The sequence below is a fragment of the Larus michahellis genome, chromosome 4 (genome assembly GCF_964199755.1).
Source record: "Larus michahellis chromosome 4, bLarMic1.1, whole genome shotgun sequence".
NCBI classification, from domain to species: Eukaryota; Metazoa; Chordata; class Aves; order Charadriiformes; family Laridae; genus Larus; species Larus michahellis.
Genome location: NC_133899.1, coordinates 42,121,865 through 42,193,785, shown reverse-complemented (window position 1 = coordinate 42,193,785; position 71,921 = coordinate 42,121,865). Strand labels below are relative to the sequence as shown.

The 71,921-nt window shown below is 40.1% G+C and overlaps 3 protein-coding genes across 6 annotated transcripts; 2 read left to right on the top strand and 1 right to left on the bottom strand.

Annotated features, from left to right (window-relative positions):
• Positions 1–9,475: 9,475 nt before the first annotated feature.
• On the top strand, positions 9,476–22,109 carry ELF5 (E74 like ETS transcription factor 5). Its single transcript, XM_074586805.1, is given in 7 exon segments — positions 9,476–9,599; positions 15,536–15,705; positions 15,707–15,770; positions 18,082–18,132; positions 19,922–20,068; positions 21,140–21,335; positions 21,968–22,109. Coding segments are annotated over 7 exon segments (894 nt in total).
• Positions 22,110–30,382: 8,273 nt separating this feature from the next.
• Positions 30,383–59,633, bottom strand: WDHD1 (WD repeat and HMG-box DNA binding protein 1). 3 transcript variants are annotated; one of them, XM_074584251.1, is made up of 27 exons: positions 59,474–59,518; positions 59,188–59,280; positions 58,989–59,077; positions 56,851–56,962; positions 53,945–54,096; positions 51,658–51,769; positions 51,077–51,127; positions 50,050–50,145; positions 48,413–48,505; positions 47,955–48,061; positions 46,341–46,476; positions 45,970–46,165; positions 45,600–45,790; positions 44,803–44,987; positions 43,408–43,649; positions 42,793–42,930; positions 41,958–42,114; positions 39,911–40,025; positions 38,512–38,643; positions 37,933–38,150; positions 36,062–36,192; positions 35,043–35,099; positions 34,113–34,156; positions 33,799–33,954; positions 33,264–33,397; positions 31,949–32,084; positions 30,383–31,339 (listed from the first exon to the last, which is right to left on the bottom strand). In XM_074584251.1, exons 3-27 carry the CDS (start codon positions 59,063–59,065, stop codon positions 31,139–31,141), a joined length of 3,369 nt encoding a protein of 1,122 aa, XP_074440352.1. In that variant the 5' UTR covers positions 59,066–59,077; positions 59,188–59,280; positions 59,474–59,518; the 3' UTR covers positions 30,383–31,138. The 3 variants fall into 3 exon arrangements, with proteins under 3 accessions (XP_074440352.1, XP_074440351.1, XP_074440353.1); XM_074584250.1 differs by lacking the exons at positions 59,188–59,280; positions 59,474–59,518 and adding an exon at positions 59,552–59,633; XM_074584252.1 differs by lacking the exons at positions 59,188–59,280; positions 59,474–59,518 and adding an exon at positions 59,552–59,633 and having other exon boundaries at positions 43,408–43,625.
• Positions 59,634–59,668: 35 nt separating this feature from the next.
• On the top strand, positions 59,669–71,327 carry SOCS4 (suppressor of cytokine signaling 4). Of its 2 annotated transcripts, XM_074584254.1 has the most exons (3): positions 59,673–59,906; positions 66,106–67,300; positions 70,666–71,327. In XM_074584254.1, exons 2-3 carry the CDS (start codon positions 66,205–66,207, stop codon positions 70,671–70,673), a joined length of 1,104 nt encoding a protein of 367 aa, XP_074440355.1. In that variant the 5' UTR covers positions 59,673–59,906; positions 66,106–66,204; the 3' UTR covers positions 70,674–71,327. The 2 variants fall into 2 exon arrangements, with proteins under 2 accessions (XP_074440354.1, XP_074440355.1); XM_074584253.1 differs by lacking the exon at positions 70,666–71,327 and having other exon boundaries at positions 59,669–59,906; positions 66,106–68,582.
• Positions 71,328–71,921: the final 594 nt, after the last annotated feature.

Genomic DNA, 71,921 nt, shown 5'->3' with positions numbered 1-71,921 from the left:
GGGCTGATTTAAAAGATGTATGTAGATGTGGTGCTTAGGGAAATGGTTTAGTGGTGGTTTTGGCAGTGTTAGGTTATTGGTTGGACTCAATGATCTTGAAGGTCCCTTCCAACTTAGATGACTCTATGATTCTATGATTGATTATGTGTCTATTTCTGGCTGCACACTTTTCCCTAACTAAAGGAAGAAAATGGAAGAAAAGTTAACTAGGGCACCAGTACTTTTCCCTTGCACCATCAGGGCTTTGCAGTTGTCTTTGATTCTGCCCAGATTCCGGCTTGTGTTGTCATTCATGTCCATATGAAAGAGTAGCAATGGATAGTAGTCTGTGCTCTTGACAACTCATGGCACCCTCTCAGCAACGTCTCAGACCTTAGCTCCCAGAAGGCAGCATACCTCTCAAGACTCCCTGTCAGGCCGGCCGATAGGTGTCTTAACAGAGGGTTACCCACATGCAGAATGTGAGAAATACCTGAAATTCTGGATTCTCCGTTGGTCAGATCCATGGGTTTAGCTCCTTAGGGAGCTGTGCGAGTTACTCTCTTTTGTAGATCAGTGGCCTCAAGGTTCATGCCATCCTGGCCCAAGATCCCACTAGCTCAAAAAGAGCCTGGGAGAGGCCCTGGTTCTTGCTCTGAATTGTCCTCCCCACTGGATGCCAAGGAAAAAGTTAAGTGAGTAGAGGTATTTCCAAGTTTATTCCGTTACCGTGCAGAAATGGGGTGCTCATCCCAAGGGAGCACACCTTAGTTTCAAAAATTTCCCTTTTTATACACTGATTATTACATATTCTAACAATTGATACATATTCATTGTTATTCTCTTTAATGATTGGTCAAGATTTCTTTGCTTCCTGTGTGAATTAGTGTGCAGACTCTGTTTTATTCTTCCGTTATTCTCTTTTGAGTAGGTGGTATCATTTGGGTAGGTGGTCAATGAGTCAGCGGTCAGGATCTCCCCCTACCAAAATTACCTTTTACCTTCTTCTCCTCTAATCTTGTCAGTTCCAGGTGTTTTTCTCAGTTTGCTGACCAGGCCTACACTTCATCATTCTCTTGACAGAAATATCCTGCTTGTTAACAAAGCTACATTGTCTAGTAGTTATTTCCTTAATTCAATCTTAAAGTAGTCGTGCCTAGTTACTATTTCTCTGTAATTAATGAAATATGGTTGGGGCTGTATTGATGACTTTTAGCATCAGCGGCAGGTTCCTTGGTTGCTTCAATTACATGTTACATTTCATTTTTCTAGTTAATATCAATTTTACTACCATGTCACTAAACCTTCATATTTTTTTTTCTCATACAGTTCTTCAGAAGCATGTCAGTATTTTTAGGGGACATTTCTGTGAAAGAGAAAAAGGGTTAATTAATTCAGTCAGTCCATTATTTGCTTAAGTAGGATGTCTTTTTCCAATAAATATTTTTCGAGATAGATCTCCCAGAAACTTCTGCTATCCTGTGGGAAAGTGGCATGATTCTTGTTTAGAGGATCTGCATCTACAGGGATAAAGATTTGACATAGTGTGTTCATCACACCCTCTGCTGATAGGGGAGTTGACCTTGAGTTGTTTGGTGCTGGTCAGTTCTGAATGGAGGAAACAGAGTTAATCAGTTTTTCTCCTGCTCTGGCTAAAAGTAAAAACTAAATTTGCGTGTACGGTAAGTATTGTCCCTTGAAAAGGGTCCTGCAACTTGTTCCAAGAAATCTCATCCATTATGTGTGTTAACTATAGATATGGACTTAATCTTTCATTTTAGGGATGTGTTGTGGTGGTTTTTTTATTCTAGTGCACTGTCAGTTATATTGTCACATAACCTTAATGCTGTTTGTCTTTGAAAAGGCTATTAGAACTTTCTCCATTTTGATAGACACTCAGATTAGTTTTGTTTAACGATGAAAGAAAACATCAGGTCATTATGATCTCAGGTATGTTGAGGAGAGCTCACTGAAAAGAGCTTTTTCGCTGATATTCAGTAGTTCACTGGTGCTTGACATTTTTATTGACATTTTGACTGGTGCTTTGAAAGGAAAACACCAGCTTTTTGCTACAGGCAATTCAGAGCTCACTTGGATGGGCTGCAGTGCCTGGGAGATGTATTGCCCAAGATGCACACAGTTTGATCACGCTACACGGAAGTATATTCATCACATACTCCATTATGACAGGACAGTTGACCCTGTGTTTTTTGGTGTTGGTCAGTTCAGAGTGGAAGGAACAGAGTTAATCAAATTTCTGCTGCTGTAGTTGAAAGAAAAAACTAGATTAGTATATACAGTATTATCACCACCAGAGTTTCCAGGCATACAAATTAAAATCTCTTTGGAGTTGCTTGGATGATTGTGAGAGACAAAAAATAATAACGGGCCATAAACCTAGGAAATATCAGATGAACCCAGTTTAATAGACTGCGAACAAAGTTCATTTTAGCCAGTAGGAATCTGAGCTGCATTTGAATCAGAAGCATCTCCCTGTGGAAATCTCTAGTGTCCATTTGCACTCATCAGCAATATTTCTCCAATCAGTCTGCAAAACTCTGTGATTGGCACTTTTATTAAAAACTGTGAAAGAAGGTGTCATGGTGTAATCCAATAACAATGTCTTCCTGCTACTCTCGAGAGCACAGTCAATCTTACTTAAAACCGCAAGTCTGTTCATGAGCTGAGCACCAAAGCTCAAACACTTCTGTGCAAGACAAAGTACACAGCAGGGACCGGTGCTGCCTTGTGAACTCACAAGTGCAGAAGCATGTCTACAAGACTGCATCCAAAGAGAAGTCTTTTTCCACATCCTTGAGAACTGAGAATTTTCTTTAAACGTCTTCACTGTGTGGGAGAGAAAGGAGAGGAAATCGTTGTTTGTGACTCATTTCTTAGAGCTGTACCTATCACACTGGGTTTACACAGCCTTTGAGATCCCGTCTGTACAGTACAGTACCTGTTACTCCTTATTTAAACAGTTATTGATATTTACAAGGTTACTAAGGATTTCCTGTCTGGATGATCTCACGGTCTGTGTGCTGCTTTAACAATGCAAAAGCCACATTGCAAGAAATCAGCCTGTTGCTTTTGACAAACTGATAAACTATTGCACAAACTCATTAGTTTGGCCTTACGCACCATGGACTGTGTTTCTGAAAAGGTCTGCTTGCAACAAATCTGCCACAGCATATATACCTTTTCCCCATTGGTAGAAGCAAACTCCATCATTCTACCATTCTGAAAGAAATGTGTAGAGACAAAGATAGAACGAAGGTAAGGTAACCAGAGAAGGAAATAAAAGACAAACAAGGAGGAGAGAGAGAGAACTTACTTAGTTAAAGGAGAGCGAGGAGAGCATAGTAGGGAGAAGGAATAGCTTTGAAATAGCCAGCTGGGACACTGCACATGGGTGGCCCTTTACCAGCAGCATGTCTTGGCATGGCCCATAGTGCACTGGGGAGATAAAATGTGGCACTCCCTCTGAGTCACTTCTCCTTGAATTCACACCATGCAACACCATTACCTTCAATCAGAGTTGGCTTCTCCCTACAGTCACACTGTGCAACGCCACTCACGTGAGACGCACACGAGTGCAGCACGGTGAAATGAGAAGCATAAAAGAACTTCACTTGAAATGAGAGCATAAAAGAAAAGCAGCAGACTAAACCAAAGGGATCCCGCAAGCTTCTGCCTCTGTTATTTGTCTCATTTAATCACTCCTCCCTCCCCCCACCCCCCTGATCCTGAATGACAATTCTGGTTGAGAAATTTTTGAAGACAGGAAAATCTTAGTACGAAGCCCATTAAAAACGAGCTATTTTCAGTATTCGAAATAGTGTCTCTCAGGAGAATTGAGGTGTCATATATGCCTAAATTTTTAAGTCTTGCTGTTTATGCAGGAATCCTCAAGGGACTACTAATAAACATGGACCTCTGGGGCATAAAAATATTTTGATCTAGACTGATCAAAGCTCTTCCTAATTTGTATTAAAAAGAAGTATAATTTTTTATTAGATGACTCATTTCATTCTCCAATTCATTCTCTCTACTGCCAGTATCTCTAATCTATTGCTTCTAATAATGCAAAGCATCCTACCCATGAACATTCAAATCACTTTACATTCATTTCAGACCTAAAGGCAGTTGCATCTGGGCTAGAACCCAGCAGGCTTTTGTGGATCTCAGAGGCACTGTGCTCGGCCAGCCAAAGATATCGCCTGACATCAGGTGAGCGCTGCCCTTTCTCTAACACTTGCAGTGATTTGCTGAGTGACTTTAAGCCAGTCACTTTTCTGCATCCTAGTCTGCCAGATGAAAATGGTGAGAATGCCAGTTCCTGGGCTTTGAGAGCTCTGAACAACATGTGATAACCCTTCTTGCATGCTAAGCTCATGAAAGAAAGAGTGAGAATCTCTTAGTTCAAGTGCTTAAACATACCAGGTTTGCTTAATGTGGTCCAAGAGTCGTACTTTTTAGAGAAAGAGAAAAAAGCAACATGGGATAAAGGTAAACTTTCTGCACTAGAGAAATGTTTCTCCCCCAATCTGTGGGCCGTGTTATTCTATATATTATCACTGTCATCAAAAGGGGTGTGTATAAGAACTTGAAAAAACAAACGAGCCTGTAAGGCATTCTGCATATCACAGTCCTGCAGGTGATTTTTTATTTCCAAAGTGCCAGGCTGTGCTGCTGTTAAAGCCTCCTGCTCCCCCTTGCTTGCCAGGACCTGCTTCTGGACTTGACTGCTGCATCCGGAGTAATCAACTACCTACAAGTAAGTTCAATTTCTTTATTGAAGTAACTGTTTTTAAAAGGGCTGTAGGCTGCCAAAGTGGTTTGGCTGTGACAATTTTATCAGGCACCTAGCTGAGGTGCTGCCTACCATTCTCATTTGTGCATCTCAATGATAAACAACTGACTTTTGTTTACTGATTTAATAACGGAGACAAGTATGAGCCTCCACAAATATTTTTTAATAAATTAACAATCTCGGCTTGTCTCACTCTATCAAAAGAGATTGTGTGTAATGTGACAGCAAAGTAACAGCTTCTTCAAATGCAGCACCAGCTGGAGTAAAACCAAGAGCTCTAAAGCTCCCCATTCTTTAAAAAAACTCCCTGTCTATATCCCCAAAGTGTATTTAAGCAGATATGAATCTATGCACATAAGCAGCACCAGATAATAGTGAAATACTGTTTGATGTGACCCAAAACAATATCCTGTTTGCAGGATATTATCTTTGCTAATAATATTAATAATTAACATTGTTTTCTGGAACATCCGTAGCTCTATATGGGAGGCGTAGTATAAACTGCATATGGGTAAAACAGTATTTTTCCTTCCCAAATAGCTTTTGATGCCTGTCACAGCATATGGTCAAGCCTGTTGGTAGGATTTGAATCCAGCAGCTTTGTTCCACACCTGCGAGTCCACGTCTAGTCCTCAGCAGGGGCTGATGCTGCCATTCCACTTCATAAAATTAGTTTTCCAGCTTGGATTCCTCACAGTAAACCACAAAATCTAGCATCTGTCTAGTTCTTAATTTTTCCAAGTCCAATGGCTTTCCTTTATTTCACACCCCTCTTTTTGCTTGTAACAGTTCACCTGTCTTCCCATGTATCATTCGACCTTGAGCAAATCTACTTTCCACCTTAGAAAAATCATCATGAAAATTCACAAGCGAGACACTAAATTTACTAATCTGTCATTACCAGTGATGCAAATCCAATAGCATTTGCAATAGCAATGATGCAAATACTAGTAACTTTTTACTTCTAGCTAAATCTTACACCAATGAAGCAAGGATTATAATTTTGCAGGGTAATATCTTCTTTTATATAAGCCGTATTTCCAAATGACTATTTTTTCACTAAAAGCACTAGCCTAAAAAAGTCAACAGAGAAATTTTTTTTGTACTGTAAAGAGAATGTGAACTCACCTTCCTCCTACCTTTTTTCATTTGCATTTCTAGTAAGAAGTAACTCTTAAACTTGTGAAACTGTCAGATAGAAATTATTTTCTGCTGACAGCCAGTAGAAATAAGGTATCAAATTATCTCCTTGATGAACCTGATGGGAAAATTGTCTCTGTCTTGACTAGGAGTGGGATTTCATTACAGACATTTATCTGTGTGAAATCTGACATATGGGGAGGCAGTTATAGAGAGTGGAGGCAATCCTTTGGCCAGGTTACCTTCACAATCGTTCTTAAAACATGTGTCTCCAGTGATCTGCAGAGATATTCTACTCTGTCCAAAATGGTAATTGGCTTTCCGCAGTTTATTTCTGCCCACTGAGTTCGTATCAGGGTATACTTACAGTTGGCTGCTCATTGTGCTGGAGGGATGACTGCTACTGGAACAGGAGTGTACTGGCTGCAGAGGGTATGGCTGGGAAGATCATTGTCACCGTACACATCCTGGAGGTCTCAGCCTTTTTCAGAAGTGCTAACTGGGATCATCTACTGCACAGATGTAGGTACATCTCTGGCAATGTCCTGTCGTTATACAAGTGAGTTGTCAGTGACTCATAGTTGTCCCTGTTCTTCCTTGACTTTCCATTCAACTCCTCTGCACGTCTCTGTTCTGCCACCCCTTGGTGATTAATGAGTGGTGAAGTTCTTCTGTTGAAAGATCGATTTCAAGAGGGCCAAAATTGTTTTGCCTTTGTGGTAAACAATTGTTTTCTTTGGCATAGATGGTAAGCACGAGTAGGTCTCTAATTCATTGTTTCTCAGAGATACACTCGCACTGTAGTAAAGAATCATTGACCTCTTTCTACCTGGCCCTGTGAACTTCAGAATTCTGTGCACAGTAAGCCAGCATCATCTCATTAAGTACTGGAATTAAGCATTAAAGCAACAGCAGAAGATAACTATTTAAGTATTTTGTACTAATTTAGATTTGGAATACATTCTGTAGCTACTTGGAAATTATAAAAATGACACTATTTTGACTTTCTAAATTGTTTGTAAATAGATATGCCATTTCTCTGTGTGGTCCACTCAGTCAGATAAGATTGGAACCATCACAAACTTAGACTCTGGTAATCCTGTTGTGTCTGAGACCAGACATGGCAGATTCATAAGGATCACGTTGTATGAATTCTGTACAATTCTGTATTGCTCACTGAATATATGGTGTTCATCCAAAAGCACAATTACACAGATATACATGTATGAAGTGTTCTACACTAAATCCTTTGGCAGAAATGCATAGAGAAAAGACTTTTTGACCATATTGACTAAAATGATCAATAGTTTATATTCTCATATGTTCCTATCATAATGGTATGATTAGGGGGAAATGTGATGTTCTTGGAATCCAGTATATGAAAGGATTTCAGGAGCCTCCCAAACATTTCCATGTTCTGTAACTCATCATTGCTTTATTTAGACTAAGATCAGAGTCTTCTTTCAATTCTGCCATCTATCCATGAAAAATTCTGAATCCTTCACATTTCCTCAGTATACACAGCTATTTGGACAATTTTTGACTTTGTAATAATCTTGGACTACACATTGATCTTTACGATCGTATTACCCTGCTAACCATCTCAGGTGTCTTTCTGCTAGCAATTACCCAAGCTGAATTAGTTATGAAAGGCAGAAGCAGCTTAGGTCTGAAGAAAAGAGCCAAAACAGGCTTGAGCAGTTTTGTGTGAAGAATGAAAGATAAGAGCCACAATCAGGTCCATTTATGCATTCACAGCAGTTAGTCCGTGGAACATTTCCAGTCTCTCCCAAATAGAAAAGCAGATGTGAATTAGAACATAAAGAACCATGGGTTTAATTTCCACTTAATTCTTTCTTTCAGGTCTCCTAAACAATCACCATTTCTACAAAATTTCATATGGGAGGTCTAGGGTCTTGGGCATTGTGAGTCTTAGTCACAAAGAGCAAAATCCATACATATGTGATACATGCCATCCAGAGGGACCTTGACAGGCTTGAGAGGTGAGCTCATATGAACCTCATGAAGTTCAACAAGGCCAAGTACAAGGTACTGCATGTGAGTTTGGGCAATCCCAAGCACAAACACAGGCTGGGTGAAGAATGGCTTGAGAGTAGCCCTGAGGAGATGGACTTGGGGGTGTTGGTGGATGAAAACCCCAACATGACCCAGCAATGTGCACTTGCAGCCCAGAAAGTCAACTGTATCCTGGCTGCATCAAAAGAACTGTGGCCAGCAGGTCAAGAGAGGTGATTCTGCCCCTCTACTCTGCCCTGGTGAGACCCCACTTGGAGTACTGCATCCAGCTCTGGGGCCCCCAGCATACGAAGGACATGGACCTGTTGGAACATGTCCAGAGGAGGGCCACAAAGATGATCAGAGAAACTGATCTGAGGGCTGGAGCACCTCTCCTATGAAGGCAGGCTGAGAGAGTTGGTGTTCTTCATCCTGGAGAAGGCCCTGGTGAGACCTTATAGCGGCCTTTCAGCGCCTAAAGGGGGCCTACAGGAAAGATGGGGATGGACTCTATCAGGCAGTGTAGTGATAGGATGAGAGGTAACAATTTTAAACTGGAAGAGGGTAGATTTTTATTAGATACTAGGAAGAAATTCTTTACTGTGAGGGTGGTGAGACACTGGAACAGGTTGCCCAGGGAGTTTGTGGATGCCCCAACCCTGGAAGCGTTCAAGACCAGGTTGGATGGGACTTTGAGCAACCTGGTCTAGTGGAAGGTGTCCCTGCCCATGGTAGGGTGGTTGGAACTAGAGGACCTGCAATGTCCCATCCAACCCAAGCCAGTTTGTGATTCTATGATTCTACATATAAGAGAAAGGGATGGGCAAAAATTCTCTTCTTCTGTACCTACTTTAGTTCATATCATAGATTATGTTTGCCTCAGCCACTCATTTATTTCATGGAAATATCACTAGTTCTCAACTACTTTATTCTTCAGTCATCTCACTTTTCGTGCAAGACACCTTCCTGTACTTCCCCGAAGTTTACAACCAGTCTTCTGCATAAATTCTCAGTTTCTAATCTCTTTTGAAAACACTATTTTTTTTTCTCAGACTTTGTTAATCTCCTCACACTCTGGACTGGCTGACTTCTGTGGCAGTGTTTTATGGACAAAGTGAGTATCCTTATGGACAGAACAATGTTTTCTCATATGTTTGTATGGAAACTTGCTCAAAAATTTTACCAAGGATGTTAAACTATAATATTAATCTTATCTACATGTTTCTAATTATGTTATGGTTTATTCCTCACTCTTACATAAATAAATTGCATTATTAAGTTCCTAGGAACATGTCATTACAATAATTCTTCATCATCAGCTGCATTGTTCCAGAATTTCTCAGTTCCTTCCTTCACTGCAGTTTTCAGAAGATCATCATTACCTTCAGCTGATGTTTAGGTGATGGTGGGAAATGATACCTCACAGATCTATACATACACAGTAAGAGAATAATACCTGTAGCCTTTTAACTTCAGTCCTTGATATTGTCTTTTTGTCTTCAACTAATGTGTTAATATCTTAAGGTGATGCTGGAGACAGTAACTCAGAGCATGTTTCTGTCAAACGCAATGGTTTGTGATCCCCTGATGTCTTGGACAGAGTTATCTGGGACAACCGAAGATGACTATACCAGCTGTGATCATCAGAAGGGTATGTAAATAGACTCCAAAAGAAAAAAATGAACAATGTCAAAAAGTCAAGGGCGATTTGAATTTAATTCATTCAAGACTAATCATGCAGCATGAACCTGCTGCTAAGCCTTCTATTATATGCAATCTATTTTCTAGTCTTACTGACCTTTTCAAGCGTATCACCAGCCGTGCAAGGTAAAGGTACACAGGAAGAGTAGTAACAAGGAGCAGCTTTTGTTTTGTTATGCATTGTGTTGAACTAATGCTTTGCCCTCATTTGAAAAGGTGATTCACCTAGTGCAAGCAGAAACTTGCAAAGGACAACATGGTTTATTAAGACGGGCCGGACAACTATGGCCTCAGATTCTTGACTCCTTTTGTTTACCCCATCTGCTTGAAATCCAGCATGTATCACCAAAAACATTCCCATAATACAGAACTTCAGCTATATAATGGAAGAGTAATTTAATTCGGGAGATTTACAGTTCCTCAAAAGCTCTGCAACTTCGTAATTTATATCTGTGACCAGATAAATACTGGTCACTAAACTGGCAAAAATTAGGATTCTGAAAGCCTGAAAGTTCTGGTGAGAACTGTATGGCTGTGGAAATACATCCACAATAACACAAGTGTTCCCCGCTGCAGAATTTGCCGAAGTTAAGCCTGCAATCCTTTAACTGTGCACGTGGAAACCCTATGCTTTACCAGGCCATCCATCTCATGCGGGGATCCCAACTCTGAAGGAATTCCAAATGTCCCAGTGCCAGGACAGGTCCCAGTTCAGAAGCTTAAGTAAGTGTTACTTATTAGAAACCTTCTCCCTTCTAAACAGTTTAAATTCCTAAATAGTCCTAATAGTTGTCCTGGTTCCGGTGGGGATAGGGTTAACTTTTCCTGGTATTCCATGCCATGTGAGCCACGCCCACCCTGAGCTGCCGGGGGAGGGGGCAGGAACTTGCTGCTTAAAAGCGGGCTGGGGCGTCCCGGGTCCGGCCGGTCGGCGAGCGGCGGGGAGCGGCGGAGCGGCGGTCCCGTAATCGCGTTTGTATATTCCCCTGTCCGTGTTGTTGTTGTTTGCCTGTTCCCTTTGCTGTTCTGTTAAACTGCTTTTGTCCCAACCCAAGAGTCTTGCCTTTTCTTACGATCCTTCCTGTGTTAGGAAGGCACGTGCGAGCGGCACGTGGTTCTTTGTTGCCATCTGAGGCTAAACCACGACATAGTCTTCTCTGCACTCAGGCTGAATCTTCCAACAGGCTCTGAAAAGAAAGGTAGCACAAACCACTGATGTTTCTAGGCCAAAATTTTGGTAAAAACTGGGAAAAAATTATGCTTTTATGCAACATTTTTCTCTTCCAAAGCCATTTTTCTCCTTTTGCATGAGAACACTGCTCGTCTTATAGCAAAGACTTTGTTTTGCCAAGGCAGAGTTTGAGTAATAAAGAGGAGAACTTTCCACTGGGTTTCTGATGGTGCTAATCCATGACCACTGAAGACATAGTGTTTTGTTTCTACATTGCTAAATTTGACATACAAGGTAGAATATAAATCTCCTTGCTTTAACTACATGGCTGTATTTAAAGCCCTGCAGAAAGTTAATTTTTATTTTTTAAAAAATCATATTGTTTTAATATAAGTTTTCATTCCAACATAGAACACAATCCTAAATTTAATCTGAAATCACAGAAAGTATTCTGTTTTAAAATTTAAACAAGCATTTTTAAATATCTGACGTGATTCGATTTTAAGTTAATTTTGGATCAGTCAGAATAATTCTTCTTCCTTTGCCTGGATTTTTAGTATAGATTTGCCTGTTATTCAATCTTCTTCCACTTTTTTAAACAACAAAAAAAACCCAAACCCAAACCCAAAAACCACAACACTGAAATTTGAATAATCCCAAGGGAACTTCTGATATCAGCAGAACAGCATTTGCCAAAGGAAAGCAGCCCATCTGCTGGGTTGATTGCAACCACACTGAAAGCAGCCACACTGCTGAGTGATTTTGACAATTTCTAGCTTTGCTGCTGTCCGTTACTTCCTTAACAGTATAAGGCGTGTGACTCTACAGCTGCGCAGTTCTGAATTCATCCAGGTGAAGGTGCCTCATCCGTACCGCAGCAGTTCTGTTGAACTGAATTCCACTTGTAGCTAAGTGCCAAGCTCCCTCAGGTCTTAAGACACACAGCTTTGTGCAACAGTCATCTCAGACTGCCTCTTGCTAAGCAAAGCTGAGCTGAGGAAATAATCAGCCTTTTCTGACCAGGGTAGGAGCTATGTTTCTTTTTCCACATGTTTTCTATTGCTCAATTTTTGATGCATTTAGGCTTTCCAGGAGTCCTTCGTGGTTACAATAATTTCTTTCCTGAAACAAATTTAAACCAACCTGTGAGTTCTTTTATCATTTCTTACACAGCAGCCAAGGATTACATTTAACACGTCTAGCTCACACAAATAAAACCACTATCACAGTGCCACCGCTCTTGCACAAGCAGACCTTGATCAGAAAAGGAAATACTTTGCTCTGAAGCCAGAGAAGAATGGAGGTCAGTGTAATAACTTTCAACTTATACTTTCTTCTGTTGACAGCAATAGGCTTAAGAATCATGATCTCTTGAAAACCTGTTTTGTGCGTGCTAGAAACAAAGTGGAAGCTCAAGGTTAAACAGATGAAAAAGGGATGGCAAGACCGTAGAAAGAAACAGATGAAGATTTACAGGCTGTCACTGGGCTCAGCTCCTGTGCTGTTTTTATTTTGTGTCAATCAGAATATATCACAATTTATATTGGGGTGGGGGGCATCTGTTTTTTTTTAATAGAAAGTGGAGGAAGTTAAAATCTGTGACGCTAAAAATACTGTGTCATTTTCATTTCTTCTCTCTGTTTTGCAGCACTGGGTGAAAAAGGGAAAATAATACAGAAAACATACAGAAAGTCTAGCTCCAAAACCTTTCATAGAGCCTTTGACTTTGGACGATATTTTCTTCTACAGTGGCACAATACCTTGGACACGTCCATCATTTAGAAGATGGAAAAGATCCCTGAATTCTGGTATGAGAAACAAAAGGCGAGAGCATAAGCAAAAGCGGGGCCTTTTAAATGCTCATCATATACGACAGTGCTTCAGGGGGCCCTGGGATATTAAAAAAAAAAATAAAATCTGAGCCTTTGCAAAGCCAAAACAAACAAGGAAACTAGACCAGAAGAGTGCTGCTCCATGAAAGAAACATGCTGTACCGTTTATACGGCAATATAAATATTCCCAGCAAAGGCTGATATTAATCACAATCAAGTCAAAGTTTCAAGACCAACATCCAAGTATCTCAAGGTTATTCACTGTACCTGTGGAACGGCAAAATAAATAATGGTGCTTTTCTTTCATGTTGCCTTAATATAGAAAAAAAAAAGCAATCCAACACTCTGGTAGATAGAAGAACAAAGCCGTGTCACTTGGCTGCATATTGCACACAGATACAGTGAAGGGGTGTGGGCTGGCTTAGTCCAGCAGCTCATGGAGCGGCCTGTGAAACACAGGGCCGGATTCACGCCCAGCCCCACAGGGAGGCCCCTCTGCTGCGAAGTATGTCTAGCTGAGGCCACGGTGACGGTCCAGTTTTCCTAAGGGGGGGCGGGAGGCTGTTGGCAGAGGATTAAAAAAAAAAAGTTTGCCTTGTCCCGCAAAGGGATCGATTCATCCTTCTGCTTTTCTTGAGCAACCTCTGAAATTGGGATTCCCGCAGAGCTCAAGCCTAATTTTAAAGCTTTTTTGTTTTTTTTGCCTGGCAGAAGCCTTGTAAGCCTGGTGCTCGCAGCACTCCCATTCTCCCCCAAGGAAGCCTTCAGACTGTGACGTAGCCGGGTGTGCGCAGTCGACAGGGCTCATAAAGCCAATCCAATGTCAAGCTTATCTGATTTTCCTTTTAAATGAGGAACTGAATAAAATCTGAGACTCAAATATCCTCAAGGTATGGGTCCAAAAAGTCAGACCCAGAGGTTCTGCCCACCTCGTGGCTTTCCTAGTATGTCACAACAGTATCTCAGGGTTTAAAAAACAGTGTTAAGTATTACATTAATTCTGTATGTGCATACATATGAAGATATTTATAGAATGGGAATGATCCATTAAACCAACACAAATTCTTATGTAAATTTTTACAACTTACAATTAGAAGTATTACTTCACAGAAGCCATTTAAGTTGCATGATCCCTATTTTAGTTTTTCTGTCACAATTTTGTACCCTTTGAATTAATTTTACTTTGGAAACATATACAGACTATTATTTGCATCATTTTGCGCTCTGGACTGGCTATCTAGACAAAAGACAGATACAATTCACTTGGCTTGCAGTGTTATGATAACCTATTTTGAATTACAATTTCATATAAGCAATGCCTAAAATGAAATATTCAGGATTCATTTGGAAATGAAATAATAATTAGTGAATGACCAGACTGAGAAACTATAAATTTAAGTCAAGTGTAAGATGCTGTGAGATGTGAAAATAAACTAAACATTTTCTGATTTCTTTACACTACTCTTATTCACATGTTTGATTGCCTTTCTATTGGTATTTACTGTTCTGTAACTGTGCCACTCCAGTGATATAATAAATATTACAGATAATATATTAAAAATCAATTTAGAATCCTTAATGCTCCTAAAGCAATAACCTCTCAAGGCTGGGATTCCTGTAACTGCTTAAGAATCTCACCTGAGACAAATTACTAGTCATCCTTAAAAAGTTTAAAATAATAGAGACAAATTGAGTAATGAATGAATGAAAATAATGATTCCAAGATGCAGACTTGAATTCTGTTTTCCTTAAGCGTTATCTGAGCGCGTACAGGAAGGACATATTTTTGCCATTGCCTATAATTGTTCCAATCACCTAAAAAAGGTAGCTGCAACTGCACAGACATCCAACAGAAGAAGCCTGCAAGATTAGACCTTTGCATACATGTAGCACTCTAGACCAGTGAAACAAAAAGCAGAGCTTTTTAAAGCGTGTGCCCATCACTATAAGCCCAACCACCTCCAATAATAGGAGCCTGGGTTTTGATTCTAGAGAAAAAGTGTTTGAGTCACAGGTCATGCTTGTTTGCTGCAGCACGTAGGTTTATCATACCAGACCTAGATTTTACATCAGTAATAGTTAAAATACATTTTTTGAGGTGAAAATGAAAAGACTTATTGCAAATATATACATATTTTTATACATTTTCCTGGTAACTGCATTGCTGGGGAGAGAAGCTTGTTATAAATTGGGCCTTTAATTGGTAAAATAGTTTTAGGTTTCAATTTCCTGGCAGGTTTACTTAAAAGCTCTTTCACTCTTTCATTTATCTATCAGAAATGTTTATCCAGTGATAAGTGTGTTGAGTAATACATTTTTCAGTTTCTAATCTAACAACAAAATATTCCCTATTATGATAACAACAATGTTATTTTAGATGAAAGAAGTAAAAGAACTTGCTGGAATTATAAGAAAAATTATAGTAAATTAATGGTATTTACCCATCTGCCACAGAAAGTAGCTAGGTGTCTTTGACTAGCAGTACTTTCACGTGTGAGGTCCAAGGTTATTTTAGTTCTAGGAACGCACCACTCCTTTGCACTGCAGAGTGTTAAGTTCTCTCAAATTCTGCACTCTGACCTTTTTCAATGTTTTTGAATTGCCATTTTAAGAGGCACATTTTTTTTCCACATGTAAGCACTTTCTGTTGAAATGTCTGACACAATTAACGTGAATATTTGAAATACAAAAGGCTGTGACAATAGGAGACAGGAAAATGCAAACGGCAGGGCCTGGTGTGTTCTAGAGGAATAAGGAAAGCAGACTACAGTCATAACAGAAGAAAGGAGAGGGATAACTTTTGCTTGAAATATGTTTATTAAAATGAAGCGTAGCAGGAGTTTTGCGTTGCAAAGTTCGTCTTTCTTGTCAAGCATGTTGCAGATTCTTATTCTTTCTGGATATCCATCCACCCATAATACTGGAATAAGCACAATATCTGTGAATGGTTGCAGTTTTGCTGTGACCAGTACAAACTAGATGCCAACTGCATTTCCTTTTCCCACTTTAATATCAACAGCTTACAGTTGTGCAACATGACCGAAGAAGAGTTCCCTAGATGCTGCAGGCATTTATGGCCAATACTTGTGCTTCATCTTACAGATTATCAGGATGCACGGTCAGTATTCCAGACACCAACCACAAAACAAAAAGCATGGCATTTTTGTGTGAATTTCACACTAACAGAAAATGTGGCATCCACAGCCTTGAGCACTGAAGAAAGGCAAAATGCAGAGGCCACTTAGACACTGCGTTGAGGAACACAGAGAGACATGGCAAGCAGAAGACAAGCTCAATGCCTCACAATCACACGCAGACCAGGCTCACCTCTGTGAGCCATTCAGGGCTCAAAACAAACCCCAGTACTGCTCTCTTGTTGGCCTTTCTACTGAAACTAGTCAACCTGCATAATCCAAGGGAGGTTTACATCCTGACTGAATATAGAAAGACATAACATTGTTATTCCTGTAACTCAAAGTAGTGAAGGTTGCTCTGCTTCTTAAAAAGCAAGAAGTTTTGTTTGATGGCGTTATTATCAGTGCAGTATGCACTGATAATCCACCTCATTAGTAGTAGGCTTAATGATATTCTTGAATGGAAACAATTTTAATTTACTATTTTTAACCTTGTCTTGGAAGATTTATTACTGCTTCAATGAACTTAGGTTAAGAAACTAAGTTATTGACAGTTTTGTCTAAGCGAAAGAGAAGTGAAATCTCTGCTGCAGATATCCTTTCTCTATATTTATTCTTTCCCAAAGATTAATTAGCGTGTATGTCCAGTTAGGATAATTCTACCAGGGTCCATTGTGATGATATGAGCAAAAGACTTTCTGCTAAGCAGGGTAATTCAGAATGTCATTTCCCTATGCCATAGCAATGAGAAACTGAGGAGTGTTTTAGCTGCTTGGAGCCCTTTATGGCCCAAGACTTCTCTGGTTTAGGGAAGTATTTGACCAAACTGGAGCCATAGGGCTGCTGGGAAAGAAATAAAGGTTTAGGCATGAGGATCCTGGACATCCCCATGGGAGCTCACACTGCCAGCGGCTCCCAATGGTGAGCAGCTGCTGGGTCACAACGTGCTGGAGCTTAGCCATCCTTCACTGATCCCCTACCCACCTCTCAGCTGCGCAGTGGGGAGAGCGGCCAGCGAGTCATAGGGACCAGAAAGGGAGAAGGCAGCGGCGGAGGGTGATGTGGGGGGGAGGGCAGGCTGAAGCTGAAAGGAACAGGAGCCTTGAGAGACTGGGAAGACAGGAGACAAGGCAGTGCATAAGAAAACGTGTGGATAAGCATTATCAAAACGAAGTAGGGATGTGCAGTGACTGAGACTGTTGTCACTAGGATAGGTAAGACTGGGAGAGGTGAGAAAGACTAGAGGCTGCCAGAAGAACAAAACAATCCTGTGTTTTAGGTTGGCACTGCTCTCCTCTGGGACTGGCAGCCATTCCTGTCTTCCACCCAATATTCATGTATGATGTTAGGCAGGCCATTTAGGAGATTATTAAATGCAGGAGATAAGGACGTTATTGAGGGAATTAAAGAATAGAGAGCTGGGAAGAAAAGCTCATTAAGAAAATTAACTTTTTATAGTCGGTGCAGACATTGAACACTTGGCAGTAAATTAAATACAACAGATCATGCATATCCACCTTTATGAGTTGCATAAAGGCCTATGAGGAAAGGCAGTGTATGGTCCAGTAATGCAAGACCTTGTCACAACGTACTTAAACAATGGAGCAAACTGTGTCTGCATCTGCACAAGCAGGCTTAATTCTAGCTTTTCCCAATTTTGCATGCCAGACTCAAAACATGAATTAAGTTCCTTGAATGCACATTTGTATGTGCAATGCATTTATTTGTGTCTTGTGAATGTAACGACTCCTTTACAAAGGTGATACTGAACTACCGATGCAGACAAGTTCCAGCCATGTGAAGATCTGATTTCCATCAGTAGAGGTGATTTTGACTTAGGGGAAGGAGGAAGGGAAGACTGCAGGAGTAGTTTTGAAGGGACAAGGGGCTGAATGAGAAAGGACTAGTCTAAGTGTAAACAAAGGGAGAGGAAAATGTGATATAGATGACAGCAAAAATCAAACGTGAAGGGACCAGTGGGAAAGGAAACTTAATACACGTGAATCATGTGAATAGAGACACATAGACATGATGCAAAGAGTAAGAAGAAACCCCAAGATTTTAAAAAAAAGCCCCACAGACATAACCAGAGTAGTGGGGGGACAAATTATTTTAGCAGCAGCAAAGTTGAAAAATTATTTCATGGTTTTATAGTCTACATTTTCTACAACAAATATTCTGAGAAATATTCACAAGCAATGATGCAAAAGGCTGGGACTTGGCTTTAAGTTTCAGTTCAGAAGTTATTCTTGCGAAGAAAAAAAATGAACACTGGGTTATATTTTTCCCTTTTAGGCATTTCCTTTTTTACTGATGCAAAAGAAACAAAGCCATCCAACAAGAGCTGTAACTAAACTTGTTTGTACGTAATAAGCTCCATTCAATGGGAATGGACTGTATTCAAAGATTAGCAATATTTAACAGTTCAAGGGACTTCTAAAATGAAAAAAAAAAAAAAAAAATCCAGGCCATTTACTTCTTCTCTAATGCTTTTCCTGAAATACCTGCAGTATGCAGAGAAGTAAAGATTAGCAGACATCCTAACAATTCTGAATTAGTATTTTGAAGGGAGAATACCCTTCAAAAGAAGGGGAGCCTTTGTACATTCGCTGAGGCTGCAAGCCAGGCACTGAGCAGAGCAAAGATGTTCTTTTGTGCATAGATTCCAAAAGGCCAGAAGCATGGCTTCATTTCCATGAGAATACTCCTAATTTTTGCGAGTGGTAGTACAGCTGGTGGACTAACATACAGTCAGAAATACAAATCCTATTGATCCTAAACACAGCCAAGCTTGCTATTTATCTGCTGAGGAGGGAAATGGGTAAAGCTAAAAAATATCAGGTGTCTGACTACATCTAAGCATAATCAGAATATTCTGTAATCACTCAGTTCTGACCATAACCAGCTCTAATAATCTAATAACTCTCAGTCAGCTCTGGGGTATTAGTGCTTCTGGCTGGATTTACCTGCGTTCCACTTCAGGATTTGGGGAGTGTGGGATACTGCCTTGGTCAAACCCTTCAGCCAATAAAAGAATACTGAACAAACTCATTGACATGAAAGACTCCAGTGAAAAGAAGCAGTCAGAAAAAAAAATATATTCTGGAACACTGTCTTGACAATTCTAGCTGATGCTCTTCTGGGCCAGTAGCAGACTCCGAGTATGCTATGAAACCTTCATAACAGAAAGCATAAGCCCTGCAGATAGCCCTGCATGTATATAAACATCATGCTTCCATCTTTTTTTTAATATTATGGTTTCACATGCAGCAAAACAAACTCTTGGAGGTTAGCTCTCAGAAACATAAACAGAACGGGATATAAGAATTTAAAACCGCAGCCCATCTTCACAAAAGTTCCCCTATTTTGTTATTTTTAGCCCACTACTACCTATCCAGTGAAATGGATTGATGGGTCTTCACTTTGTAGTCAGTCTCACAGGATTTCACTGATCACCCCTCTCACTAGATGTATACCAAACAGATGTAATTTTTTGTAGCCACTAGAGTGGTGAAACACTGGACAACTTTCCCCAGAGAGGTGGTAGATGTCCCATCCCTGTAAACATTCAAGGTCAGGTTGGATTGGGCTCTGACGAACCTGATCTAGTTGAAGATGTCCCTGCTCATTGCAAGGGAAGTTGGACTAGATGACCTTTAAAGGTCCCCTCCAATCCAAACTATTTTATGATTCTATGATTGCATGCAACTGTTGTTAACACACTTTAATAATTCTTCCCGTTGCAGTCATTCATTTTCCTCTTCTGATTGCTCTCCACACCACTGCAATATTGAGACAGACACTGTTGAAGTGTTGGTCATTTGTGCAAGCATATTGCCTGCTGAGGAAGTTTTGACTTTTTAGAAACACTGCACAGCAGTAAGCAAGAAGTCTTCAGCCTGCACATCATGGAGGAGTACATTTTGTCCATGCACACCATGCACCAAATTCCATGTGTCTAAAGAGCCTAAAGAATCCAAGTATTTTGAACAGAGCATAGACAAAAATTTCATGGTTCTTTGTGCTGCAATCCATGAAGTTCCGTGTTAATTATTGACATGGGTTTACCTTTCTGCTAGAGCTTTAGTAAAGTTAGTAGCTTGCTTTGACTTAATGTTGCATGGCATTTGAATAGGTGACCTTTTGACCAAGTTGCTACCAGACTCAGGAGTTCTTTCTTCACTTCTCACGTTATTCTGCAGTTCAGTCCCAACCCGTGATAAGGCATGCAAGAGGGCAGGTAGCATTAATGTCCAAGAACGTCACAGTCATGGTAGAATAAGTACATATCAGAAATTCAAAACTGAAGTTAAGATTACACAAGCTATGTTGCTCTAATTCTCCACCTCCGTGTGGTTATCAAATGAAACTTTAATGACACCACAAACAAAATTTCACTGAGGTTTAGCTTTTAAATACTGCCAGCTCTCACCGTTTTATCATGAGACTTGAGGTATTTTTGCATTTTTCTTAAAGCCATACTTCCTTTTCTGTTTACCTTTTTAAAGTGCTTGTAGTTATCTTAGTGGTAGAGATACTGGAAAAACATAAGCTGAAAATAACCTAAAGGCTCTAAATGCAGAAAACCAATTAAGAAACCTCAGATATTTTTATAATTGTCATTATTCTTATATTGCTCTCAGGACCTTGAGCTGTTGGGGGGGGGGTCTGACTCATGATTTTTAAATGCTTGTAGTCAGTGTTGGGATTGAACATTCATTTAACCCACAGCACTTTGATTAGCTAGAAACTAATCTGAAGTTAAGGCAATGACTGCATATAATAGCTCTAACAGCTTTTATAGTAGAGTCCCATTTTTTTATAGCCCATCTGGTGCTCAAAAAGCTTTAGAACTGAATTGAAATAGCAGAAGATTCTAGCAATGCTGGGAAATAGACTTTGCAACTCCTCATTCTATTGTCTCATTTTCAGGCAAGCCAATGTTTGTTACAATCTTTCGCTTAAAACACTTCAAATGAAATTGAAAATTGCTTTTAAAACATCAAGTTAAGTAAAGTACTGTGTTGAAGTCACTGAGGATCAGTGGAAGATAAGGTATGAATGTCAATAACTTTGCCAGACAGTAAAATTCACTATTTTATGCAGTAAAAAACGTATTCTAGAATCATAGGTGTTTACATGACCGTGATTTATATTTTTCCGGAGCAAGTAATTTGAAGCCAGTTACAGAGAGGCAATGCACTATAATTTTGAAAGTTAAACTGGAATAAGTGCAATTGGTTTGTGAAGTTGACAACCCGATAACAAAATGTTCTGTAAACAGAATTCTACCTTAGTACTTTGGCATGTGTAAGAAAACATCTGCTGAATAGCTGTCTTCTTCCTGTTCAAGACCTGCAAAATTCTCATTTGTGGGAATTTGTAAGAGATTTGCTCCTTCCTCCTGATGAAAACAGTGGCATACTGGAACGGGAAGACAGAGGGCAAGGCATTTTTCGTGTTGTTAAATCAGAAGCTCTGGCAAAGATGTGGGGACAAAGGAAGAAAAATGAGAGAATGACATCTGAAAAATTGATCAGAGCTTTCCGGTGAGTTACCAGGCAGCAGGACCTCTCATTTCAGTTGACTTCTACCTCAGCATCCATTTTTCATAACTATACTGAAAACTCAGGGTGGAGGAGTGAGTGGGTGGTGGGATGTCCGGTTATTTTCTTATTTTTTTCTATAGGTTATGAGATAGCACTGGCTCTGCTTTGTATTGCTTTACATTTAGCCCTATTATATCGTCTAGAACCAGAGTTGTAACTCTACTGATGACAAAAAAGCTATAATACTTTACCTCATGTGAGAATTTCAGATTGTTTGCCAAGTGACCCCTACAAAATGACCAGTTTTGCTGTAGCAGTAGCATTGGTCGTTTCTTCGGAACTGTGGTAAGCTTAGGGAAAAAATACAACCAAAGAACACATTTCTTCTTAATTCTTGTATCTTTCAACAGTGGAAGGCATACTCCAAGGCATCTGGGAAAGTTTAATGCTCTTCAAAGTCACAAGAGCAATTTAACAGAAAGACAGGAGTTCTCTGACTATAAAGAACACAATGACTCGTGCTGTTCTCCTGCCATGAAGTCCATGTAAAGAACTCCTCTAATGTGACTTCTACTACTACTCCATTCTTCTACTGTTTTCTCCTTTGTTTTCTTTTCTTTTCCCCCCTGCAGTTACTATTACAAAACTGGCATTTTGGAACGAGGGGACAGAAGGCTGATGTACAAGTTTGGAAAGAATGCCCACGGAGGGCAGGAGAACAAGATACGAACGGCCCCATGCTCCTTCTTCAGAATGAAACTTGCCACTGCCTGAATAACCCAGCTGCAATGGACAGTTGACGGAGAGTTCTTCTGTTCCCTCTCTGCCCTCTGCTAGTCTGGGCAAATTCATTGTAGTGTGCTTCAAAAGACAGACCAGAGCAACAAAAACAGCACTTGCACCGTGGAGTTGTCTTCCTCTCTGTGCTTTCTGTCAAGCACTATCTCCTAGTACACCTTCAGGAATATCCCCACTGCTACCCAAGATACCAAGATTAATTTTGGTATTTAAACCTCTCTGTCTCTCTCTGTCTCAGCCAGTATGTCCACTGAGAAGCACTAAATTCCTCCCCATTTCATTGCCGTTTAAAAGAGATTGTTTAGGGACATTTCCCAGTTTGGTTCGTATACTTCGGAAGAACACAGAAAATTTTCTTTCATTTTGTAGGAAAACCACTTTTCTAATCCATTCTACCCTAAACCATTATATTTCTCAGATATGCTAGAAATCACTATGTTGTCCAAAATGAACAGTCCTCTCTATTTCTCTGGATTTAATACGTCCAGTCAACCTAGTTAACAATGAAATAAAACTCTTCTGTGAATTTGGTATTTTGAACCTAAAAAGGGTTCACTGCGATTACTTACCACTGTTCCTTGTGCTATGTTGGTAAGTTGCAATTAATCACAAGATAAAAATTCTTGTGTTATTTGGAATAAGACAATTTTGAGGGAAAATATTAACTTCTGTGAAATCGAAGTTCACTTCCTACAAACTGTTGTACATGGAAGTTAGAATTCTCCTTTTAATAACATTCATGAAGATGAATTCAAGTCAAGTTTGCATTTGAAGAAGCAGTTCTGGAAAGAGTACAAGCATTTGCTGAAGTAGATTAATTTTGAAATGCAAACGACTATTTGTGGAGAGGTTTCTATACCTTTTGACCACATCTGTACAAACATAGGTTTTATTCTTCAAAGCAGCCTATCACATACAGCAGTACACGCACCAACCAAACTTAATGTGCACTAAGTGCCCTCAGATGCTCCATACATCAACTTTACAATAAGTAAATTTGTTAGAATGAAAGGTAGTAAATAGAAATTCAATTGCAGTTTTTGAAAGCATCATACCTGTTCAGTAGTTTTACGGACATGTTTTTTTCCACATAATGAATTTAAGCAACAGTTGTAAATCCATCAACCATTTCAGGCCTACTGTAAGTGGCATTCAAGGCATTTTGATGGGCCTGTGGTCTTGCTTTCCAGTGGATGGCTCTTCAGTGTGTTATTCTGCATAACCTCAAGTCTCATTCTTGCAACTCAGAAAACTATAGCAGGGTCTGCAATAGCAATTGTGTTTCACAGAAAGCATTTGGTTTAAGAACTGAGATTATCAAATTAAGTGCTGCTGCAATACCATTTTAGGTCGGTGCCATATTACACAGGGTTAGTGGGCAGTGGCTGGGATTTAGGATGGCTGTTACTGACTTTGCAACCTACATCATGTGCCAGCTTCATCTCTACCAACCAAAGGCTGAAAAATTCAGCTTACAGATGACTATCACTGAAGTTTCTTCAAAAATTCTGCATATCTGTTTGGATATCCGCCTCTTAAAACTGTTTTTCACCTTTTTTTTTTTTTTTAACGTCTGCAAAGCAGCTACACATATTATTACTGAGAGATAAACCCCTTGAGGATATGCATATGGTATAAAGGGCATACAGTGAGAAATGCCCTAATTTTATTGCAGCTGCCTATTTCCTAACATCGGACAATGACTTTCCTAAAAGAAGAATCATCAGCCACAGCCAAAATAAGGGCACTAAACCCCACATAAAAAATATTTCTCAGTCCGTGGCAAGACATAGAACTGAGGGATAAGACCTTTCAAAATATATTTTACTACCTAAAATGCACAGATGTGGTGCAAATATATTCTATTCAGGCTGTTAATTAAAATCAAACCTTCAAAACCTTGAAAATTTGCAGGAATTAGCCTGTGTGTCGTAGTCTGATGATTCTCAGCCATAATCATGGACAAAACCCACCCAGGTGGCCCTCCTTTCGACCCATCCTCTGCCAAGTTTAAGAGAGATCCATCAAACACAAGGCTCTAATGCAGTTACTCAGATTTACTGTAAATTTGTTTTTGACATGTGAATGACGGTAAAATACCCACTTCTGGATTTGTATAGTTTCCTGCTAACTGCAATTTGGTAACAATGTGAATGAAACGTTAAATATGCAAGATACATGGCTTTTTTCCATTCATATGTTCCTAACCTATACCAGAGGTACCCTGGACACCTCTGCACTTTTATAAACACGTATCTATGACCCAAAGACAGAAATGTTTCAACATCCCATCTTTTGATGTTTTTCTTTTGCACATAATGACTTGATTTAAATAGAAAAGCTACACTAATGGATCACATTATTCACAAGCCGTGTGGACTCCAGAGCATGTGTATGCAACAGCCTCCTCAGGTAGCACACTTGGGTTAGCAGGTACCTCTGGGTTAGCAGTACTCTAAGATGTATGAGGACGTAAGAGTGCACCAATGTTGCTGCTTGGGCACCGCTGGGCCAAGGGCTCCAGCAGCTCCCCAGGGCCTGGCAGCCATGGCCTGCCCCACCGCACCAACGGGGCAGCAGGTGGGCAGCACCAGCCCCAGGCACCCTGTACCTCCCCAGGGACTGTAGGTGGGGCTGAGGATCAGGCCTTGTTAGGGGAAGCAGGGCCAGGCACAGTGCCGTGGCTGGGCAGGGCTGTGGGCACAGGGACAGGCCAAGGCCAGGCTGGGCGATCACTGAGGGCCCTGGGCCATAGGCAGGGTGAGGGGAGGCTGTAGGCTGGGACAGTGAGGCCTGGTGGTGCTCTCAGGCCCCCAGCACTAAAAAACTTAATATGTTTTTCTTAAAAAACATATTATAACTGTCTCTCACTTTGTGCCAAGAACAAAAATACAGAAGACAGCCCCGTGACAGAAAACACCACGCAGAACAGTTTTCAATGGGACAAAATCTAATCCCCCACCTTAATCTTCTCCCCACACCGACCAGCTCCGCAGCAGCAGCTCAGGGCTAGTGCAGACCAGGTTCCCCCAATCGCAGCTGCCACCACACAGAAACCCCTGCTCCAGTGTTCCTCTCCTGAATGCCTTCAGCCGCGGAACACATGGGATTAACTCAGCACAGAGTTATTCCACGTATTATTAACTATTAAACTGAGCACACAGCATAAAACAGTTTTGGAGGGAGGTCTATTTCAGCACAGTTTAGAAAGAACCTGGTAGAAATCCAAAGAAGTCCTAAAAAGTTTCAACTGGTATAAATTGGTATAGTGTTGCAACTCTAATGGAGCTGAGATAATTTATTCCAACCAGGTACGCATATCATTTCAGCCAGGAATGAAGGTTACTCGGCTGTTTCCCCCATGCTCACAAATGTTGTGCACAAAACCAAGCAACTTAATACAGAATCAGATAATCATAGAATAGTTTGGGTTGGAAGGGACAGGAAAGATCATCTAGTTCAACTCCCCCCCTGCAATGAAGGGACACCTTCAACTAGATCAGGTGGTTCAGAACCCCGTCCAACCTAACCTGTTGCCAGGGATGGGCATCTACCACCTGTCTGGGCTACCTGTTCCAGTGTTTCAACATCCTCGTAAAAAATGTATTCCTTATATCTAGTCTAAAAACCACCCTCTTTTAGTTTAAAACCATTAGCCCTTGTGCTATCAAAACCAGGCCCTGCTAAAAAGTTTGTCCCCATCTTTCTTATAAGCCCCTTTAAGTACTGAAAGGCCACAATAAGATTTCCCTGGAACCCTCTCTTCTCCAAGACGAACAACCCCAACTGTCTCTGCCTGTCCTCACAGGAGAGGTGCTCCAGCCCTCTGATCATTTTTGCGGCCCTCCTCTGGACCCACTCCAACAGGTGTTTTCACATCTTTTCTGTGCTGGGGGCTCCAGAGCTGGACACAGTACTCCAGGTGGGGACTCACCAGAACAGAGTAGAGGGGCAGAATCACCTCCATCAACCTTCTGGCCGTGCTTGTTTTGATGGAGCCCAGGATTCGATCAGCCTTCTGGGCCGCAAGCACACATTGCTGCCTCATGTCCAGTTTTTCATCCATCAGTAACCCCAAGTCCTTCTCAGCAGGTCTGCTCTCAATCCCTTCATCCCCCAGCCTGTATTGATACCGGGGGTAGATGCAGATCGATCCTGCTATTAACATCAAGCCAGAACGTGACCTGAACATGATCCTCAAATAATAGCTGTGTCCACGGCGGCGATGGACAGCAACATCGCAGCCTACTGCCATCCTTTCCATGCCCTGGAAATACAGCTTGGGATTTATCAGCCCCTGGAATCACAGTGTGTCAGTTTAAAGAGTGAATCGAGCAATTTAATTCTATTACCCGGAATAACAAGAAAAATTGATTACAGGCTCCTAAAATACCAATCTCTTACAGGTGGATGTGTTGCTCTGTAAAGAGAGGATCCCCAAGGTCTGAGGGGGCTTCTGCAGATGCGATCTCCATTTTATCTTCCCTGGTGAGGTCTCACATCTTAGAGCTGACACTGGGAATGAAAAAGGCAGTTTTGCCCTGCCCCAGCTTTCCCTTTGTGGCTTCACAGGGCAAGGACACAGGATCTCACACCAACGGACTCCTCACACTTTTGCTTCCTGAAATTTGGAAAACTTCAGAGGGAGGGCCCAGGCTGTAAGAGGTAAATTCATATTTATGCTTTTAAGAATGTGAAAACAGCAGTATAACACAAGTCTCCAGGCTCCCATGGACCTGTGCCCCATTACCGACGGGAGCTATCTGACATTGGCTAGGGCGACCTGTAGGTCCCTCCAGCCCATTCCTAAACCAAGGGCGGCTTTGGATTCCTGCACTGGGCAGACAGGGATACCAGCTGTGTCTCCACATCGCTCCCCTTGGTTGCTTCTCACCATTATTACCCCCAGGATCGATAATGTGATTTGTAGACAGGATCGTTCCCTGGCAACACGCGGCTTGAAACTATTCCCGCAAATTTCCTCTGCAATTCACATCCAATTGAGTCCAGCATCAAGTGGCTCTTTTCACAGCCTAGGTCAGTATTCGTGTTTTGCCTTCCTTTAAGTCAATTAATTACTATTGCTCTTATACAGCAGCACATCAGCCAGGAGAAGAGAAAAGAAGCCAGGTCTGCTGTTTTCCATCATAAAATTCTACTGCATGAGACACCCAACCTTCTCATCGACAGTTCTCACTGCTGTTGTCTTCTTCTTGGACTAGCCAGCCAGGACCACCAAGTTGAGTCACTCCATGACCAATACAGTTAAGTTCTTTGGAAAGAAGTCAAGGTGCGTTTCACAGCCAGAATATGTTTTCTCCAAACACAGGGTCTCCTTTGTCCACCCCAAGCATCCAAGCTGGTTGAGCCTTCTTGACTTTTCCACTCCAAAATTGTTCCCTGACAGCATCCACTTTCTTTTGCTGCCTGCAAGGTGAGAAACTCTCCCAGCTGGAGTAACCAAGCTGCCCCAGCTGTGCGCAACGTTGGAGCTGGTGACAACCACAGAGGTCAGGGACACAGCACTATGTCCAGGAAAGTGACTTACACCAGGTTTGTAAAGCAAATCTTTGTTTGAGTCTGATGGCATTGCTCACTCCTGCAGCAACCAAGAGAAGGAGAAGTTATAACCAACAGTTATTAGTTTTCTAGTCAGGGAATGCAATGCCAAAGCAGCCATGGGAACCTCACCTTAGGTGGATGCAAATCCTCAGTGAGGGACACAGCAGAAGCCCTGGAGAACCGATGGGTCCCTAACCAACACCAGCGGAGCTATCCCGAGGATGGATCAGGTTTGCCGTGGAAACTGGAGACACAGAACATCCCCAGAAGCCAAGAGGAGACATCTTGCTTCCCTGATGGAAACAAGTATCTTAATTAGAGTTGCATTGACACAAAATATTCGCCATCGCACTCCAGTACTAAATGCTTGTGATAAAGTTGTCGGTCGTTGTGCTGTAAATAAATCTTCTAATCTGACCCCTACCTACACTGAAAACAACAACAAAACCAGTTAAAACTCCCAGTACGAAAGACAGCAATCAGCATTATACAGTTTCCTTGAAAACAGCGACTGATCTGTGCTGTGTACCACATGTACTGGGCATCCTCACCAGAGGCTGCTTGTCACCAGGACTTAAAGCACAGTGAAAGAAAACTCCAAATCCGAAATTGCCACTTCAGTGAAATTCTATTATATTATTTAGGGAGCATCTTAAAAAAAAAAACCAAACAAAAAACACAAAAAAACCAACCCAAACATAAACCAAAAACAGCTAGTAGAGAATTAACTGTTTTTACTTGAAAATCCATTCCACATTTTCTGTTCATTTTTGTTTTGGCATTTCATTTCCACACGAATTGGAAGTTATACTTAGTGCTGTCCTGCCGGTGCTTTTGCTGGATGAGCGTGCCCCGTTCCCAGCTGGCTCAGTGCAGCTTCCTGGGAGGCTCCAGGTGATGGAGGGTGTATTTGTTGCTCTGCCCGGAGCTTGGTAATAGAGCAAACTCCATCTTTGATGAAAGAAACGTAACAGCAGCCTAGTGGGAGATGATCCCCCCGGCATAAAAGCAGCCAAGTACTAACTTCCATTATCTTGATAGCCCCTGTTGGCTGCTTATTTTATTGCTGCGGACAGCAGCAACTGTTTCATAATTAAAAATCACTGCTGTAATCACCATCAGAGCCATGCAGCTCCAATGCAAAATTTCAAATCTGATTTTGGAAGCACTTTTGCTGCCTCTAACCAGCCGTGGGGGTAGCAGTGAGACACAGCCTGTGACCCCAAGGCTGCAGACATTGGGTCTGATGAAACCCAAAGCGTTACACAGCAGAAATTGAGCCAGGAGAAAAGGAAACAGGAACTGGGGAGCTGCAGGATGGAGCCTGATGTCCCCAGTGACTTCCAGAAAACCATCCACTAAATCCAGGAGCCTCCCTTTCAACAGACCTTTGGCGTGTTTGCTCAGAAAAGGTGTGATTGCAAACATCCAGCTCTTGGAAGACTCTTGTAGAAGTTTACTTTGTATGTTTCCTCCCTCCTACAGGAGCCAAAAGGACTTTGGATGCTTTGTGGGACCTAGCTGTTTGCAGCAGTGGCTACCTGGTGTAGAACAGAAACTGTACTAGAGGTATAATGATCTTGCTCATGTAATTTTACAGCCTTTACATAGGAGCCCTGAGGAGTCACTCAAAAAGTGTGTTTACTTACTGCAGAGGGTGATGACTTCTCACGTTTGGCCTGCAGAAAGGGTGCCTGACAAGCAGCTCAGCTCGACTATGGATAACACGTACGTAGATGAAAGGAAAGCCCATTCGTTCGCACCAGCCCATCTCCCCGCGCCACAGTCAAAATGCTCAACTCGTCATCAGAACAGCCTAGTCTAGCAGAAAGAAAACATTACACAGCTCACCAAGCCCAGAGTGATTTTCCTATCTGGATGTTTTTCTTACCCATGCAATCCCATTTTTCTCCAACACGCACAAATGTGGAAATACACTTTACTGCCCCAAAATAAATTCCACTCTCTGATACAATAGTTTCTTCCCAAAGAATGTAGAAAATCACTATAATATGCCACTACTCTCCTGAATTTATTGCACTATGTTAATACAGCAAATGAATTATTACTTATGTTAATTATTACTTGCTGTCTACTATCAGCATTAAACAAATAAAAATTGTAACAATATGTAAGAACTGTGGATTAAAAAAATTTAAATTGACAGGTGTTCAGGTCTTTCTCTATTTACCAGCCCTGGTTGACATCGTGACCCCCATTCTCCACATACAGTGAAAAGAGGAGCTGGTTTCCTCCAAAATGGAATATAACAATTTCTTAAAAAGTCTAGCAAAACACCTACACTAAGATTTAGTGGCTTTTACAGAAATCTCACTGAATCTTCAATCTATAGATTTCAATGTTAAAAATGTATTCTAAACAGAGAGTCGTTTGCTTTTGCAGTAATAATGTGAAGAGAAATGAAGAATTGAAAAAGAAAATGATGAAAGGATGTGCAAACCCAGGAAAAATGCCCTAAATTAGAACTCTTCAGTCTCAGTTGTCATGCTAAAGAGTTAAATTATTTTACCTTATCTTAAAAAAAAGTTTCAAAATTTGATTTTGCTTCAAATACGTTTATTAGCCATACTGCCTTTTCTCCAGAGAAGGTAAATCCAACTGCCTTATGACTCGTAGGTAGAAGTCTGTTTACTTCAATTATAAAAATTGCAAAGGAGACCACCACCTTAAAACAAAGAAACATTCACATTTTATTTTTAAAAACAAACATTACATAAAAGAGTATAGAGATTTTTCAAGTTCCGGACCCTGCTGAGGCACCGACTGGGAAAGTACACTTGCACACAGTCTGGAATGGCTCATTTTTGCACACCTGACGTTCCTAATTCAGCTTCTTGTCCTGGTTTTCTCTCCCTGCCCGTATAAGGCTGGTCTCTGCCACTGTCACAGCCACGGATGTTGAAATGTAGCTGAACATCAGCGCCACCTTAAACTATTTTCCCCTCATTCCCATTTCCTTGACCATCTTTCTCTTACCAGCATTTGCAGTAGGCGAAAGGAGTGGTAGAGGAGCCATTACTTTGATTCTCTAAAACCGTAGGACAGTTTTTGTACAAAGTTTATCCTCCCCAGAATGACTAATCTGTATTTAGCATCAAATATTACAAGTATCGAGGCACACAGTTACACAACACTGTGTGGAACTCTGCTTCTAGGTAACAGGTCCGTTAGTAGTATTTTTGCTATCGAGCTTTACACCGGTAACTTGAAAAAGATCAGGAGAGTAGATTCAGCATTTCTGAATTGTCAATTGATAAGAATTGATAATTCAATAAAAAGAATTGATAATAAAATACTTTCTAAAAGGCTATTTGGAGCAAGGCACTCTTTTTGCCGCTGCTCTTTGAGGACAGCAGCAAATTTCTCAATACAGAGCCACCTAACGTCTTCAGAAAACATACGCTGAGAAGGTACCACGTTACTTAGCTTTGCTTGAACGCAAAAGCTGACAATCTGACATTTGTAGATTGATCTAAAGGTTTCGTTTTTTTGGATAAATTTGAGTCCTCCGATTTTTGCTCCTGATTCTTTTTCACTTCATCTTCATCAGCTGCGGGACGCTTTCGCTTTTTATCTTCTGTTAAATCATTGACTGTTCCTCCTTTTGCTTTCTCAGTCCACACCTTTGAAGAAAGTACATCATTAAACAGGAAACTACAGATTAGGCCACAAAACTCACCACTTTATTTTATATACCTTCTTTCTCTGATTATAAAGAAGCACTAAAATAATTCCTGTTAAGAACTAATAAGGATCAAGTTAGGAACAATTTCCTCACTTTCCTTTTATGTAACAGCATTCTCCTTCAAAACTATACTTCTTTTGAGCCTGTATATGAAATTGAACCTCTTAATTGTCTTTGTGGACAAATAAGAATCCCAAAAGACTTTAGAACAAATTTAAGCCCCAATGAATTAAGTCTGGCTATGTCACTTTTAAGTCTTTCCCTTCTCTTTTGTTATTTCTTCATTGATTGATAATCAATAATATTGATTATTTCTTCTCATATGGCCAACTTTGGAAAAGCTGCTTTCTGCTATTACTTATTATACAGATAGTTTATATTTTTGTAAAGTATGAGTCATAGATCATGGCCCAATTCAAAACCGAAGTCCATGAAGATGAAGAGCAGTGGAATTTAAAGAAAAAATTCCTAGCCAACAATAACCAAGGGATTCCATGGGGGGAAAAAATTCTCAAAAAAACCCCAGAATTCAAGAATGCTTTCTTACCATTCTTTCTTCGGACGACAGCATTCTAAACCGACTCATGCCTTCTTTTATTACTTCTGCTTCATTCAGATCAGGATTATCTGTCAAAATGTTTGCTCTGTTCTCTTCTAGCCACATCTGGAATCCTGTCTTTGGCCTAAAACCAGCACACAAAAACTGTCTGTTTAAGAAGGTTATAGGAAAACCGTATTCCCCAAACCAACATTTCTAAACAACACCTAACCGGATTTTTCTTCTTGAAAGAAGAGACATACATGTAGTCAGCAGTTTGCTTTCTCCTATTGCAGTATGCTTAAAGAACATGCTGACAAGGCAAGACTAAGTCAAGCATTTTTATTAAAACTGTGATATATATGGAGATTAACATTTCAATTTTAGAATGACAAAGCGTAATGGTTCTCTGCCTTTCTGACAGGGTCCCATCAACCTAAAAATAGCGCATATATATTAGCATTTTTCAGCTAATCCTTTTCACAAGTCTCCTTGCCACTTGTTTTAGAACATTATCTGTAAAGGTTAATGAAAAGAATGCTAGTCCAAATGAATAATAATTACCTTCATCTTCCTCAGTTAAATGAAGTCTAAATGAAACATGATTATAATAATGCAAATTTCATGAGGACTGGGATTGTTAGAAAATACATCTGCTCCAGAGGAACAGGACAGATTAGAGTCTTAGCTAGGAAGAGACACACTCCTTAGGTGATGTCAGTTTTTTGTTTGTTTGCTCTTGTAAAAAAACACTAAAAAAAAAGATCTTTTTAAAAAACACTAAAAGCTTTTACACTTTCACATAAAACCCTTAGCTTTTTGGCCTCCTTTGAGATTTGCTAGAGAAGTTTAAACTTTAAGTATTTCCTATACCTGGAACTGGCACAGCTGCATGGTTTCATTTATCATTCAAAGGTCATTACCAGATGCATAAGCAGTATCAAGGCAAAAATCTTTGCTTAGAGCCCCAAAATTACATTTTCCGTTGTTCATTTATTATTCACTCACACATGTATTTGTCTCAGTCTAATGTGAAACTTTTACTTTGAATAACACTGCCATGCACACTGGGAGAGATTTAATGAACAGAGTGTTTTTCTCTGTTCTTTCACTGGCAATTTAACCGATGGTTTTACACAGGTTTGTTTGATAATATGCACAGTATAAGCAACAGTTTACTACATTTCTGAAGCGAGTTCACAAACACGACAACTTGATGTTATGCTACTTCAGCCAGTCCAACATCTTCAGAAACAAAATAGTTTTTGGACTTGCTATTCTATAAAAATTAGAATATGGCATTGACATGCAAGTGTCCACTCACCTTCTGTTTTCAGTGTTCTCCTGTGCAGTGACTTTGACATCATGGGACTCGTTTCCCGCGTTTTCTTCTCTTTCTTCCACTGTTTTTTCACTAGAGTTAGATGTACGAGGCTGGAAGAAGGAGGCTGCTGAAGCCTACAGAAATTGAGTTTTAAAAAAAAAAAAAAAAAAGAAAAAAAAAGGTAAGAACACATCACTCTCAGACAAATGGTACCATGTAGCCTAACAAAACCCAAGCCTTTCCTAAAGGCATAATCATCACTTCCATCAATATAGCATCTAAGCCATCCAATTTCAGCACAGTAGACGTTTAGTAAACACCACTCAAAACAAAAGCACAAGATTCAGTACAGAATGTAATTTCTGCAACTGAGAACTTACTGTGCTCTTTTATGTGCTTTTATAGTTTCTGCAGTATGCTTAAATGAACTTTGCCATCTAAAGTGCTTTACTCAATCAACTTTGATAAAAGCTGGTAAAATTCAATTTACTGTTCTTTGCTCACTGAAACAACATAAAAAGCCTAGAAACATTACCTGCTTGGACTTGGGTTTGGGAATCAGAGGCTTTATAACTGGAGGGTTCTGCTTGTTTACGGCTCGATTGCTAGACAAAGTTTTCTTTGAGTATTTGCTCATAGTGTCTAGAACATTCACTGAGGGGACCACTGGGTCCCTTTTGTTAGATGACACCTAGCAAAACAAATAAATAGACATTTTATTTATTTTCCGTCATATTCCCCTCCTCTGTCCCTCCAAGATACTTGTCATAGTTACATTGTAAACTTTAGATATAATAATCTCTTGTAATTTTCAGAACACTGCAATCAAACCTGCTGCAAAATTCTTACCTTAAAGGGATTCACTCGTCCTTGGCTGCTTGATGCAATTACAGCTATTTAATAGGAAAGCAAAAAGAATGTAAAAATGTGTGCGCGTGTGTACACACTCACATATATCAAAATCTATGAAGCAATGCGCACATTTTAGATGAGCAAATGAAACAACATTAGCCTCATTTCCAAAGAACAAGGCTAACGCTCACGTTCTGTGCTTCAGCCTCTGTTCATTGAAAATTGAAGAGGAGAACAAAATCAAAGGCATCAACTATTCCACACTAAAGAAAAGAAGTTCCCACCAGGCTTGAAAGCGGTTAGATAAAGAGAAAGACACTTTAATAGCCACATGAAAATTATACTACACATGCTCAGCTATTATTAGTCATCAGAAATCCCACACAGGACCAACGGCTTTAAATACAAATCCACAGGAAGACCCAGTACTTCCTCCACTCCCAAATCCGTTTCCACTCTGATTATTCTTGCTGGAGGGTTGGCAGCAGGGAAGAAGCAAGAAGCAGCAAGAGGTCGCATTCTGCTCCTGCCTGCTCGAACTCACAGTTCTACAGCAGGGTCACTAACTCCGCCTTGTAAGTGCAACCAATAAATGTGCCTGTGATTAGTAAAACAAATCAATTGATCATTGTTCTCATTTTCCCCCTGTCCCAAAGAATGCCTTCATGGCATAGCGAGGCACACAACTGATTCAGCATTTGGCACAGCTGAGGCAATCAGCATGGTGCTATGGAACATCACCAGGTAATGAAGATATCAACAGGCACAGGGAACCTCTTAAAAATGTGAGAACCACAATCAGTGCAAGTTACCACTTGACAACACCGTTATGCTCTAAATTTTAGTAGTAATGGGAGAACAGAGGATAAAAACAGGAGTGGGTGTTGTGCAGCATGACATCCTGGAATAAAATGGAGATCTACTCACCAGGCTTCGGAGTAGTCACCTCCGCTGAAGTGACTCCTTTGGAGAAAGGATTTGGCCCTTCAAAACAAAGAAAGAGGCACATATTTAAGTGCAATAAATCATAATAACTTGTTAAAAAACAAAACCCCAAACATACAAGCCAGTAAAGCAATCTATATTTTAAAGCATGATTCTCATTTTCAAGTTGTACATACACTTTTACAAAACCATCTATTATCTTTACCTAGATTTAACTTAAAGAGTTGTATACATATTCCCTAAACCTTAAATTTATTCCTAAAATGTGCCCATCCAACTACTTGTCTATTAGTTCAACTCATGCAAGATCTGAGCTGAAACCAAAGTAACTGTTTCACAAGGCAACCCGATCCATTAGAAATAGTTTAAGACAACAAGAAAACTGCACGGTCCCTCAGATGGTTACTAGGCACAAGGCAGAAGCGAGCTGTGGCACAGCAGATGACATACACTAAACCTGTTTCATCACAGCGACTGCAGGCACAGGCTGGAATCTGCACCTGCTCACTCAGGTGGGCACTACCACTCATCTCCCACATGGAATTCCAGGTAACGGAAAGCTCAGAGGCAGGAGTTGCTGCATGTCACCCCGTTATTCCCGCTGCACAGTCTTTCACATGTCAATACCCCAATGAGACAGATCAGAAACTACCAGACACGCTCTAACTACGTAGCAGAAAACCCAGTCCCTGATACAGTTGCAGAGTTTCAAAACTCAGTGAAACAAATGGGATTATTTTCTATTTACATAAATGGCTTCTAAATAAAACCTCTTGTAGCTCACTTGCAGTGCCCCTTGACAGGTGGTGTGCCTGTCTTTCCTAAATTGTATGTCAAAAGAACAAAACAAAAGACAGAAAACCCCGTTGTTTACATAGTCCCATAGACTGCCGAGTTATCCAAACTAAAATTATCTGGGAATTTTCCAGAATTCCTTTTTAAATCTGTGAAAGACACGTATAGATAACTTCCAGCCTATTCAGAGAATATATTTTTCTTACTCTGTTTATGCACTTCTGATGTTTCTTCTGCTTCCTCACAGGCATCAGTTTCCTCTGCATCTTCCATTTCTTGGTCCCACTGAACATTTCTGACTGGCAGCTGACCCCATTCCATAGCAGAGTTTCTGTAACTAAATGGAAGGAATTGATCAGAAAGGAAGTGCTCACCACATTCAGAAGGAAAACATCAACAAAGGAAGGCTAACTAACTTAGCTAATTTAGGAAATAAGAAAAATAACACTTAGCATTTATTTGCATTATACCTCTGATTAAACTGTGATGGTTACTAAAAATAAAATCAAGATTCATTAACCACTTCAGTTCACCTTGAAACACGAAGTGCAGTCACCTGAAGTGGTACTCAGGTAGTTTTAAGACCACACATGGTTACGAAACTGCCCAAAAGGCACACTCAGCTGAAAGTACATGCACTGGCTTCAAACAGCTCCACACAGCAGAGCGAGAACCCGAACAGAAACAGGAAGCTTTGACCACCTTCAGAGCACATCACTATTGTTGCCAGAACACTTCTCTGCAAATATAAATGCAAACATAAAGCATCTTCTGTAATCTTTATTTAAACACACATACCTCCAATACCATAAATACTACCAGATTGCTTTTCTGCATAAATGAATAAATACACAGGTGGTAACATGGATGCATATTTTCAGTCTGAAGTTTAAGAAGCGAGTTTTAATGTTTAATCTGAGAACTCTCTAAATTCCCAGTAGAGTAGTATGTACATTCCTTGCATTTCCCTCCTAATCTTTGCTGATGACTAAAATCTGTGTATACATAAACACAAGGTTCATTTCTTTCAACCAGAATGTCGGTATTAGTTCAATCTGGCGGTAAGAACAATACAATGTTTGTGATGAACTTTAACCCTCAGAGTGGATGAAGCCACAGACATGGGATTACAGCTTCCATGAATGTTCCAGAAGAACAAGGTAGAGCGTTTAAGAAAGGAATTTTAGATGTGCAGACTAATAAGGGAAAGGCTACAAATAAGTTCAGGGACTTACCACTTCCTCTTACTTAAATAAATTCCCAACTTCATACATAAAATTGCTATAGGAAGACATTGCTTCTGACAAAACGCTATGACATTTTTTCTGCAGGATCAGATTGGTGGTTAGCAACTACTCTTAACAGCTGTACCATCCAGAGGCCAAGCAAGAACACAGCTCTTCTGTATGGTCTATTTTTTTAAAAAACACATACATCTTTTGCCTCATCACGCTTTACAAAGTGGGTGCAGGTGGGAGAGGAAAGGTAGACAGCACAGGTATGGAGAGGTGGGGAAATGCATGGCAAACCTGTAGTATTTCCATAGTTTTGAAGAGCTAGGATTAATTGGGAGGGAATAAGACTAAAAAGGATAAACTGGGATGGGACACTGAAAGAGGGGAGGGCTGGAGAAAGATAGAAGGATTTTAAGATAGGTGTGGAATTAAATGAGATAGAAAGACTGAGACAAAGAGAAAAAAAAGTAAGTTGGAGTCAAAAAACCAAACCCGCACAAGCTATGGAAAGGAAAATTAAGAAAAAAAAAGAAAGAAAAAATTTTAATCAGAGCAACTTGGTATTGAGTCTGCTTTGCCTCTGAAGCTGTTGAACACAGACATACAGTAAGCAAGGAGAGGAGATCCCTTCGTGTTAGTCTCCTGGTACTAATGAGTCCTCACAAGATAGCAACAAAAATGTACTATTTTGTATGTACAATTTATAAGTAGAGCAACACAAACTGTTACTTCATAAAAAATACATTGCAAACTATGGTCCAGAAAAGTCCATCAACTGGACCAAAATGTTAATAGATCATTAAAAATGTTCCCAGGCTTTTAATCACAGAAATTTGTGTTACCCGGCGTTCAAGTGCTTTCGGAAATCCTCTTCCTCCTCTTCATCTTCCAGTGCTGTTGCCAACTCACTTGCTTTTTCTACAGCCATTTCACTAAGTCGCTGAGCTAAATTTAGTTTTCGAGAGCGAGAAGCATACTTGATAGCTAAATTCACAACGTTTTGTGTCATGAGGTCAGCAAGTTCCACACAACGAAATTCGCGCTCCAGTTTACAAGAAAGCTGAAAGCAAAGAAGCCATGAGAGTTACACGCTTCACAGTTGCAGAGCTCACTCAAGACTCTAGGACCAGAATGTTATGGTCCTGGTGGAATGAATGAAAAAAGACAAACCACCAACAATCATGAGCTGTATAGCAAAGAAAAAGCTCTTTTTTTTTCCTTCTTCCTCCCACCCTTCATACTGATAAGCAATAACAAAATACTGATAAGGGGCTACTTTTACCGTAGCCTGTGGACTAGCTGGATTGCCAGTCACTAGCCAGACTTCTAATAAAAGGAATCACATCAAAATTACATCAAAAGCCATCGACTCAAAACAAAGTCTCCAGGACTCTTTCTGATTTTTATTTATTTGTACTTACGGCAAACAGCTTCATTAAAAGTTCTTGCTGTTCTTTCACTGACTGACTGTTAGCATTTTCATCAAGCTCGTAGCCATTTTTTGATAAGTAATCCACATGGTTGTGAAATACAACAGAACGCCAGTACTGCTCCTGAAAAAGAGAGAAAGACGTGTGCTGGAGGTTAGAAGGGAGAAAAACAGCCCACAACTTACTGCCTACCAATTTACAACGTATTTTATTAATTTATTCTTAAATGTTCATCTTATAATACAGGTGAGGGGCAGACAATTCTCTTTAAAAGCCAGTGCCTACTGAGGAAAAAACAGAGCACACTAACAACCATCCATATAAGAACTAATCCAAACAGACGCCATATACATTAGATTCCATTTATATTGCAGGCTTTCAACAGGATGAGACCTACATGTTCATCAGTGTGCTACCAGGACAGACAATTCTAGAAGTTGTTGATTATTTTATCATATAATTTCTGTCCCATAGCAAATTGGAAGTATTCCAGAAAACCTCAGTAATCATCATCTGTGGGACAGGTAAACAGAAAATATAACTCTTGTTGTTCAGGGAAGTACTAGTATGGCTATTATACCAGCTAGCTCTGTTACAAAATAATTACAAAAACTTACTCAAAACCAGTATGTTTTCATCGGATGTACTGGAATAATCTGTTTCTGTTTATTATTGAAACTTTTCACACTTCTATCAAAGAGAATAAATTTCAAATAGCATTAAACTGTCTCTAAGGTTGAGGTTAGAATTTTATGTTCATTTCTATTTTGTGCACTACAGCTGAACTCCACAAGATTGAAATATTTAAACATATAAAAAATAGAAGAAAAAAATACAGATATTCTTCTAGAAGTTCTCCACAGGTACATCTTGCTTCAACTAGCCTCTACCTTAAGAAAATAAGTGAAGGCTGAAGGCCTATGTTTCCAGAATGATTATATGAATTGGAGCATTTAGTACATCTTTCAAAAAAAAGACCTTCCAGAAATTTAGTTATTCCAAAAATATTAAAACCCAGGTACTTTCAAAAGGGTCTTGATTAAGATCCCAAAATGTGGTGCTTCCTAGAACATTAATCACGACCCACTAAAAAATTAAAAAAGAGAGGGACATAAAGCTTTCACTGGTCAGAAATAGGTCATGTGTAAATACAACCTTGCATCAGCTCTAACAGCTTTATTTTGTATTCTTCTAGAAAGAGTTGTGAACCAAAGCAAACTGGAAAAGTTATACAAAACACTGAACCCAAATAACCTCCTTAGCCACATGTCTTACTCAGAGTTTCTGCTACCCTCTCTTTCATAGTAGAGATGATTAATAGGAATCTCGTATAATCCCTACTACGGGAACATCTGAGACTATCAGCTGTGGACTCAACACCATTCCATACCTCCATCTGTCCCTTTTCTGTTGTAACTTGACAGTAAGGAAGTTTAAAAGATAATATTGCCACAGCAGGTCGTGGTAGCGTAGGAGGGAATCGGGATCCTTTACAAGGAATACACCTGTGCAAGGGAAACAACAAAAACACAGACAATCCTCATCACCTACAGTCACCAGTTGTTCTACATCTAAGTCATGTCTCCTAAGAAGCAAGATACTTTAAGAGGATTTGTTCTTTAAAAAGTAGTAATTAAATTACTGACTTCAATATAGCAACATGTAAGATTGCATTATAAAGGGTTATTTCTACATTGCAACCAATAAAACATTTTAAAACCAGCAAAGCACATGCTGCTCTTGGTCACACCAGAAACTCCAAATATGGCACATAACAGATGCAGATCTCTATGTCACACAACACACGATTCAACAGCTACTACAAAATGTAAATGCAATTTATTAAAATCAGAAACTACTGAACAAAAACACTGGAAAAGAGCAGGCACGTCTACCATTTATTTTGATAAGGGGTTTTGGACGTCATGAGGAGAGTGCTGTGTTCAGACACACACAGGAAAAAAAAAAAAAGGAAAAATTAAAAAAAAAGAGGGGTGAAACAGATAAGTATGCACTAAAAAGCACAGGCTTACTGTTTTATTATATTTAAATTAGTACTTTCTGGTAACAATCACTTAAGCAAAACGTTGATTGAGGAAGAGCTGTATTTCCAGCAGCACCAATGCAGCATTGACAAAAGTGTCTGGTTCTATAAGCTACTGTTTCCGGCACGAGAAAAAAAATAAAAGAACAGGAAGCATTAGTGTTCTGGGTATCTCCGTTAATTAAGGCATATGGTGTTTCTGCAACAACCCTCCCCCCTTCTTATCTTTAATATGCTAGGGTTTTTTAATAAAATGTTCTTTGCAACTCAGAGAGCAACACTCACTCTCTTGGAGTAAAGGAAAAAACTCCTGATGACAGACTCACAGTTGACCATTCCATCAACATGATGCGTCCTGCACATTTTTGATTAATTTTGATCAATTAACGTTAAGTAATGATTTGGAGGAAGGAACAGACAGCGAACTGACATTTACCAGTGATAGCAAATTATTTCCCTTATTACAAAATAAACAGAGGATTACAAAGAACATCACGTAAATTAAAAAAAAAAAAAAAAAAAGAAGCCTCCCACCAACCTCTATAATTGTGCGTGACTAGCAAAGTGAAAAAGGCTAAATTTCAGTAAAATATGTGAGCTGATGGATTCTGCCCTGGTAGGAAAAGGGCACAGATCACCAAATAAAGAGGACTACAAACAAAACTTAGTAACTAAAGGTCCAGGATGCTTGTTACAATAAAGAGAAACAGAGTTATTTAGACATCACCATTAGCACATTTTATAAAGTAACGGCTAACTCTCAGCTAAATATTTGAGCAATTTTACATACAAAATCATTCTTCGTTGCCACAGTCTAAATATTAATCTAATAACAGACAGCTTTGATTTATCTATGCCTAATGATGTAGATTAGTTACAGGATTGGATTCTTCTCAAAGGGACAGAAGTGGAAAAGGTAGCTAAGCGAAAACACAAACACCCAAAGAACCCCAAACAAAAAAAGCCAACACCCAAACAAAAAATGACCCCAACACCCAAAAACCCCAAACAAACCCAAACCCTCAAAACCCATCAACAGCAGCAGAAGATTCCTAACAGCAACGGTAACTTTTTCGTAGGTTTCTCTAACAAAATTCAGTCTTATGAATGTGTCTGCATCAGAGATGTGATTTCATATCAAAGTGCACAGGACTGCTAGCCAAGACAAAAAGTCAATTAGTCAGCTACACATTATAAAACTCTAATGAATTTGTTCAAAACCCATTTAGTAATGAAACACCCATGCAGAAGTCAATTTATTAACTAGATCATTTACTGTGCACATTTACTAGCCACCTGTTTTAGTAAAAGTTGTTTCCAGTGTCTCACAGTAAGAAGTGCTCTATAAATTAAAACCAAGACAAACAAAGCATTTCCTTGTGAAATATCTGACCTGAGCTGCTGGGGATTTTCGTGGATGCCAACTACCCAATAATGATCAAATTTTCCTTTGCAATGCTCTCTCGTGTTACACACTGGAATCCAAGTATTCCCAAGTCCTCGGTTCAACATCCGCACAATTCCCTCAGAATCCACGTAACACGGGGTACCTGTTTGTTACAAACAAAAACAATTATTCTGACAGGCAACTGATTACAATGTGAGTAAGTCTGAACTAGTGGATACAGCTGGGAAACAACGGTTTGCATTATCTCAAATAGGACATCCCACCCAAACAGTACAACCTACAGGGAAAAACTAGTTTCCTTAGAAAGATGCGCCACCTTCTGACAGTCAACACTACTGCTAGTTAACCGACCCAAGTTCAAATTTAAAACATTTTCTGAAGAAATAAAATTAATTCTACTTGGGTAGATTCCCAAAGAAAACTAGCTATTTTACAATTATTTTTTCTAGCTATCATAAAAAGTTCTCCCAAGCTACCAACTTTTTCGAGGGTGCTTTGCCAAGATAGTTGAACGTGCATATTACAGTGTACTAATGCAGTTTATTTCTTTTTGCTGAGCAGGGCAACCAATCAGGAAAACAAGTTATGATAACATTCGAGTGTATTCTATTCACACAGGAAACATATTAAACATTTCTGATAAATATACTGAAAGAATATCAAAACAGAAGTTTGTTCAGCACTGAGGAGATTGAAAAAAAAAAGAGTCTAAATCCCAAGATCACCATTGCTAAAAGGGTATTAATTAGCCAAACTCTCCTCCAAAATTCCCCTGATAGCATTGAGATTGGTCAATGTCACTCATGCAGGTATTTCATACCTTCTGCGGAGAATCCAACCCATACCAAATAGGATTTCTTTGTAAGAGAAAGAGGGTCTCCATGCAAAATTTGTTTTTTCTTTTTTCCTAGCTCCATCAGCTGTACTCCGAGGCACTGGTCCCCATCAAACCCAGTACCTGGGAAGAAGTCATTCAATGACTATGTTAGAAAGCAAAAGAATTATCTTGTCTCTTAGCTAAATATAAGATTTGAATCAAAAGACAACTCTAATGCAGGGTTATCCATGAATACCACTGTCAGACAGTGACTATTTGTCATTTTGGACGTACAAAGCATGTATAACAACTACTTCCTTAATTTCCTACAGTAATTCATTCTGGCACATCTGAAACCCAAGTTTAATCTATTATTATCACTGTTATAAAATCCTCCCCTTCCCCACAGCTTAATCTAGGCATCCCAATACAAAATGTAGGCTTTGCTGTCAGAAGTCAAAGATCCGTGGGTTGTGACAGTAAAAGCATCATCAAGAAGAGAAGAAGAAAACAACATTTCTGGTGATCACATACAAATTAACCAGTGTTTGAAGCCAGTAACAGACAAGGATTGAAAACATAACCCCAGTTCAAAAAAGACAAAAGGGAGAAAACTACCTCTATGATAAATAATCATCAACTGCTCTCCATGTCCTGCCATAGAGACCACGGGACCTGGGAGACTGAAGATCTCTTTCTGAACTCCTCCAACTGTAAACACACGAACCAGCAAGGCACTGGTGGCACAAGCAGCCCAGCCTTGACCCAGACAGATGGCCTCAATGTCTTCGTCCTTTGGCATATCTACTGTCCACTCCTTGTTTGCATCCCAGGAGCTAAAATGAATGCAGTGGAGCTTGCTAAAGCGGAGACGAAGAACAATAGTCAAATATCTCAACATGAAGAAAAATACAACATCTGAAAATAGACCAATATGTTACATGTTTATCAGAGACCTGGAATCTGTGATGGTCATAGAAAGGAACTAGTAACTACAAGTGGTCATTTGCAAAGGTGTTTACTCTTACTATTCAAGAGCTGACGAGCCAGCTCAACCTCCAGCACTGTAGATTTAGAGCCTCTAAAGCCTGACACAGAGACAGTTTAGAGGTCAGAGGGGAGAATTTTTAGACGGAAACAGGTAAGCGTCCTGCTTAATTAACATTAATAAGAACTGAAAGTGCTCGGTATCCCTGAATATCAGCCGTCATTACAAGTCTGTCATATTATGATATCTTTCAAAAGGAAAAAAATTAGGAACTTCAGTTTTGCCATCTTAATAATTGAAAACTGCCCGTGACCAATTCACAGACACTGTGGCTTTTGATAGATTACCCACTTCCATTAAGAAAAAAAATTGAAATTTTCGGAGTCAGACAACCACTACATACAAATAATACTTTCAAGGTAAAGGGTGCATTTCAGCTTATCACAATGCTGTATGTGTGAAAGTAAGAAGAAAGTTCTTTCTTCAAGATATTTCCAGAGAAACTGACAATAAAATATTGTTGTTATTGTTCTTAAATGCAAGAACAGTCTAGCTGGCCAAGCTGCTTAAATCTTTTTATGGTTCTCATAAACTTGTGTTCTTCACACTTACAATTCTTTGGGTATCTCCAAACATGTCTCCTTAGCAACAGTGTAAAAAGAAACAGCATAGCCCTTATGATTTATCTTTGATCTGAGCAGACTGGAAAACTATTGTTCATGTTTACAATTTCCTTTGAGCTAGCAATACATGAAGTTTCCAGTATATATATATATATATATATTTGAAAAAGGGATTAAAAAAAAAATCCTCAGTAAACAAGACACATCTATCAAGATCCTTGAAGTCTTCAAGCGGGTGGGTGTGACAATCCTCATCGAAAGTGGCCCCATAAATAAAAAGCACGATCAAAAGCCAAAAAAATCTCAAAAAGGGAGAAAAGTTGAAATTCAAAGACGAAATATTTGGAACAAGGTATGTGTAATCCCACACTACGGGTTTTGCAGAGCAAGGCCATGGCTTACCTTGCAAGTTCCTCTGTACTCTCACAGGCCAGTAAAATCGCTTCAGTGGAGAGGTCAGCCATCGTGTGATTCAGAGAGTTCGGCAGGTGTGTTGCATGATGTATGGAAGTATCATGAAATTCTATATCTATAGCATTGTCTTGCTCATCATTGTAACAGCGAATAATACCAACAGAATTCCATACCTATTAAAAAGAACCCCCCCAAAAAAAAGCCCAATAAATCAAGCATACTGCCCTAAAGCAGCCTGCTATAACTTTCTCATCTGAAACAGCAGGTGGGAGGCTGGAGGAATACTGAAAACTTGTCTTCAAAACTTGTCCCTTAGTCAGGACTACTAGTTTCTAAAACAGCTGAATTAGGCAGAAACTAGTTCCATTCTCATTGCTAAGCCATCTTTCTCCTTACAAAATTAAGTGTGAAGAACTTGCAGTTAGAAAGAAACAGTGGGAGATTAATGTACGAGCCTTAACAGCACAAAAACCACCCACAAGTTCTGTCTAAAAAATAATTTAAAAAAAAAGACTTGTTAGAATTCAATAGCACAGGTACAAACTTTATAGCTTGCTTTTGTCTCAAAGCCAAGTTTTATTTTTACATCAAAAGCAACCAAAATACATAGCATAACATTATGCAGTCTTTGCATTAACACAAAACTACTTTCCACCATTTAGCTTCACACCATGAATTATTAAAAAATCAAAAATCTTGGAAAAGATTAGATTACAACACAGCAAGAACTGGACAACATTAACAAAGCAACTAGATCTACATAACCACACAGCAGCGAGATTTACCATGAAACGATGCATGAGATGTGCAGGAGTGGAGCCAGACTGGAACGGCTTTTGCTTGGGGGTTGGCATTGGCCCATCATAGAAAGGCTGCTGTGTAGATGATGGTGGTAAAGCTGGAAAGCCATCAGTCTGATCATCATCGTCATCTTCCTTTTCAAGAAGATTGGCATTAGCTTTTATCATCCCAATATCTAGATATTAAAAAAAAAAAATACATCTTACACGTATTATTATGACAGAATATATGTAAAAAATTTAAAACGGTCGAGATTTCTCCAGAAAAATAAGTCAGAATATATCTGAGTAGGATGCTAAGAGATTGTCTCAGTAACAGCACTAAAGAGCTCTGGAAAATGAGTTCATTCTGTACCTAGTGAGTTATCATCATCATCAATATTTGCCCGTCTCGGATGGCCTGAAGTTCGCATAAGGTCATCATCATCACCGTCATCTTCATTAGCTCCAGCCTTTGGGGAAGACTGTGGCTCAATCATATCTCCATTTAAATAGTCACCATCTTCTCCATCAAAGAGATCATTGTAGTCTTTTGTCACTGTACTGGCAACCTAAAACCAGGTTAACAATTATCTTAAAACTTCTTTTGGACATGGAATTCAAAGAATGAATTCAGACACAAGACAGAACTTCAAACGCACAATACAGAACATTCAATATAATTTGGTAACCTAAATTATCGTGTTGATTTAAGAAATAACATGTTAATTTAAGAAATAACCAAACCTTGTCATTTGGTTTCTTTCCATCACCGACATTTTCCAACAGCCCCAGATTTCCCTCAGTATCTGTATAAGCGATTTGCCTATATTTGGGGTGCCACGCCAGTCCACAGATTGTGTAATTTTTCTCATGCTTCATCCTAAAAAGAATATAAAAATAACGGATTCTTAGTGAGCTTTTCAGGGCAGAAACCTCCCCAAGAGTTATTGTAAAAAGTGGTAATATTTACTAATATGAGAATGTGATGTTACAGTGATGTTACACATAATAAAATAATTTATGGGTTACCTTTAGCATAAACAGCTAGTATAAAAAAATCGAGCAGGTCTTCCGTTTCTATAGAGGAAATGACTTAAGCTTTAAAAATCAATCAATCATATTCTTAAAACAACAGCTTCCTGATACACGTGGAAAAGACGAAGTAATTCCCCAGCAGTCATACATTCCAGAACCATCCAGTTATAAAAAGAATATTCAGTTGTTTCTCTTTAACTCATCAAACTGATGAGTTAATCTTCTATCTTTTCCACTCTTTATTCTCACAAAAAATCCTCCCATTAATTATTTACATAATCTGGCTTTAATTCTTCTCATAGGCGTTACAGTAACAATCATGTTTCTTACCCAAAATATTCAGACAGATAAATCATCCCTTCTCCTCTTCTCTACTACGCTTAATCATACTTTTTTGTCTTCCCTTTTTTTTTTTTTTTTTGTGAGAGAGAGATGCTTTAACTAACCAAGATAAAGTGCAATTTGACCTTTTTTTTCGCACAGATGAGGATAGCTGGCTGGTCTATCTGTGTTTCCCTCTCCTTTTAGAAAACACACCTTAGTGCCAATGATCTTGGGGTTTGGACTGTGAGGAAAATTTGTTTCCATCAAAACTATCCCTTAATTGACTATTAGATTAAAAAGTAATAAAAGATATTTGCACACAGAAAACTAGACTATGGAATTAGCACAAAATCCATGTTCACATCCCTTTCCTATTCTATTTCTAAGAATGTAATGTTTCCTTACGCAGAAAGGAAAACAGTGTATCCCATGAATGAGAACGCACACTGGATATGGTGGGGGAAGGCAAAACAACGCCACATTTCTACCTACCACCAAGAGTTCCACTCTTGTGGAAGCTGCTTCCTTGTAGAACATGGAAATGATATGGCAGCCCTTGAATTCCCTTCAGCACATGAACTGCGGTATTAGTGCACCTCACTGGGGTTGCACAAGAGAAGAGCCCTCCTCTTGCTCAAGTCTAGGCCAAGTGCTGGCCCTGCCTCCCAGCATCACCCAGATCTGACACAGACCTTTTGACCCGCATGCTTTGGGTCCCTCTCTGTGGATGTACTCCCTGCCCCACCACCAGCTAGGAGACCATACACGAGGCGAGGTAAATGGGATTCCTCAATCTGAGCCTTCATCCGCTGTCTCCTGGGCTGCTTGTTTTCAGTGGGACATGAGCAGAAAACTTACAGATTTGCCCTGTAAATCTTATTAAGGTTTCTCAAGAAGCAGAATTCTACATTTGCACAAATAAGTTTTACAGAAAAGATAACAAAATTCTATTTCAAGAAAAAACATGTACTTAGGGATTTATGGAACAACACTGGATACCTCTCTATGCACTCCTGGGTTTCCACATTCCACACCACTATACTCCCATCCACACTTCCAGCTGCCAGATACTGCCCACAAGGAGACCAGGCCACAACATTCAAGGGCTAAGGAAAAAATAAAAAATAGGAAAAAAAAATATTACCGATGCGCACACAGCATTAATATTCTGAAGCTTAAAACAAACAGATGTTCTTCAGACACAGTTGGTAATTCACCGGTAGACCTTAGAGATCTAGTGGGTTACCATAAATGAAAGAGGGGAACCAGAGCCACATAAAGACGTTTGACATTCATCAAGTATCTCTTGCCTTGTTTTCCAACATAAAATAACGGGATCAGAAATAAACTAGAAAACATGAGCAACTGTAACCAGAGGGTGGGGTCCAGAAGATAATTTCTAGCAGAATAACATTTAATTTATGGAAGATTTACAAGCACCTGGTTTATGTACCCACCTGTGTGATGAATGTATCCGATAGATTGAACTGACTATCCCAGGTTTCTCTTTTGTATAGTTTAACGACTTTATCTACAGGAATTGCCAGGAACTGTTCAAAGGAAACAAGAATCAGGCAATTTAGAACAAGTTATCTTTCAAACAGAACATTCAAAGAGCTCCTTCATTCCCAATATTTAATGGTTCTCTAGCATCCTAGCAATGCCAACTGAGAAAGTAAATAAAGCTGAAGTAACTTGAATTACAAGGTTCTTTAATGCTTTCCACATGCAACATAGCGAAGTATGCCCATTTTTATTTTAATCTTCATTTCTTTCTGGCAGAAAACTGAAGATAATGACAGCTGCACCGTAAGGTTAGAAGTTCTTATTTATGAAACAGCTAACATACACGTATAAATAGTTTTCAATGCTGTGAGCACAAGGCTTATGTTCTTTTCCCTCCCCCCCCAAACCTCTTCTGATCAGGTCAGAATTTCTCAATAAACCTTATTTGAACAGCGGATACCTGAAATAGCTCCTTTCACCTCTCACAAAACTACATAAATGTTACTGCCTGTTTATTTTTTTAGGAATTGGGTTTTTGAAAGACTTCTAACAATTTGTTTTGTAAGAGAAGCAAGAAAACTACTTACATTTCAAATATGGGGGGGGGGAGGGTGCGTGTGAAGAATTAGCCTAAAACTTAAAAGTATTTGTTTTTATGCAATATGGATATTGAAACAATTTGTACTGCAGGTGACGTCCTCTCTGCCACAGGGAAGTTATACATAATGCTATCATAGCAGCCAGGAATTACAAGAGTGGACATGGGTAGACAGACACAAAGGCTAAGTCAGGGAAACAAGATTATTCAGGTAGGAACTGTGAGAAAACACCAGAAAATACTTTTTAGATCCAGTATACTGGAATGCCAATAAAGGATTATTAGGTTCTGCCACACTATTACTACAGGCAAGAATAGAAAAATTGTTTTATGGCTTCTGAATGGCCAACTTTCGCTCAATTCCCTGTACTTTACTTTAAGTATGGCAGGGCACACCTCATTTCATACAGGTTCGCATTTATCTGCTCCTTCCTCCTCTCCCCTCTGCATTATCAGCAGCTGCAGAGATGTTCCAGGTTACACACTACAGAGACACCTACACAGCTATACGAACCCCCCAGCCCATTTTGGTTAGGGAGCCATACATAGTGCTATTGCAGCACCACCCTTACTCACAACAGAATCAACTTCCTTTTTCCAGTGAAAAGAAAGGGAACAACTTACTAAGCAAATATTTACAGAGCAAGATTACCAATAGGGCAAAATTTAAGGTAGAGAAAGACTTAACTCCTTTGATGCTCTGTTGTGAGCAATTTGATTATTTCCCTCAGGTACAATGTTCCTTCCTATTCAGCGCAACATGAGTGTTTAACACTGTTTTGGGCTGACAGCTGGCCTACTGCCAAACACAGTCTGGAGCTTAAACAAGTAATCATTTCCAGGTTTCTATTTTTCCCAAAAGTGAACTTTACCACAAATATTTTCCTTAGTCCCAAGAGCTGCAATTTGGGCTTGCCCAGATTGAATTCTACTGTTGGACTCACAAAGAAAAAAAGAGGATTAAAATGTGGCTAAAACGATGTCACTTACCTTCCCACTGCCAGGTTGCCAGCCAAGCCTGCAAATTGATTTAGCATTTATCACATCATTACATTTCTGCAGCAGTGGCCAGCTTGTTGTGCACGTCTGAAAACAAAATATTAAAAAAAGTGAGTTTTCTATCTGTGTGAAAATCTACTGTATAGTACAAATTCTTAAAGGAAAACTATGTAGAAAAACTAAAATACTATTTTTGGAACTGAAATAATCTCTCATCCAAACACAATGATACATTCTGCCTTAAAAAAAAAAACGAAACAAAACAAAACCAAGAACAAAACCCTGAAAAAATACCTTGCCAATATAGACCTGAAACTATTTTAATCACAATACAACTACTTGTAACAGAAACAAGATGGAAGAAAAATGTTATCATCGTGGCCATCATCTCAGTGATCCTGCCATATGAAATCCGTACCTCTTCCCAATCTTGGGTCAAAGTAATCATGTTCCTAATGAGTCTAACCAACCAGATCACTTATAAAATAAGATACTGTGTAGCATCTTAAAACACTATTCCACCTTCACCAGTCAGTCTACAATCCTGAAAATTATTCATTATTTCATAGGAAGCTTGATAAAAATAAATAAACAAAAATATACCTACCTAGTTGTTTATTAGAATAAAAATCCTTCCTTAATCCTTACCCATTCAGCAATGAGCTGAAATTCTGAAACAAGGCATCTGATGTCAATTGCTATCTGTACACAGAAGTGTTATTTCAGAATGTGCTGAGGACAAAACACACAATGTTGGCCAGTGAAGAAAGATGAACGGAGGAAATCAGGGATTCCACAGACAGGAAGAAGAATCCACAGCTACCCAGGCAACATTTCATAATCAGGCTTTGGAATTTCTCCCAGAAGTAGATAAAAGTATTCTGTAAAGTGTAGTTAGATTTCCTCTGCAAAAAGAAAACCCTATTCCAGTAGGGTTATTTCAGTCCAGCTCTTCTCGCTGTCTGTGAAATCCTGGGCTCCTTATGAAACACTTAACCTTGAAAGATAGACCTTTTACCTGATCTGCTATTTTCCATACTCTGACAGAACCATCACAGCTCGCCGATGCCTATGTAAGAGATTTTTGTAAACAAATTAATAATTAAAGACATTGAGAAATTAATGATATAAAATTGCAAATATCCCTATTACCAATGCTACAGGCATATAATATATACAGTTTTAAAAAGAAAGCTTCCCTGTTTAAAGCATTTTAAGACTTAATACTTTCTAATACTGTCATCTTGATAATTGTACTTGACTCTAAACTACTGCAATTACAAACTCTTGCACTTCAAGTGAGCTGCTTATTCACAAAAGCAGCTCAATATTAATATTAAATTTCTTTAGTGAGCCATCTTTTTCTCTCTAAAATCAGATCAGCATCAGATTCCAGAAGAACACAGACAGTAATTGAATAGTAAAGCAAAGTTCTCCTGGGAGGCAACAAGTTGTCACACATTCCATCACCAGTAAGGTCAGATGAAATGAAATAATCTCATGTGCCCATTCACCTTTTTTTTTTTAAAAAAAGTATCTATTTTCTTTCCCAGACAAAAGAAGATTAAAAGCATAAAGTAAAGAAGAAAGTGTTTTTACCAGATAAACATCCCTGGGGTCAAAAGACAGGCTTAAAACAGGAGCGTCGTGTCCTCGGAATGTTTTCTGCTTGCTGCTATCAGTCACTTCCACCACTTTGACCATAAAGTCACTGTAGATCACAACAGCACAGACATAAAAGTATTAACATTGGTATTAACAATGACAAACTATGCATTTACGGCAATAAAAACTGGGCACTAACTATCTTTGGGGGAAGTTAAGGCTCTCAAGGGTACAATCTAAGGGAAAATGAGAATCTTGAGGCTTACTACAACAGGAGCAAGGACAGACTACTTTTTTTTTTTTAATCAGAAAATAATTTTTGTTCATGTCAAAGTTGATAAAGTATGGTTGCTCTTCAACGAGGATATTATGTACATACAGACCATATACCTGTTTATCTAACCTCTGCTTAGGTACCAGAGAGCTGACTTAACAAGAACTATCTGTTCAATGGAACCGATATTAGTTACTAAAACTATTTAGTTATGTGTTTTTTTAAAAAAAAGACAGAGCAAAAAGTTTATTTTGTGACTTTTTTAAACAAGATTTTTAAGACCATCTAGTGTATCGGATACATTAACAGATTTTTTTACAACTTTATTCCTTCCTCCAAAATTACAGACATTACTGCAGTTTAACTCAAAATATCAATGCCAATTTCTAAGCCCAACAGCTCCTGTGACAATCTTTCAGTACCACACTCTCCTACTTCACTGCAACACCCTCAGAGAGAAATTTAATTTTAGGACCTAATTCTATTGGGTTAACCATTACTTTAACCATATTCAGAAACAAAACCTCAGTTCTGCCAACCATCTAATGCTAACCAAACAGTCATAAAAGGAAGACAAAATATAAGCTCTGTTGTGAGACAACTAAAATTACACTAGCACTCTTAAACAACACAAGACAATTTTAAAGAAAAAACAATCAGGCAATAGGATACTTTTGATTTATTTAAGAAGCCACACAACTATTTTTCAAATAGTTCATGGGAACTTTGGCAGACAGTTGGATGTGAAACTTATATAAAACTGAAGTTTGTAGACTTCATGACAAAATGGACAACTAAACGCAATTCTTAGCTGCATTCCTTCACTCCATGGCTGTCACCTTCTCCTTCAGTATGTTACAGAAGATCTCATCGAGAGGTGGCCTCACAGTCTTAGGAGCTCTTTTTCCTAATGCGAGAGCCCTGGCCAGGCTGCAGAAGTACCGGGTTTTTGTAAAAGTTTTAGAAACAGAAAAGAGTTTGGGGCCTGCCTAATCTTTCTAATCAAACTCACATCCTGGGGCAGAGCTATTCCCTCAGAAACAAGCACTGACAAAGAGCCCAAACTCATGATCCCTGTCAGATTTAGAGATTAGAGTGGTTACTGCCCCCAGTTGTCCAACCTCCTGGTTTTGGTGGAACTGGTGTGTCTGCTCCGCAGCTGCCAGAGTTCACAGTCCAGCATATTCATCCAAATTGCTTTCTAGTTCAATTCACACTTAGAGGAGCCAGGGAGCAGATGCAACGCTCTCCCATCTCTATTGTGGAGGACAAATTCCAGAAGAAAGGCAAGAAGACAGCCTGGGTTAGCTAGAGCTGCCCAAAGAGTTTGCCAAATCCAATTAAGAATCACCTAAACCTTAAATAAATTTAAAAAAAAAAAATATTGCCTGCTTGCTATTTTGCCATTTCTGTTACAGGACTGGCATACACTATGTAAAAGCAAACATGCTGCCCTAAGAAATTAACTAAACTACGCATTTAATTTCCCTCAGGCAAGTCTTGCAACTGTCATCTGTTATCATTTGGCAGAACGGTGATGATACTGATGCCAGAGAATGACTCAAAGCTCTCACACAAATCAGAACCCCTCTAACTTTTGCACGTGTATATACATCTGCATCCCCGTGATCCTGAACAGTTAGGACATTATCTTTAGCACACGGTAACAAAACGCTTGGTGCTGCAATGAGATCCATATGGGCAAAGACGTATGCTTATGCATTATGGGACTGAAAGCTGAAAACACTCAAGTCTAAAGAAAAGGAATTATTTCACAACACCCCAATTCCATTTGAAATTATTTGGTGGATCAAATGTCTCTCAGAGCATTGTTTTCTAAAGTCCTTTCCATTCCTTTCTTCCCCTCCACCCTGCAGAAGACGTTTTGCAATACTTTAAAACCCTCAGAGGTATGTGGGTTAATGATCTCTTTGGAAAAATGAGCCTGTGAGGAAGTTGCCAGATTTTGAACAACAGCAAAGCTTCTCCTTATCACATGTAGTTTACCTAGATCCAGCAGCAATTTTGGTACCATCACAATTAAAGATGACGTGGTTTGCATTCGTGGTGAAACGAGTAAGGATGCCATCTGGGGCTCCTTCAGGAAATGTATGTATCTGAACAGTATTGTTTGATACTGCTGTGATCAGTCTTCCATTCTAAAAACAAAATCCATCAAGAGAATTTGTTAGTTAAAACACATTTATGCCCATGAAGCCAAAAAAATTGCTCTGGTGTTCCCAATATTTGGGTGGATTAACTTTACTAGTTCCAAAAGAGGCCTGACAATAAGAGTAATAGGGAAAATATTCTTTAACTTTTATTTCTTCCCAAAAAAAATACAGACAAGCACAGTAACTTTAATACTTTATCCCTTTAATCAAACTAATAAAAAGTAGAAAAATTATTCTCTTACTCTCAGTCCTGTAGAAACACACTGCCACATTTAATACTGAAATATACAGAATTCCTTACGCTAACTACATGGTAATTTACTGCATCAAGACCTTCCCAACCTGTATCTTTACTAAAATAATGAATAATTTCAAAGAGAACTGTCTGATCTTCTTCCAGTGGATGGAAAATTTACTCCTCTTACAGAGGCGAGAAAGCTTTTAGACCCAGAAGAATCTTGCCTCCTATTTAGATTAATACGCTGCAGTATCAGGAGAGGGCACCCTTGGACCAAACGTCTCAGTTAAATGCCACCAGGAAAGATGAGAAGTTCATGAACTATCACTTAGTTCTTTGCAGAAAACAGAAGGCAGATGTTGACTAAAAATGAATCCAGATTAAAAAGAAGTGCAAAACAAAGGAATAATTATCCTGTACTAGGAAAAGTAATCTCTCTTCTCCAAGTGACAATACTATTCCTCAGTTGTACATAGCAGTAAGTTTTTGAAATACATAAATAAAGAAATGCCTTATTTCCTTTAGGAGATTTTTGTTTGGTTTTGGGGGCATCTCGCCTTTTTTTTAAGTTGCCTAAAGTTATAGTAAAAATCCTGAAGATAAACAAAGCAGCAGCCAGTACTGAATAACCTTACTTAGTAAGAGATGAGATTTATTACCTAGATTACATCAAAATCTCAGATCAGTTCCTCATGGCATTTTCATTAATGAAGAATAATTTTTTTAAATAAGATTTCCTGAAGTGTCACAAAGCATTCTTAATCTCATTGTTTAATAAAAAATCCCTCAAAAATAAAAGCACTTTACAATAAACTTAAGAGCAGAGAATTATTCCTACTGGTGTCAAAAATTAAAACCAGGATTTTTCCTCCTCCAATAATAGTTTTAGGAATTTCTGGCTCTGCCTCTGATTTGCTAAGAGAACTCATTCAAGTCACCTCACTTGGTTTGTGGAAAGTAACGTGAAGAAAATAAAAAACAAAATACCCTAAAAATCAACGATGAAAACAGATTATACAGGTATTGAGGAATAGATACATGAGGTATGTTAAAAGTGGTATAAGAAAGGGGTTTCACTTAAGGCAGTAGTTCTGAATAAGGTTTCAAATTATTATTTTAAAAATACAATACATATATGCCAATTTTCATTTATTTCCTCTTTCATACTCCTCTCCAAAAATCACAAATAGTTGAAAAACAATTTTAAAATTTTCCTTTATCACTGCAATGTTAACTACACGATATCTGTAGAACTGATGTAGACTTCTAGGATTCCTTTCTTCTGCAGTTGCCACAAAGACAACATTTTAGACCACCTATTCCTAATGTAATATAACAATAATTGCACATAAAGGAAATACTGTGTGAATTCTCAAGCTAAATACATAAAATTGCATTGTAAAAAGAATTAATTTCTATTATACAAATTCAGATAGGTAACTTACTTGCTTTATTTTTTACAAATAATGTCTCCTGCAAGATATAGAAAATGGAACTGCCTTATCATTAAAACAAATAGAGCCAGTTATGTTTAAAATGCCAGTCAGTCAGACTATAGTACTGCCTGTAATCAGCATTCTCACAAATTGGTACAATTTATGCAAACAAGAATCCTGTTCTCTTCTGACTTTGGGGATGGCAGCTCAGAGGCATCTTTGAGCTAAACGACAATTTTGAGAGCAAAATATCAACTAATTATTAAAAAGTATTACTAAAGCATTACCAGACACTGAGTTTGTGAAAGTAATTTTTTGATTAATATAGATTATAATTCCTTGGACCTTAAAACAAGCCCACATAAAACAACATCTTGGGGTTTTTTTCCTAATACTCGATGATCACATCTTACGCTAGGAAACTTTTTACAACTTCTCTCACATTGTGAGAAAACACTAAAACGGCACAAACAGTTCACTGCATAATTAGCTCAATCTGCTGGGTTTGCTTCTCAGAAAGGAGATCAAAGTCAGAAATGAGTGTAACTGAATGTGAAGGAAGAGGAAGGAAAAAAATATTACAGAAGTTTAGCATAAGAAATAATTCCTCTACAATCCTGTATGGGGTAAAATTAATTGTCAGAAGTATTCTTGGTATATATAAAATACTTAATTTTGTTAAAATATTCAAAAAGTCTATAGGCACAGTTAATCAATGAAATTTCTGTGTATTTCAGAAAATTATGTTTGCAATACTGCTTTAGTATTTTCACTTTGACATAAAGGTAGAATATGTTCATATGCTCAAATTTAAATACCTGACACTCATTAAACAGTATTCAATTTATTTTTTCCATACATTAATCTGAAGACAAAGAATCTACATAATTAACATATATCAGACTGAAATGCACTACATACAGTATTTTTCTTGCCTTTTTCTGTATATTATCCCAGTATGTGTTTAATGTTACCCACACAAGCAGTAACCCTGAGCCTGAAAATCCAGCATCTTTATCAACACCAGCATGACACAACTTAGAGAAGTTCTGTTAACGGCAATACCTTTAGAGCGCAGGAATAGGCCTTTTCTCCCACATTAATGGACTTTGGATCATCATCATCCAGGTTTTCCCAAATCCTAACATCTCCATCACTGCCACAAGTTACAATACAGCTGTGGAAAGACACAGGATTTGTTAACATGCAGGAACGGAAAGGACGCCCACCTGTGACTTTCAATCCCAACACGAAAATGTTACTTACGTGTTAGGAAACACAATACATACTATGTGATACAGTGAATACCTAAATTTATTATGTCTAAGTAACTTACTAAATGTGGGGAGGGGAGGAAATCCCTCTGGTAGCATAACACAGTACCTTGAGTCTCTGATAACTGCCTACGCCTTGCACCCATCTGAACTGACCCTTAGATATTACTGGCCAATCCATTTTTTTTTCCACGACCTAGAGCAAATTTTTCAAAGGACTTAATTAGTACTGATTTCTCTAAGAACTGGGCATTTAATTGCTTCTTAAGACTTCAAAAACTTACCTTACAGCTTATTGCAAAGTTGAGGGCAAAACTAAGAGTGCTAATGCGTACTTGACTGAATTTTAACAAGCTTAACGTGTTCCAGGCCTACAGAACCCTTAAAAATAGTTAATACGGAATTCAAGTTTGCTGGAGTTAACTTTCACAATTTGAATGTAGTAAACGATAACCTAAAGTCACACAGCAAACATACAAAAGCTCGCATGCGATTTTTAATTAAAGACATTGTGAATCTATAATCAAGCCTTACATTCTTTTTTTCTGAAGTTGTTTGCAGTCCCAAAACAATTCTAATGAAACAGCAAAATGTTACAAAACCAGTTGCAAAGCTATGATGTTGCTCTTCTTAGTTCTGTAAGGGCGGTACTTCGCCAGCAACACAACACTGTGTTGATATTGACTATATTGATGCTGTCCAGCAGTAGTGGACCAGTGGTGTTCAGCAGAAATATCTGCATCTTTTTTTAAAGATTTGCATTGTAATGGAAAACAAGGCTTTTTTGTAGTCACAGGGGATTGTTATTAGACTAATTCTTAACAGTCCCCTTTGTACCAAGGCTAACGAAATAAAGAAAGGAATAAGAACCAGAGTCAGTATGCTAAGTCAGGCTTACCCCTTGAGTTCATTTTCAGAGGACTTGTTTTCTGGTTTATCATTTATTTTTAATCAATATAAAGTAAATATTTGCCATTATGTTTTTATTTATACATTCAAGAACTACTGCAAAAATAACAAGAAAAGATAGCAAGCCCAATACTGGATTTCTTCAACTATATTTTTAATTTCTTAGTGTATATATGAACATATTTTCTCCCACACTACACCAATTTCTGCTAGATGCTGTGAAATCACTCTTATAAAAAGTACATGTAGAGATTTTATATATATAAACACACATATACTATATATACATATGCATATATATTGGCTTACATTGAAGTTTATGTCAATAATCTCAAAATTCAGGGCATCAAACTATACGTCATATAGCCAGTTCTCAACACAGGAAAAAAAACAAAGGATTTGTCAGATCAACCCTGGCCATAAATCATAGAATCACTGAACAGTTTGGGTTAGAAGGGACCTTTAAAGGCCATCTAGTCCAACTCCTCTGCCATGGGCAGGGGCATCTTCCACTAGACCAGGCTGCTCAGAGCCCCGTCCAACCTGGCCTGGAAAGCTTTCAGGGATGGGACATCCACAACTTCTCTCGGCAACCTGGGCCAGTGTCTCACCACCCTCAGTGTAAAAAATTTCTTCCTTCTATCTAGTCTAAATCTCCCCTGTTTTAGTGTAAAACCATTATCCCTTGTCCTATCCCAACAGGCCCTGCTAAAAATTTGTCCCCATCTTTCCTGTATGCCCCCTTTAAGTACTAGAAGGGGCTCTAAGGTCTCCCTGGAGCCTTCTTATCTCCAGGCTGAACACCCCCAACTCTTTCAGCCTGTCCTCACAGCAGAGGGGCTCCAGATCAATTTTGTGGCCTCCTCTGGCCATGCTCCAACAGGTCCATGTCCTTCCTATGTTGGGGGCCCCAGAGCTGGATGCAGTGGCTGGTACAGAAGCTCCTGAGGAAGCCATGAAGAGGAACAAGACCATCGCTCCCCCAGACCACCCCGGTCTCTAGGAATCTGAGGCAGTTACCTTCCAGTGTCATCAAAGCAGACATCCGTGTGTCCCTCGGTGTGGCCGTACCGCATTGGCTTTTGCTCAGAAGGCATCTTTGCTCTCACCTGTTTAGTTACAGAGGACAAAAGGGAGAGAAATAAAATATTTTTTTTAAAAGAAAAAAAGCTTCAGAAAGAGCCTCAGATGGCAGGGATGAAGCTGCTGGGACACCCACCCACCCACGGGGCTGAGGACCCGGGGCTCAGCTTAGGCCAGCCTGGCCTAAGCGATGTGGGACACGGTGCCTGCACTGCCTTGCAGGGCCCGGCTGTGGAGGTGAACCGTGAAAGAAAAGAAGTGTTAAAAGGAGGGGAAAAGGGTTAAAAGGGGGGAAAAAAAGGGTTATAATGGGAAAAAAACGGGTTAAGGAGGGGGGCGGAGGGGGTGAGGGGCCTGTCCCTCAGGCAGCTCGATGTCCGGGGCAGGCCAAGCCAGGCTGCCCGCCCCTGGAAAGGACCGACCCCCGCTCCCCGCCGCGCCGGGAAAGGGGCCGAGGTGAGGGGAAGGGCCGGGGCCACACCACTCTCCCGCCCGCTCACCGCGCCAGCCCCGCCGCCCGCTTCGAGCCTTCCCGCGCTCGGCCCCGCCGCCGCCGCCGCCGCCTGGCCCGCCCCGAGGGCCGGGGCCGGCCCCCTCAGAGCCCGGGGCGGGGCTGCGCGCAGGCGGGGCCGGGGCCGGCCCTGGCCGGCCGGGAGAGCCAGGATGGCGGCGGCGGCAGGCGCGGCTGGGGCCGCCTCACAGCGACTCTGCTCCGGCGGCTGAGGAGAGCCGGGCTCCGCGCCGCCTCGCTCCGGCGGCCCTCCTCCTCCCCCTCCCGCACGGAGGGTCAGGCCGCCCTGCCCGGCCACTGAGGGAGCGGTGTCCCCCGGGGGAGGGCAGCGCTATCGGCCGATCGTAAGTCGGGGTCGGGGGGAGCCGGGAGGGCTGAGGCGGTGTCAGCGGCCCGGTCAGCGGGGTGGGCTCCGTCCCCCGGGGGGGACGGCTCGCTTTTCCCGTGGAAAACCGCGTGTGGGTGCATTCCCCGTATACATATCTCCATTTATAGAGTGCATATATGTTTATTGTATATACTTATGTACATGTATTTAATGGCAGTACCGCAAGAATGGCGAGGAAAGCCCAGACGAGGGGTTTATCCGAAATCCCCTACAGCAGAGGGGTGGGGGGGGGCTGGGGAGCCCTCGCAGGCGCCCGGGTAAAGCAGGATCAAGCCCATTTGGAGATCGTTATGGTAATTATGGAATTACTCTGTAATTATAGGCATCCCGATGCCCGTGCTAGATGCAGTTGTACTTGGGCAGGTAGTGATTGCACTGCAAAAATCATTAAGCTCTCATGTGCCGGAAAAATTGGAAGAAAGCATCACGGCTTATTTCTTGAAGGACAAAAAAATGTTAAATCTTGACATGCTTGAAATATGGAGAAGAATTTGGAGTTCTCTGTCTTCCCTTTATATAGCTTTAATGATCTGGTCCAATTTATTCCTGCTTCTAAGAAAAATTGCTTCCAGGCAAACCCCTTTTATCTTCGGTTTTGCTCTGCAGCGGAGTTCTCGGTGGTTGGGGTGAGCAGAGTGATTTATTTATATTGGAAATGTGGTTGGGCTCTCTATAACAGTCACGTTGGTACTTTCATGAATGAGTAAGTGACAAGAAAACAGAGCAGGCATGCTTCTTTAAAAACAAACAAACAAAAAAAAGCCTAGATTTCATTATTAAACCTGCTGGAAGCTGTACAGGGACATGTTTTCCATGGGTGTATCCTGACATATTTCAGTAAATCGTGATTTCTGGTGAGGATAACGTGTTCTAGCAAAATGTTTCGAGCTGAACTGCTTATCAGATGAGTGGGAAGAGCGAGCTATTCTTACAGTAGCCTTATTGCAAGCCGCTGCCCGGGATGGAGACCAATGCATGTCAACTGTATTTATTTTTATTAGTTTAATTTGCGGAAACTCTTGTATAAACTGCATCTAAAATATTTTATAATATAAAAACCATTTTAAATTCAGTTCTATGTAACAACTAAATTCATTGCCTGGAGGTGGGATAACTGTTTGAACGGCATGGGAAAACTGGGGGTAGGATTTTTGGGGGATGGAGGGATCCAATGGTCCCTTGGACAAGGGACTGCAGGCCCAGTGGCTTTGTCACTTCCGAAAGTGGCATGGCATCAAATGCAAGGTTATTCTTTAAATCCGGTCGGGAACTCGACCTGCTGCTGACTTGATTAATAGGTGTAAGCGGCTGCGAGCAGAGCGGCAGGGCGGGAGCCGGGAATCGCGCTGCTCTCCTCTTCGGTTTCTGGGTGGAGCACCAAGTGTTGGTCATGGACCATCAAGCTTTTACTGATTTAGTGCTGCTGCGGTCTGCCAAGCGCTGCCTGCCTCTCTTCTTCGAGCACATGAGCCGAGTTTCATTAAAGCAGTAGATATGAGCAGCCCTCACCTTTTGGCACCTGCTTCCAGATCGCTTCCACCTTCTGGGTGAGAATAAAATAAGCCCCAGCATTGGGGGGGATTTATCCTTCTACTGTTCTGGGATTATACAGACCTAGGACAAACCAAGGATATTTCCAAGTAAGAAGCACTGTGTGGATATCGTTGATATCCTTAGACAGTCACTTTCTTTTGTGTGCCTGTGATTATTGCTTTAATTTGCTGGAAAGGCCTCTGGAGCCAAGTGTAGGTATTTTTGGATGGTATCATAAATCAAACTAAACATAGTCAAAACTGAAGAAAAACGAGTTAAGACGGAGGAATTGAGACTTAATGTTATCTGTAATAGGTTGGGCTTTTTTCCAAAATAAATCAGTAACAGCTCAACTTCAGTGGAAGGTCAGGTTTTAAAATGTGGTCTTGTGGCCAAAATCTAATTGGGCGAAATTAATGAAAACAGCATGTGACCGGTGAGAATTTTTTTAAATAACTTTTATGTAAGTTGAAAGAAAAAAAGAAAAAGTACTCCAATTTATTATGGCTTCCTCTTCTCTCTCTTCTAGAGCTGATAAAATCCTGAATATCAACTTCTGTAACAGTTCCAAAATTGATTTATTGTTCTTTGTGGGAGTCTCCTTTTCTTGTTTAATTAGAGGTGTAACACAGCGATGCTTTGGCTTTTGTGTACTTGGACAGAAAAACTTTCAAAGTATTTCCTGGAAGGGCCGTGCAGCCTGGGAGCCCTGGAGAGGTGGTGGGACCTCCATCCTCAGAGGTTTTTGGGATGTGGCCGGACTGTGCTGTGCCTCCCCTGAGCTGGCGCTGGCAGCGGTCCCGCTCCGAGTGGGAGGAGGGGCTGGACACCCCCATGTCTGCTTCAGATGGTGCTTTGCTGGTCTTACATACAGGATTCTGCTTCTTCATTATACCGAAACAGAAGCAGCTTGATGAAGAGGACTTGGAAGTACTGGGCTAGAGGCAAGGGTCCAGCGCCTCAGGACATAAATATCTAGTTAAAGCAATTCAGTGTTTATTGAATAAATTAAAAAAAGGTCTGTCTACGCTTATAGTTTTGATTGCCCTATTGAAGTTATTGGGTACTTGCTGCTGATTTAATTAGACATAGGGTGAGGCTGTAACTGTCTTATCACAGCTGCTGATTGCAGCCTACCTCTGGCTAGGAGGTAACATTGTTATTGCCTCCAAACAGCTACTAGACATAGCTTCTAGTTTGGGCTTGAAGTTCTAGTGTTGAGGCATCAGCGCTTGAAAGAAAAAGCATCTTGTGCAGCTGTCTGCGCCCCCCCCTTTCCGCAGCCTGGTGAGCAACATGCCTCTGAAGGAGGGAGACGTGCACATTATAAAAACAACAACAAAAGCCACCCAGCACTCTGCTTGTCCTCGGGGACTGTAAGCTGTGACAGTGTTGGATAACCTTGAACTACAAGCTGGATCCCGTGGCCCAAAGTGAACTCCACTTATCCCTGCATGTTGCTTTACTTTTGCCATTTGTTTAGGAGTAAGACTTTTCAAGCGTAAGGGTTTTGTCAAATCTGCCAGTTTCTGAGATGCCCAAGGTACCCCCGTGTAGAAGGTGGCTTTTGTAGGCAGGAGACTAATTATATCTACCAAAAAGATCTCAGGACCAATGCATGTAACCTGCACGGTGCTGGACTCCTCCATTTAACCTTGCCCTGTAGGGAAAAGTACACTCTGTGTTCCCTCTCTTTTATCCTTGCCCTTCTCTCCTGCTCTTTCAGTTGCACTCCAGCCGTTAATGGATGTATGGTACATGGCATTTCCCTTGGATGTTTGCAGTGAAAGGAATAGCTGGTTTATGTGGATAGCCTGCAGTGGTATTACAGCACTGAATGCCTCACTGCCCTTTATGCCTTTTTCTTTCCGACACACGAATTATTTTTGGTCCCTGTTTTATTCGCGGGGCTGTGAATCGGGGATTCGGAAAGGTATGAAGGCATGACCCCTTGTTGGTAATGACAAACAGTGGGATTTGAGCACCTAAATACACAGTGGCCAGTGCATGTTTCAGAAGGCAGCTTGTCTGCGAGCACACGGACATTTATAATGCATTTGGAAACAAAGGTTTTGTCTCCTGAGTCGCAAACTGAACCACCAAAAACCGTCCTTTACTCTTCCTTCACAAGGTCAAGTTCAAAACTGGCTTTAGTAAGATGACATCCCTTTTTCTTCATCTATTCTGTGCTCTTTTCACGGGTCTAGCGTTATGTCTGATTAACAATTAGTGCTCTGACGTGGCAGAGCTGGCGCCTCAGTTCCAGCAGCCTTCAAACCCCAGGGAAACAGCTTTCCGTGTTGCTGGCTAATGGTGCGTGTCTTACAGCATCACGTGCTATTTCTCCACTTTAAGTTTCAGGGTTCAGGTACCGCTAGCGATTCGCGATAGAAGAAGGGTACAAAGTAGAAGGTGATTTTACAGTTAAATACAACAACAACCCAGAAATAGACATAAAACACTGAAATTATTTCAGTTGCAAGGCTGAATTTAGGATATAACGGGCCTTTTCAGCACTTCTGGAGTTTGTATGTTTTGCAGTTTTTAATTAGAAGCCCATATTCTGTGTATTCTTAGTCCGTATATTGTCTGGATATGCAGAATGAGATAATTAAAGGTTTTCAAAACTCGTATCCTAACTTTTATGTACTTGACTTTGCAACCTCAGTGATATCTCTCTGTCCAATTCAAAATCCCATCCATAGAGAGTTAATGTATTTTACCACAGGATGAATCTAGAATAACATTTTTGTCTTCAGCAGTTGCTTCAGGTTATCACCAGGGTAAATGAATTTATTTTTTTTTCTCTTTTTTCAGTCGTGGAGAAAATTCAATGCTCCAATCTAATTTGTTTCTGGATGAAAAATATAAATGTTGCAAAAGCAATCAATGAATCTTGGTCTAAACAAAGGTGTTTCGGGTCTCATATACAAATATTGCCTTTCTCCTACCTGCATTGCATCCTGCAGTGTGTTCACTGAAAAGTGGTTTGCAAAATCCTGAGAGAAGAAAAAGAATTCTGTCTTTGGTTTGTAATTGCTGGAATGTGGACCCCATTCTCTGATTCCACTTGGTACCAGTGAGGTACCATTCATCTAGGTTACTCTAATGCCATTTTTTCTCCACATATTTGCAATATTTTACCTATCTTGCCCTCCTTCCACGTTTCTGCGTCTCCTCCCTTTCCCTCTGTTTTTCTTTTGCCCACAGCTCTCAGGTTTGTGGCTTGTAAATAAGGAAAGCAGTGTCAAAAATTCCTGGGTGAAAGTTCCATCTGGGCTGCGTTTGGCCCACAGATTGCATGTAAGCCTTTTGGCACGGCAGCCTCATTCTTGTACTGAAAGCAGAGGCTAGAACTCAGCCTGCGCAGCCTCGGGGGACAGCAGAGAGGTTGTGTCATGCCGGCTAATCCTGATGATGAGAATGGATTGAATGGAGAGAGGAAGTGGATGCCCTTTTCTTTTCCTGTTTAGTATTTACCACGTCAATTACTTTAAAAAAAAAAAAAAAAAAAACAACATGCAACAAAAAATTGACAGCCAAAAAAATCAGTGGAATAGAGGAGCTGTACATCATTTTGGTGCAAAGGCATCATGGTACATGATGGGAAGTATTTCTACATTCTGCCATGCCTTGGGAGAGTACAGCATACGTAACGTGTTGCTATCCATGTACCTTGAAAAAATTCTGCTCTACTTTCAACTGAGTAATCAAAGGAGGATTTTTTTTTTCTTTTTCAAAGCACAGCATTCAAAAGGAAACCTCTTATCTATTTGAGAATTCAGTATGCTTTTGGAAACAAAAGAGAATGAAATCAGCAACCGTAGGTCTCAGAGCAACACTGATTTTAATAATGTAAACTTTCTTCTCTAATGAGGAATAAGCAGTTCCATCTTTCACGGCCTTTTAAAATTGCTTTTAGTAAGGGACTGGATTTGGTTTAATCCTTTTCAGTATGTAAAGCCCAAGATATTTCAATCCCTTAGAGGCTCAGTATTTTCTAGCGCCATTTGAAAAGGCAGAGGAAAACAGCTTTCAGAAATTGACAGAATCTGTGACTGATATAATTTAATTTTTTTTTTTTTTATCCAGAAAGTGACCCAAAAGTGTCAGTTAAGAAACAGATCTCTGGCATTCCACCCTGTGGATTAGTAGCAAACAGGCATATCATCTAGGTACAGTAGCTCTTTGTACTCTGACCTAGTTGTTTCTGTTCTGGCTTGTTCCTTCTTGAAAAGTTATTTGGAAGAGATGCAGAATTTGCTCAATAAACAGCTAAAGCAGCATCACCTGCCACGGGAAGTGCTTCCCTTTAAAATGGACCCTAGCACAATAGGATTGCCGACACCTCAAACTGTCTGCTCTGCTGCGTAGTCAGAACAGATACTCTGAAACCACCTAAAATGGTTTATTCTGGAGGATGCTTTTCCCAAGGAAAGGTTAAGAGAGCCTTGTCTGGGATCACGCCGGTATTTGTGGGGTGTACTAGTGAATGCAGCTGGATCATATTATTTTTACATGGTTAGCAATTAATTGTCGCTGTTGTCCTGTCTACACCTGCATTGCTCTTGCGTTGTGCGCATGCATAACTGTTAACTTAGCTGTCTTTTCTTTTTGCTTAGGTATTTCCAGAAAGTGCCTTGAGGAAGCTTCCTTATGTAGAAAAACCTTACAAGAAACACTGTGCGCTTTCTGGCAACTCGTGAAGCAAAGCTGTCAAAATGGCTGAAAATAAGGACGCTAATATTAAAAACGCAGATGTGAGACCCAAAAGCAGCCGGAGCAGAAGCGCAGATAGAAAGGATGGTTACGTCTGGAGTGGAAAGAAGCTCTCCTGGTCTAAAAAGAGTGAGCACTCTTCTGATGCAGAAACAGCAAGCGCCGCAGGAAGATCAGGTAGTAGTTTAAGGAGCCAAGAGAGGAAATACAGCTGCTCATCTATCGAGCTGGATCTGGACCGTTCGTGTGGTCACAGGTTTTTAGGCCGATCTCTCAAACAGAAGCTGCAAGATGCTGTGGGGCAGTGCTTTCCCATAAAGAATTGCAGCAGTCGGCATGCCTCAGGACTGCCATCGAAAAGAAAAATTCATATCAGTGAGTTAATGCTAGATAAGTGTCCTTTCCCTCCGCGCTCAGAGCTAGCTTTTCGGTGGCACTTGATCAAAAGACATACAGCTCCTATAAGTCCAAAAACAGAAGACTGGATAATTGCTGATTTATCCCAGCAGGAGGAAAAGGAGGATCAGCTGCGAGACGATGAGATTGCCAACGGGGGAATGGACTCTCCCTCCCCATCCTGCGACTTTACTGACAGCGGTTCCTCTAGGGGTGATTCGAGGTCTGAGTTGGTGACAGGTAGGGTGGTAAGGAGCAGTAAAGATGAGAGCGATATGGACTCCGATGACGAAGTTATAACACTGTGCACAAGTTCTAGAAAAAGAAACAAGCCCAAATGGGAAACGGATGACGAGCTTCTCCGGATGGAAACGCCTCCGAAATACCATACGCAGATTGATTATGTCCACTGCCTAGTCCCAGACCTCCTCCAGATCAATAACAATCCCTGCTACTGGGGAGTCATGGATAAATATGCAGCTGAGGCCCTGCTAGAAGGAAAGCCAGAGGGAACATTTTTGTTACGAGATTCTGCCCAAGAAGACTACTTGTTCTCTGTGAGCTTCAGGCGCTACAGTCGTTCCCTCCACGCGCGGATAGAGCAGTGGAATCACAACTTCAGCTTTGATGCCCACGATCCTTGTGTCTTCCATTCTCCTGACATCACGGGACTCCTAGAGCACTACAAAGATCCAAGTTCCTGTATGTTCTTTGAACCGCTTTTATCCACTCCACTAAACAGGACTTTTCCTTTCTCTCTTCAACATATATGTAGAACAGTTATTTGCAACTGTACAACTTACGATGGTATTGATGCACTTCCCATCCCTCCATCGGTGAAGCTGTATCTGAAGGAATATCATTATAAGTCGAAAGTTAGAGTACTCCGGATTGATGTCCCAGAGCAGCAAAGCTAGAAAATATTTTTATGAAAGAATGAAATTGTCTCTAAGCAGACAAATAGTATGTTCAGTCTTTCTTCCTTCTGGTTGTTCTTTTTTCATAGCAATTTGATTTTTTTTTTCTTTTTCTGCAGATTATTTAACACCCAAACTAGCCTCTCTCTAAGGCTTTTTTATCCAAATGTACTTTGAGTCTTCCCACCTCTCTTTTTTAAGAAATTATATTCATTGTGGGCTTTTGGTACTGTTCCCAAACTAGAGTTTTACAAAATTTCAGGTAGACTTTCTGATATTTCTGTAGATGGGTAGTCTTTAGATCTAAAACGCCTAAAAATCAGTTTTGAACTTGATCTGTCTTTTATATTGAATTTACATACGTTGCTGACATGTTTGAAATAATGCACTGTTAACTAAAGATTGACTCATCTGTATTTTCTGCATTTCTTTTAAAATGAGTGCCCTAGCCTCTGTGCGTGTGTATGTATGTCCGTCTGTATATAATAGAGTAAATTCATCAGTCTATTTCTAACATTACTATTCCTAGCAAAATGAAGTTTGAAAGAGGAGATGATCTTTCTATAAATACATCAGGGGACTAAACACCAGGGAGGGGAAAAAACAATTCAAGTTAAGGACGACACTCGGTACGGGAACAAACGTGTATGAACTGGTTGAGAAAAGATTTTTGGTTGGAAAGGAGGAAGGCTCATCATCGTCAGAGCAACGGGGTTCTGGAACAGCTTTTCATTTTGTATAATAGCAGTAAAAAGCAAACTACTCATAAACTGGGATTTGATCAGTGTCAAGGGATAATGATGCAGTTACTTGTGATAGATGGGACTTGGACTTGGTAACTCTATTTCTGTGTTAGTATTTCATTATATGAAATACCCAGTTTTCACTGTAGGAGCTGCTGCTTCTGAAATGACAATGCATGGAGTGCGAGGGCGAGAAGGAAGATATTTCCTTAAAAATCTGCATATTAAACTACCTGATCTTGCATGGTTGATCCTGAGGTGATGATGAATAACTTTCTTACTTTGTTAGCAGGAGGGTTGCTTTTTTAAATAAGTTTAGTTTGGAAAAAAAAAAAAAAAAACAAGTCTGCAGATTTTTCTTGCAATGTGAAGCATTTGGTCGAATGGCCGCCTGCCAAATTCCACGTACAGGAAAACCATGCATGGATAATGCTCCTAAAAGCATTACTTACATTACATGGATAGGCAGATCTGCTGCTGAATTATTGGTGAAATCCCAGCGAGACTCTGGGTTGCTGTTGCTTTCCAGGCTGGCCTCGGGGCACAGCTGCGGGAGGTGCAGGGGTGACCCGCAGTCCTCTTGTCTTCGCTTGTGGGTGCTTTATCTCCTCCTGCAAAACTGGGCCCAGAACCACTCTGCCAAAAATACATGAAAAGTACGTGAGATGATGTAATTGTAATACAACAACCCCACTGTTTCCTTCTCCTATGATCACAGGGAGCATTTGTATCTTGAGATGCTTTTGAAACTGAGACCCCCAAGCCTGAACGTTACAAATGTGCTTAATTTCATGCGTGCAAAAGATCTTATCAAAAAATCAGCAGTTTCCCATGTTTGTGATGAGGTTATGTGTGCGGGCAGGCTGGGAGCAGCAGTGCCGTAGAGTCTCACTCCCAGATTGTAGCCTAAGACTAAGCAATATTTCTATTTTAATCTTTTAATTTCACCTTGTATGGAATCCTACGGATTTCTGGACATCAGATCTGTCCTGCAAGCTGGGTACCGGGGAGTTAGCAAGGAAGCTTTGCTATGCAACTCCACCAGGGACCCGCCGCCCTGCCCTTGTGTCCCCCCCCGCCCTGAGCAGAGAACACCCTTTCCACTAAACTGCTGTCGCTGTGATGATGTAAACAGATTTCCAGGGACATCTGCTTAGAGACCAGCCCGTTTATTTTTCGCTGTGTTTGAAATAGGTTTTGAACTAAAGTCTCCAGGGAGAAAATGCTAACGCATCAATCTATCGCGTCACACAGGGATGAATACGCTCCAGGACAAACTCTCAGCTGCTATAAGTCAGTGTGGCTTTATTGATACGCTTATAACAGCTTATACCAGCTGAGATTCTGCCTCCTCCATATGCAAATGATAATTGTATGACTGATGCCAGAAGAATTACCCTTTTATTTTGGTAATCTTCTCCTTGTGCTGCTTCCATTCAACTGACATTGCCTTTTGCATAAACTGTATTTTATCAAGGACAGCTTCAGACTAATAAATCTATTTTTCCCTCTATTCGTCACTTCCATTTCCCAAATACAAAGTGAGGGAGCAGCGGGGATCATCTTTGCTCTGCTCTTTTACGCTGGGCCCGTCAAAGGTCCCTTCCGACCTAGACAATTCTATGGTGGAATGGTGGCCTGTGATTTGCCTGGCTGCAGTAGGAAGTGATAGTATCTATCTGGTTCAAAATCCGACTTCACAGAGTGACATCAGAGATATTTGCAGTCTGCTTGATTAACATTCTCTTCCAGAAACTCCTAATTAGGGCAAAAGCTCACAATTTTATATAGAGATCAGCATTTTCATTATTTTTATCGCAAGACCACAAAAAAATTATTTTGACCACAAGCCCTACTTGCTTTGGAAGTTAGCGAAGGCCACCGCCTCTCAAAATCATCAAACATTTTGTCCCTTCAAAATGAAAGGCCATGAAAGAACCTTTTTTGGGGTATGGTACCCCAACTGACTGTGTTTTCAGCGCTGTTCTGGGTGCAGCCTACATTGCTTTGACATTTGTTGGTGCATCACTCACCCCAAAAACGTCTTGAGCGCTCCAGTTTTAGGAGACCTATATAATACAGCAGTTGAGGGAAGGAGGCATGGCACATAAAAATAGTGCTTTTGGACTGTGGGCTAGTTAGTTGCATTTATTTAGAGAAATCATACGTAGAAAATATTGATGAATGGCGTTTTGTCAAAGTTCACCCTATTTTTTCTCGGTTTATTTGTCCGGATCATGTCTGTGTGACATATGTAGTTAATGACATGAGTTGTGTGTACGTGTGCAGTCTGTGAGAGATCCATTTCATGAAGTAGACATTTTTTTATGAAATATGAGAACTCAAAAGGTCTATTTTGCTTAAATCCATGTCCCCTTTTTTTCTCTGTTTTTTTTTTTTTAATAAGCCTTGTAGAAATTAACTGGTTTTACAATATGCCAAGAATGATCATCCTGAAGTTTTCCTCCCAGTGCTGTCATTAACAGTCTTACTGGTGCTGCTCGCTCCAATAATACTTTATAACACCTCGCATCTCAAGTATGAGCCAAAGATAACCAAGTCTTGAAGTTCAGTGTTGAAGCCCTCTAAAAATTAACGTCCGAAACAGGGTAAGAACTTCCGTTGTCTAAGCCCAAGCTCTTGCAAGACAGAGACCCCAGGTTCTTCAGGGTGAAGATTAAAAGTGGAGCAAGGAAAGGTGTGGAGATGCGTGGAAAAAACACAGGCTCAAGACCACACAGCATGTCGGTGGCTGAGCGAGGACATAATCCAGAGGTGACCCTGGCTACAGCCCCCCAGTTTTGGGGTCCCCAGCCAGCTTTGCGTCCGGAATTGTGTCTGCATGACGCCGTTTGTATTGTTTTGAAGGCGGTTCTGTAGGAGGAAAGTAGAAACACAGCGTATTGAATCGGTGTGAACAGCTTCTGGTAAGAAAAAAGATCTGATTTTGATAAACTATTTTAATATAAAGGGGGGGGAAGGTCAAGGTCTTGATGCACGCTGGGCAAACTACATATACAAGCTATTTTTACAGGATGGTTTTAAAAAAAATTAAACGCTCTTTCCATTAATGATGTTCTCTGGAGTTTGCTTTTGCCTGAAGTGACTTTTTGCAGCTCTATAGTAATGCCAGTTGCTGGCCCCGCACGGTCAATACGGAGCAACTTCAGCTCCGTCAGAATCGTTGATGAATTTGGGGCAGTTGGTGTATCCAATAATTGGGAGTCCACGTTTCTTCTCTATTTTCCTATCCTCAGCGCTCGTCTTGATGAAATCCAGGGTGCATTTGGAACAGGGTACGTGTATCTATAGTAGCATATCCAACCTGAAAAAAAATAAATGAGTGATCACGATTTAAATGCTTTCCTTTTAAAGATGCTGGTGTGTTTCCAATATAAAGAAGAAATCCTTGCATGATGCAGTCATACATGGCCTTACTGTAAAATTGACATGCTCTTAAATAATTAAAAAGGGGGATACTTTAATTTTGAAAAAGGATGCTAGAGGAAGGAGGTTAAAGGAAGCTTTTAGTCATCTCTAAGGTTAGATTTATTGATCTAGTGATCAATCCCTTTCTCTTTCCTGAATTTAAAGCTAATGGGAGACTGTGGTCAGAGATGAGTGGCTTTTAGTTAAGGTTTTTGACTCTTATAAATAATACAA

Excerpts from the sequence above, each read along its gene's own strand:
- SOCS4 (XM_074584253.1), top strand. The coding sequence starts at position 66,205 with ATGGCTGAAAATAAGGACGCTAATATTAAAAACGCAGATGTGAGACCC.
- WDHD1 (XM_074584250.1), bottom strand. The coding sequence starts at position 59,065 with ATGCCTTCTGAGCAAAAGCCAATGCGGTACGGCCACACCGAGGGACAC. Across the intron at positions 48,062-48,412 it reads CGGATACATTCATCACACAG|CCCTTGAATGTTGTGGCCTG; the intron begins GTGGGTACATAA and ends TTTTTTCCTTAG. Across the intron at positions 31,340-31,948 it reads TGTCGTCCGAAGAAAGAATG|GTGTGGACTGAGAAAGCAAA; the intron begins GTAAGAAAGCAT and ends CTTTCTTCAAAG.